The 72,089-nt window shown below is 34.3% G+C and overlaps 5 protein-coding genes across 5 annotated transcripts; 3 read left to right on the top strand and 2 right to left on the bottom strand.

Annotated features, from left to right (window-relative positions):
* Positions 1–32,072: 32,072 nt before the first annotated feature.
* On the bottom strand, positions 32,073–34,380 carry LOC131594620 (1-aminocyclopropane-1-carboxylate oxidase homolog). Its single transcript, XM_058866800.1, has 2 exons — positions 33,267–34,380; positions 32,073–33,028 (listed from the first exon to the last, which is right to left on the bottom strand). The coding sequence occupies exons 1-2, from the start codon at positions 33,809–33,811 to the stop codon at positions 32,734–32,736; spliced, it is 840 nt and encodes a 279-aa protein (XP_058722783.1). The 5' UTR covers positions 33,812–34,380; the 3' UTR covers positions 32,073–32,733.
* A 156-nt stretch (positions 34,381–34,536) lies between these two features.
* On the bottom strand, positions 34,537–36,653 carry LOC131594619 (nitrile-specifier protein 5-like). The gene is made up of 2 exons (XM_058866799.1): positions 36,431–36,653; positions 34,537–35,671 (listed from the first exon to the last, which is right to left on the bottom strand). The coding sequence occupies exons 1-2, from the start codon at positions 36,458–36,460 to the stop codon at positions 34,724–34,726; spliced, it is 978 nt and encodes a 325-aa protein (XP_058722782.1). The 5' UTR covers positions 36,461–36,653; the 3' UTR covers positions 34,537–34,723.
* A 3,477-nt stretch (positions 36,654–40,130) lies between these two features.
* Positions 40,131–41,652, top strand: LOC131596844 (uncharacterized). Its single transcript, XM_058869581.1, has 3 exons — positions 40,131–40,571; positions 40,751–40,876; positions 41,140–41,652. Exons 1-3 carry the CDS (start codon positions 40,131–40,133, stop codon positions 41,650–41,652), a joined length of 1,080 nt encoding a protein of 359 aa, XP_058725564.1.
* Positions 41,653–41,750: 98 nt separating this feature from the next.
* LOC131596843 (uncharacterized) lies at positions 41,751–42,461 on the top strand. The gene has a single exon (XM_058869580.1). It carries the CDS (start codon positions 41,751–41,753, stop codon positions 42,459–42,461), a length of 711 nt encoding a protein of 236 aa, XP_058725563.1.
* Positions 42,462–55,661: 13,200 nt separating this feature from the next.
* On the top strand, positions 55,662–56,935 carry LOC131596842 (zinc finger BED domain-containing protein RICESLEEPER 2-like). The gene is made up of 3 exons (XM_058869579.1): positions 55,662–56,397; positions 56,469–56,750; positions 56,841–56,935. The coding sequence occupies exons 1-3, from the start codon at positions 55,662–55,664 to the stop codon at positions 56,933–56,935; spliced, it is 1,113 nt and encodes a 370-aa protein (XP_058725562.1).
* The last annotated feature ends 15,154 nt before the right edge of the window (positions 56,936–72,089 follow it).

Genomic DNA, 72,089 nt, shown 5'->3' with positions numbered 1-72,089 from the left:
TCACTATGTTTTATGCAAACTGAACGAGATTGTGAGATTGTAAGCGAGAGAATCACGAGAGTGAAGAGAGAAATAGCGCGCGAGAGAGATGCGAGGTTGAGAGAAGCTTGATTTGTTGTTTGTCTGAGTGTTAATGAAAGCGAATCGTGAGAGATGATTTTGAGGTCACTATGCTTTTTACGCCATTGTTGTTGTTTGCTAAGAAGAGATAGTAGAGAGACAGAGAACACGACGAGAGGGAGAGGACTATTCTTGGGCGGCTGAGGTGTCCCCTAGGTTTTCTTAGAAAAAACCTTTCCTCTCTTCATTTGGGCCGGGTCTGTAAGGCCCCAAGTTTGTTAACACCCCACCTTGGCATCTTCATGCTTCAAAAAATATAAACAACTTTGGGCTCAATCTTTCAAGGGCCCATCGCCCCAATCTCTTTACACCCTCCATTTTCAAATAAAAAATCACCATCTCTTTTATTTATTTATTATATTAGTTTTTGTTAAATTGCTATCATTTTCTCATGCCATTATGCTTAGAACATATGTCAAAATCCCAAAAAAAAAAAAACCAAACAATTTTCATTTAATAAAACTCCTCGATCCAACGTCGAGTCCATTTCACATTCTCACAAAAACTTCAAAACAATTTAAATTCATTATTTCATTTTTTCGCCCAAGCGCGAAGTCTTTTCATTGCCCAAGTGCGAATCTCATTTCAAAAATTGTCTTTTCCGCCCAAGTGCGATTAGACCCATTTCATAAACCCTAAAACGCTTGATCCAACGTCAAGTTGTTAATCTTCTGTTTTTAACTATATCAAAGTGATCAAGTGACAAGAAGTTCACACCTCTTGAATACCTTTGATCCTTTGAATCAAATATTAAAAATCTTTCTTAATTAAATCAAAGTGATTAAGTGACAAGGGGTGCACACCTCTTGAATACCTTTGATCCTTTGAAACCAAACGATTAAAAATCTTTCTTAATTAAATCAAAGTGATTAAGTGACAAGGGGTGCACACCTCTTGAATACCTTTGATCCTTTGAAACCAAACGATTAAAAATATTTCTTAATTAAATCAAAGTGATTAAGTGACAAGGGGTGCACACCTCTTGAATACCTTTGATCCTTTGATTCACGATTAAAAAATCTTTCTTAATCAAATCAAAGTGATTAAGTGACAAAGGGTGCACACCTCTTGAATACCTTTGATCCTTTGAACCAAAAACATCCTTCATAGAATTAACCAACAAACTCGTAGTTTTTATTCGAACTACGATTGCTCTGACTTTCCCATTGCACGAGGGAATACGTAGGCACAAGATACAAACGTCTTGGCGAGCACAATAATAAAAAAATAAAAATCCTTTTCCTTTTCCCTTTTATCGATTAATAAACTAAAGAATGCAAACATCACGCAAACACTCATTCATAAAACTAACTAAATGGGTCCCATCGAGTACGATGGAGGTGAGGGGTGCTAATACCTTCCCCTTGCTTAACCGACTCCCGAACCCTAATTTGGTTGCGATGACCATCTTATCCATTTGTTTTTATTCATGGGTTTTATTCGACAGTTTCCCTTTCCTTTCTGGAACAAATAAAGATCGGTGACGACTCTGTTCTTTTTCGAGTGTGTAGACACCTCGAGTATTTTTTTAGCGCTGCAGAATTGGCGACTCTGCTGGGGAAAGTGAATTAAGTCCTAAGAGAGTCAACCCTAGTTTAGTTTGTTTTATATTTGAGTGTTTGTTTTTGTTTGTTCCTTCTTGTGTTCTTTATGCTTATGTTCTTTATGTTTACTCTTGTGCTATTTATGTTTCTTTACTCTTGCTTTATCGCTTTTATTTTATTTCTGTATAAACTCAATTGTGGGTATGGGAATGATATTTGAGTGAAGCTCTCAACCCGAGCTTTTGAAAAACAAGAGAAAAACATAAGTTAGGAGGTGGTTGTGTAGTGCTAGTCCCCAAGGTGAACACCTTGAATGGCTAATACGAAAACCCCACTTGGAGGAGACTTATTCATGAGATTTGTCATAAGATGGTTCACCCGTCGCATGGCGAAAATCTGATTTCGTCGTTAATTCCAAGGACCTTTAGAACCCGTTCCATCTGAAGAAGTTATGTATCGATCCCCAAGGTGCACTCCTTGTATGATGGGTACAATAACTTCGCCTAGAGGTTGCATACTCATGAAATTCGTTATAAGATGGTACAATAACCTTGTGAGGGGATTTTTGGGTAAAGAACTAAGAACTATCCTAACTTAAGGAGCCTTCCGATAGGTTCTTCTATTACCTTGCTTTGCATCCAACATTGCATGACATATCATTTGCATCATGCATACATCCATGTTGTCCTTGTACCTCATTCCAACTGTCTCTTTCATCCAGTCACCATCAATCGTCAAGCTGATTCCCAGGCATCCTTATCAGACGCGAAGTCTTACTCGACATAAAGATGGAAGACCTTGAACAAGAGAATCATGAATTCCGTGATGAAGTAACTACTCTTCGAGTTGGGGTGGAAAGATTGACTGCTTTGGTGGAAAGCTTAGTGGCTGCTCGGAATCAACCGTCACCTCCTTCATCTCCTCGTGCCACTCAAACACAAACTGAAGTCCAGACTACTACGATTTGCAAAGTTTCTACTGCTACTGTTTCTATGGCTCCTATCACTGGTCTCTCTCACTATCAGATGCCTAATGGCTACCCTGGGGGCATGTCTTACAACTTTGTGCCAGAGGGATACCATCTTGTTACTGGAGCTGCTCAAACTACTCCTATAATGACCGTGATTCCACCCCCGGTACATACCGTGCCACAAGCTGAGGAACCCATTTACCAAGTTGAGCCCAATGAAAGAGGTGAAGTTTATGATGATTTCCAAGATCAATTCCAAGAGATGCGAAAGGAGATTAAGGCCCTCAAAGGGAAGAGTTCATTTGGAAAGAATGCTTATGATATGTGTCTTGTGCCAAATGTGAAAATACCTGCCAAGTTTAAAGTGCCTGATTTTGAAAAGTATAAAGGGAGTTCGTGTCCTCAGAGCCATTTGACCATGTACTGCAGAAAGATGGCCACTCATACTGATGATGATAAGTTATTGATCCACTATTTTCAAGATAGTCTAACTGGTGCTGCTTTGAAATGGTATATGGGATTGGATAGTACTCATATCAGTTCTTTTGATGACCTTGTAGAAGCGTTCATTCGACAATACAAGTATAATGTCGACATGGCTCCTGATAGAGACCAACTCCGATCCATGGCACAAAAGAAGAAAGAGTCTTTCAAAGAGTATGCACAAAGATGGCGTGAGGTTGCCGCCCAAATCTCTCCTCCTATGGAAGAAAAAGAGATGACCAAAATGTTTTTAAAGACCCTAAGCTCATTTTACTATGAAAAAATGGTTGCAAGTGCTCCAACCGACTTCACTGAAATGGTGAATATGGGAATGCGACTAGAGGAAGGCGTACGAGAAGGACGATTGATTATGGAATCTGGATCGTCGATTGGAACCAAGAAATATGGAAACAACTTTCAGAAGAAGTGGGAAGATGAAACTATTGCTTTTGCAATTGATGGTGGAGAGTCTCATAACTCACGTTCCTACCGACCCTTAGCTTATCAGCAAGCACCATTCATATCATACGATCAGTATCCATATGTTACGGCCGTACAATTCAAGCAACCATACCGACAGCCTTGGGCATCTCCTCCTCATAATTCTTCACAAAATGCTCCTCAGAATGCAGCTCAGAATTAGAATCGTAAACGGAATCAGAATAAACCTCAAAGGAACCATCAGAAGGAGGATCGTCGCATTGACCCAATTCCAATGACCTACGCTCAGCTATGGCCATATCTAATCGAGAGTAAAGCAATAGCTCCCAGACCAACCCGACCTGCAAAGTTTCCATTTCCCAAGGAATACAATCCAAATGTCAAGTGTGATTTTCACGATGGGATATCAGGTCACTCCATTGAAGATTGCAATGTCCTGAAGGAAAAAGTTCAAGATCTGGTTGACAAAAAGATACTCTCTTTCAAGGATATTGGTCCTATGCCATGATCAGTGCTGAGACACCAAGAACATTCCTAAAACCAATGGGTCAAAGCAGATCATTGAGCCACTTTTTATCACTTGCATTTACTTTTCTTCGCTTGTTTGCTAAGTGTTTATTTGCTTTTGAACATTGTTAACTTTAATGGTAATATTAATGAAATGAGCATGCAAGTTTTGAATTGGTCCATTCGTATTCACTCTTTCTTCCTTTTATTTTATTTTGTTTCCTAAAAAAAAAAGAAAAAAATTATGTTTATGTTTCTCCTATTTCCTTTTCTCTACCATACTTTTGTTTAAGCAAGTATTGGAGGATGACGATAAACAAAATACCCAATTTGCATCAGTGTGCTTTCAAATAAAACTTTGTTGATGATGTACAGGCATTCTTTCAAATCCCCAAACACTGGAGATATAAGGATGATAATCCCTCGTTAACCCCTTTGAGCCTTAGAAGTAGGTGTTTTCTTTCTGCACGCAATTGAAACCCTTAATCAAAACCTGGGGCAGGGTAGTTGTTCAGTTAAAATGACTAATGCATATGATTTCCAAGAGAATCATTTCATGGGAACCATTCCCGACCAAAGGTTCAACCGTATCCTCTCTTCGTACACTATGTCGAAGAAGTAATGAATATTCAAAACTCATAACGGTTGTCTTTCCTGAACCATCAGTGGGGCAGTCATACTCCTCTCTAATCATTGAACAATTGTCACACAAGTTGTTCAAAAAAAAATCATTCAAAAGAAAAGCCCGCTAAGTCAAAACCTAAAAAGGAGACTTAGGCAAAAAAAATTTAGGGATACAAAAGTCAAAATAAAAGAGATCAGAAGATCATTATCAAAAGAAGAAAAGCAAAAACAAACTTGTGTGACTTCCAAAGAAGAATAGGTGACTGTCACCTTAGAATCCATTGGTTCTCAAGCATCATTCGTAACTCCTCTTGGAATTTGAATACATGTGTCAGTTAACTGAACTTGGGACTGAAGTACATCACGAAGAATGGGTGGGTTTAAATCAAATTTTGAGCCTATATCCTTTGTTTCTCAAACCGTGAACCTGGCCACGTTACAACCTCCGAAAGTCCTAATTGAAGCAAAATTTCTTTTGAAAGCATACTAAAGCAAGGTTGCGATAACCTGACTTCTAAATATTTGCTAATCATTTGTTTTGATACCACGTTATCACATCATCTTTCAGATATTGAATTTCAAACTTCCATTGCATCCTCATCAGGATTTATTCATTGAATACCACAATTTCATTTCAATAAATGATTTGTTTTCAAAACTTGCATGCACGTCGCATTAAAATTACCACTTTGAATTGAATAGTTTCATCTGCAAGCCAACACTTTCCATCAAGGAAGTTTCGATAATGAAAATCAATTGAAGAGCCTAAAGTGGAATCATCAGGGTCGCATCACTTCACAAGTCCTTCACTCAGGGGCACTCCATTCCAAAGTTCCAAGCACTAGGGCAATTCATTTCAAAGGTCTCAAACATTGGGGCATGTCATCTCAGGATCATCAGTTTGAATCCAAATTTTGTTGAAGCAAGTTTCTCCATATACTCAGCATTCTGGGGCAAATCAAGGCCAAGATCTCTCCTACAAGCAGTCAAAACAGACTATGTCATATCAAGCGGCCCTTAAGCTCATACTTGGTGTTGGGAATCATGCTTGCACAAAAGTCCTACCAAAGGACCTCTTCTATTTCACAAAGTGTACCAGAGAACCTTTCTCATGCCCCCCATTGGGACACCCATTGAAACATTCAGCCATAACATGCATTCATTAATCATATAATCATGCATATAATTCATGGGGCACCTTCCATATCACCTACGATCATAAAGCTCAATCTTGCTCGGTATTTTCCACTAAAAACAAAACTCGACCCACCATAGGTACCCAAAGAAAAATTTTGATACCCATTGGCACACGTCTAGTAAATTCATAACTTGCATTGATCAACCATCATGCATCATTACGCGTGCATCAATTTGCACAAAAGAAAAAATGTCTCATGCATAAGCAAAAAGCATGCATGGATTCATAATCCCCAACGATGTCACTACAATCATTATTTTCTTGATAATCCATTGATTGAACATGCTCGTTAACCCTTTTCCAACCCACTGGTTGAAATTGATCATTTACCTTCTAGTCTTCTGAATCAACCTACTGGTTGAGAACTGTTCTGTTCATTTTTGTCAGCCCACTGGTTGAATTTAATCATGGATCGTATTTTTCAATTATTGTCAATCCACTGATTGAAGATCACTTGTTTTGTCAACCCACTGGTTGAAGTTTATCTTTTTTGTGTCAATCCACTGATTGAATATCACTCATCTTGTCAACCCACTGGTTGAAGTTTGTCTTTTTTGTGTCAATCCACTGATTGAATATTATCTTGTTTTGTCAACCCACTGGTTGAAGTTTGTCTTTTTTGTGTCAATCCACTGATTGAATATTATCTTGTTTTGTCAACCCACAGGTTGAAGTTCATCTTTTACGTGTCGATCCACTGATTGAATATCACTTGTTTTGTCAACCCACAGGTTGAAATTAATCATTTTTCCTGTCAATCCACTGATTGAACATCATTTGCCTTGCCAACCCACTGGTAGAAATTTATCGTTCATCTTGTTAACCCGCTGGTTACAGTCAATCATTTACTTTCCGTTTAGATCAAATCAACCCACTGGTTGAAAACAGTTTTTCTTTGTCAATCCGCTGGTTGATGGAGTCAACTCACTAGTTGACGACAAATTTATTCCACATTCATTAATCCACCGGTTAATGTCAGTTACGTAGTTGTCTTAGAATCGACTCACAAGTTGATAACATTTTGTTTTACCTCCATCAATCCTTTCATTTTTCTACCATCAGTAAAAGTTGGTAGTTCACCTTCAGTAAACGTCGGTGATTCTTTTGTTTTCCTACCTTCAGTAAAAGTTGGTAGCCCACCTTCAGTAAACGTCGGTGATTCTTTTGTTTCTCTATCATCAGTAAAAGTTGGTAGTTCACCTTCAGTAAACGTCGGTGATTCTTTTGTTTTCCTACCTTCAGTAAAAGTTGGTAGTCCACCTTCAGTAAACGTCGGTGATTCTCTTGTTTCTCTATCATCAGTAAAAGTTGGTAGTTCACCTTCAGTAAACGTCGGTGATTCTTTGGTTTCTCTACCTTCAGTAAAAGTTGGTAGTTCACCTTCCGTAAAAGTTGGTGTATCTTTCATTTTCTCTACCTTTAGTAAAAGCCGGTAGTTCACATTCAGTAAAGGTCTGTGTATCTTTTGTTTCTCCACCTTCAGTAAAAGTCGGTGCATCCTTTGTTTCTATACCAGTGGGGTATTTTATGGAATTAACTCACTAGTTGATATTTTATCGATTCACCGGTTGATGTCAACTTGCTCTTTTGTTTAGGCTCAATCCACTGGTTGAGAATCAACCCTTCGTTCAAATCCCCACGAAGATCACTCTCCATTTTCATATCCCCAACAAAAATTCATGCATCCATGCATTCATGACATATTCATCGCGTCAAGGGTCAAAATTCAGGTCACTTAGTATTTAATTACCTTTCGCCTTTGATATCCCGAAGATCAAAGTCGTTCGAGCTATCTGGCTAAAGATAATTAAATAGGGGCATCTGTCGCACCCTAAATTTTGACCCAAGCTCTTTCATCTGATTCATTTGCATTAGCATATCAATTCAACTGCATCCAAAATAAATTTCGACTCCGCACATTTGCATTTTTAAATCAATGTTTAAATTCATAATTGATTTCTCATTATTTTATTTAATAATCATTTTCTTTTTCTTTTGTTCTTATTAAACATTGCATCTTTATTTACCTATTAATGATTTAAGCTTGCATTCTCTTTTCTGAATTTTTCTTTTATTGGTTTAATGATTAAATTGACATTTAATTATTATTATCCATTTAATTTAAAATTAAGAAGGAGATATGTGATTCGTATAATAGGTATAAAAAAAAGAGAAAAAAAAAACTTTTGTTACATAATCTTATCTTTTATTGCTATACAAATCAAGTCTGTTGCACAAAAAAAACAAGGTAAGAATGTTTCTTTCATGGTCATCATCGATTTTCATGGGCTTTGTTTCATCCATCATCTACACATCATGTGCACCGCAGAGATAGTGCACAAAAACTCCAAGGTTTATGTTGCTCCAATATGAGAGCCTGCATACCACTGCCCCATCACCATCAACCTGCAGTAACAAGCCAAAACCTGCACATAGGATGCCCAATGTTACACCAAAATGGTTAAACCAAAACCTGTATACGAAAATAACAAAATCAGTTCCCAAATATGTTCAAACCTATCTCAATTTTCCCCCCAAAACTACCTCATCCCACCTATAAAAACAGAAGATCAACAGCAAGAAGAAAGGAAAAAAAAAAGCCACGAAAATTCCTCTAAACCTCTGCTAAACTCAAAACCTCTCCCCTATCAACACTCTCATAACAAATCCCTCTCAAACCTATCCATAATTTTTGCCCAGAAAGACACACAATTAACACTAATCTCCCTTCATTCACCACAAACCGCAAAACCGAATACACTCAAACTTCGACACCTCCATAACCTAACCTCACAACCTAACATCACGGCAGCACAGCATAACCGAACAACATATACACAAAACTCGGACACAACATCAAGCAGAAGAAGAACCGCAAGGAGCACAGAGTCAGAACAATTTCAGAAGCGAATCCAGAAGAAAAACGAGCATACTCAGAAGAAGAAGAAACACAGAGAATAGAAACGAAGCAGAGCAAAGAAGAACAGGTACCTGGTTTGTTGTTTTCGTTTGATTTACGCTTTAAGACACATGTTGTAATTTGTAATCGAATGGAATCAATCGATTGGGGCTGCAGGGATCAATTTGGGGCTTAGGTTTCTTGCTTGAGTATGATTGATTTTGTCTTCACTATGTTTTATGCAAACTGAACGAGATTGTGAGATTGTAAGCGAGAGAATCACGAGAGTGAAGAGAGAAATAGCGCGCGAGAGAGATGCGAGGTTGAGAGAAGCTTGATTTGTTGTTTGTCTGAGTGTTAATGAAAGCGAATCGTGAGAGATGATTTTGAGGTCACTATGCTTTTTACGCCATTGTTGTTGTTTGCTAAGAAGAGATAGTAGAGAGACAGAGAACACGACGAGAGGGAGAGGACTATTCTTGGGCGGCTGAGGTGTCCCCTAGGTTTTCTTAGAAAAAACCTTTCCTCTCTTCATTTGGGCCGGGTCTGTAAGGCCCCAAGTTTGTTAACACCCCACCTTGGCATCTTCATGCTTCAAAAAATATAAACAACTTTGGGCTCAATCTTTCAAGGGCCCATCGCCCCAATCTCTTTACACCCTCCATTTTCAAATAAAAAATCACCATCTCTTTTATTTATTTATTATATTAGTTTTTGTTAAATTGCTATCATTTTCTCATGCCATTATGCTTAGAACAAATTGTCAAAATCCCAAAAAAAAAACCAAACAATTTTCATTTAATAAAACTCCTCGATCCAACGTCGAGTCCATTTCACATTCTCACAAAAACTTCAAAACAATTTAAATTCATTATTTCATTTTTTCGCCCAAGCGCGAAGTCTTTTCATTGCCCAAGTGCAAATCTCGCCCAAGTGCGAATCTCATTTCAAAAATTGTCTTTTCCGCCCAAGTGCGATTAGACCCATTTCATAAACCCTAAAACGCTTGATCCAACGTCAAGTTGTTAATCTTCTTTTTTTAACTATATCAAAGTGATCAAGTGATAAGAAGTGCACACCTCTTGAATACCTTTGATCCTTTGAATCAAATATTAAAAATCTTTCTTAATTAAATCAAAGTGATTAAGTGACAAGGGGTGCACACCTCTTGAATACCTTTGATCCTTTGAAACTAAACGATTAAAAATCTTTCTTAATTAAATCAAAGTGATTAAGTGACAAGGGGTGCACACCTCTTGAATACCTTTGATCCTTTGAAACCAAACGACTAAAAATCTTTCTTAATTAAATCAAAGTGATTAAGTGACAAGGGGTGCACACCTCTTGAATACCTTTGATCCTTTGAATCACGATTAAAAAATCTTTCTTAATCAAATCAAAGTGATTAAGTGACAAAGGGTGCACACCTCTTGAATACCTTTGATCCTTTGAACCAAAAACATCCTTCATAGAATTAACCAACAAACTCGTAGTTTTTATTCGAACTACGATTGCTCTGACTTTCCCATTGCACGAGGGAATACGTAGGCACAAGATACAAACGTCTTGGCGAGCACAATAATAAAAAAATAAAAATCCTTTTCCTTTTCCCTTTTATCGATTAATAAACTAAAGAATGCAAACATCACGCAAACACTCATTCATAAAACTAACTAAATGGGTCCCATCGAGTACGATGGAGGTGAGGGGTGCTAATACCTTCCCCTTGCTTAACCGACTCCCGAACCCTAATTTGGTTGCGATGACCATCTTATCCATTTGTTTTTATTCACCACATCTTGAATCATCATCAATTTGAACATTATCACCAAGTGTTTGTCTTTTTGCTTATTCCATTATTACTGCATTGCAAACCAAAGTTTGTCAATTTAGAAGTTAATTGATTTTCAGCTGTGAAACGTATTGATTCGATAACATATCACTTCATCGTTAATCTCAATTATCTTGTGGTTTTGTCACATATACGACCCTTGCAATAACGGTCCGGAATAGACGCAAGTCGATTCAGAACCGCTTTCGCTTTAGTTCGAAATAATTCCGAAAAACTCTGTGAGATCTATTCACCCCCCCCTCTAGATCCTTAGGCCAGCGTCCAACAAGTGGCATCAAGATCTTGGTTAATTCTGTGCTACGTGAAACACTTATTGGAAAGATGGCTTCCGGACCTAAAGGGGCTCACAATAGAGCTCCAGTTTTCAACGGTGAAAACTATGGCTATTGGAAGGATTGTATGTGTGTCCATATCAATGCCATTGATAGGAACATATGGACAGCTATTGTTAATGGTCCCTTTCAGATCACCATAACAAATGCAGCTGGTGCAGTTGTCCCAAAACCAGAAAATACTTGGGATGCTGAAGATGAAAAGAGATATGCATACGATTGGAAAGCGAGAAACATTCTAATCTCAACTCTAGGAGTTGATGAATACTATCGCGTTTCCCATTGTAGATCCGCTAAAGCTATGTGGGACACATTGCAAGTTGCCCATGAGGGAACGGATGATGTCAAACTAGCTAGGATCAATACGTTAACTCAAGAGTTCGAACTGTTCAACATGGAAGATGGTGAATCCATCGAAAACATGCAGAAGAGATTCGTTCACCTGAAAAATCGGTTAAATTCTCTTGATAGACCTGTTTCCAATACAGTTGCTACTAACAAAATCTTAAGATGTTTGAACAGGGAATGGCAACCCAAGGTTACAGCAATAAAGGAAGCAAATGATCTAAACACCTTAGACATTACCACTCTCTTTGGTAAACTAGAGGAACATGAACAACACCTTAAATGCCTTGACATGCATGAGAAAAGGGCAAAGAAAGAAAAGAACATGGAGAAAGAGGTAGAGAAGAAGTCAATAGCTCTAAAGGCTTCAAGCTCCAAGACCTCAAGACAAGAGCTAGAGGATAGTGATACAAGTGATGACGAAGACTCCGATGATGAGGAAATGGGACTGTTTGTACGAAGATACAACAAATATCTAAAGAAATATGGAGCAAAACATTCTGACAAAGGCCTGATCAACTATAGAAAGCAATCAAACAAGATTAAACAAGATGACAACAACAAAGGAAAAATCAAAGGCCCTTGCTTTAATTGTGGGAAAGCCGGTCACTACAAACCGGATTGTCCATACCTTAAGAAGGAAAAAGAGAAGAACCAAAGCAAAGGTCATAACAAATCTAAAAGAGCCTACATAGCATGGGAAAGTGATTCATCTAGTGAAAGCTCATCAAGCGATGAAGAAGAATCAGCAAACTTATGTTTTATGGCTCATCAACACAAGAAAAAGAAAGTTGTAAGTCATCTTAAACCTGAACTCGTAGATAAGGTATCTCATTCTCAACTAAAACTTGCTTTTGAAGAATTACATAGAGATGCAATTGAAGCTTTCAAACTTTTGGCCTCAAATAAGAAAATCTTTTCATATCTTGAATCAAAAGTTGAGAAAACCGAAAAGGATATGGAAGCTTTAAAACAATCTATGCTAGACATTCAAAAGGATAAAGTTGAAATAGATCCTACATCATGGTTTGGTTGTGAGACATGTCACATTTGGCAAAAAGAAGTAAGAGATCTAAAAGCCAAGTTAGACAAGGCTCTACAACCAAAAGTGACTTTTGCGGTTGATCCAAATAAGTTCAAAAGATCGTATACTCCTTTATATAGTAAATACACTTTTGTACCAAAAGTATCAACTAGCAAAACAGCATATTATCATCATATTACCTGTCACTATTGTTGCAAAAAGGGTCATACCATTGAAAAATGCAAATTTAGGAGGATTTTAGTTCCTAAAGGAGTATTTCAATGGTTGCCTAAGTGCAACAAATTATGTACTCACTACCAAGGACCCAATGAAAATTGGGGACCTCCCTCTCTAAATTAATTTTGCAGGAAAAGTGTCTTGACATTGCCGAAAGGTTGTGGTTCCTTGATAGCGGATGTTCAAGACACATGACGGGAGACATATCTCTTTTCGTTGAGTTTCAAGCAAAGAAAAAGGGGTATGTCACCTATGGAGATAACAATCGGGGAGCCATTCTTGGTAAACGAAGTGTAGGTAACCCTTCTACCACGACTATAACTGATGTACTGCTAGTAGAAGGCCTTAAGCATAATCTTTTAAGTATAAGTCAATTGTGCGACAAAGATTTTAAAGTAATATTTACAAATTATGGCTGCACAATAGAACATACTAAGAAAAGAGACATTATGTTTAATGGCTTAAGAGTAAACAATATCTACATGCTAAACTTGGATGAGGTATCTAAGTCTAGTACCAAGTGTCTAATTGCTCTAGGCGAAGACTCATGGCTTTGGCATAGACGTCTCGCCCACATAAATTTTGACTTACTTAATAAAGTTGTCACAAAAGATTTAGTAATCGGCTTACCTAAAATGAAGTTTTCAAAAGATCATCTATGTGATGCTTGTCAAAAGGGAAAGCAAACAAAAATCTCTTTTAAATCAAAGAACGTGGTTTCAACATCACGCCCTCTTGAACTACTTCACATGGATCTCTTTGGCCCTTCAAGGACTAAAAGCATAGGTGGAAACACCTATGGTTTTGTCATTATCGATGATTACTCTAGATTTTGTTGGACAATCTTTCTACCTAGTAAGGTTCAAACTTTTCCAGCTTTCACACAATTTGCAAGATTATGTCAAAATAAAATGAACACCAAAATAGTTGCAATTCGAAGTGATCACGGTGGAGAGTTTGAAAACTATCTTTTTGAAAAATACTGTGATAAACATGGAATTGAGCATAACTTTTCAGCTCCTAGAACACCACAACAAAACAGAGTGGTTGAACGTAAAAATCGGGTTCTAGAGGAGTTGGCAAGAACAATGCTGAATGAGGGTAGTCTACCTAAGTATTTCTGGGCTGACGCGATTAGCACCGCATGTTATGTTTTGAATAGGATAATAATACGTCCTATACTGAACAAAACTCCCTATGAATTACTAAAAGGTAGAAAACCAAATGTATCTCATCTCCATGTATTCGGTTGCAAGTGTTTTGTCTTGAACAATGGTAAGGATAATCTTGGTAAATTCGATGCTAAAGCTGATGAGGGCATATTCCTTGGTTACTCATAATCTAGCAAAGCATATCGGGTATATAATAAGAGATTACTTATAGTAGAAGAGTCAGTACACGTGTCTTTTGATGAATCTTATACAAAATATGTCGAGAAAGGTCTTTCGTTTAATGGTGCAGGTCCATCCACTGAAGACATTGTCAAAGATAAGGAAGACGAGAATGAAAGTATTGTAAAGAAAGATGCTGAGAAAGAGAAAGATGAGTCTCATGATGAAAATGAAAAGGAAAGCATCTCAAACAATGAAGAACTTCCTAAGGCTTGGACAAATGTGAAAGACCATCCAATTGACAACATAATAGGAGACATCTCAAAGGGCGTTACAACACGCTCAAAGATAAGTAACTTCTGTCATCATTTTGCTTTTGTTTCACAAGTTGAGCCGAAAAACGCTAAGGACGCATTACTTGATGAGCATTGGCTAATGGCCATGCAAGAAGAATTAAACCAATTTAAACGGAATGATATTTGGGACTTAGTCCCTCATCCGGGAGATCATCAAGTAATCGGCACTAGATGGGTTTTTCGTAACAAACTTGATGAAAACAGCGTTATTACTAGAAACAAAGCTAGATTAGTTGCCCAAGGTTACAATCAAGAGGAAGGTATTGATTATGAAGAGACATACGCTCCTGTAGCACGTCTCGAAGCTATTCGCCTCTTACTTGCCTATGCTTGTTCAAAAGACTTCAAACTATTCCAAATGGATGTTAAAAGTGCCTTTCTAAATGGCTATATAAATGAAGAGGTCTATGTTGCTCAGCCACCCGGCTTTGAGAATTACATGTATCCAACTCATGTTTATAAGCTGAAACGTGCTCTATATGGTCTTAAACAAGCCCCTCGGGCTTGGTACGAACGATTGAGTAAATTTCTTCTTAGCCAAGGGTACTCTAGGGGTAAAGTTGACACTACTCTCTTTATTAAAAGAAAAGATAAAGATGTTCTCTTAGTTCAAGTATATGTAGATGATATTATATTTGGGTCGACTAATGCAAAACTTGTCAAAGATTTTTCTAAGCTTATGCAGAGTGAATTTGAGATGAGTCTCATGGGTGAGCTAAATTTCTTCCTTGGCCTACAAATCAAGCAACTCAGTCATGGAACGTTTGTGAGTCAAACTAAATACTGTACAGAGCTGCTCAAAAGATTTGGAATGAGTGAAGTGAAGGAGATTGACACACCTATGGCAACAAATACTAACCTAGACAAAGATGAGAAAGGTAAAGAGGTTGATGTAAAATTGTACCGAGGTATGATAGGTTCACTATTGTATCTTACTGCCTCAAGACCAGACATTATGTTTAGTGTGTGTATGTGTGCAAGATATCAATCTTGTCCAAAAGAATCTCACTTAAAAGCTGTCAAAAGAATTCTGCGCTATTTACGTGGAACTACTACATATGGCCTATGGTATCCAAAGGGAAATGACTGCTACTTGGTAGGATTCTCCGACTCAGATTTTGCTGGCTGCAAATCCGATAGAAAAAGCACCAGTGGAACATGTCATCTATTCTCAAATTCATTGATAAGTTGGCATAGCAAGAAACAAGTATCGGTTGCATTATCTACTGCTGAGGCAGAATATGTAGCTGCAGGGAGCTGTTGTGCGCAGATATTATGGCTCAAGCAACAACTTCTTGATTTTGGTATTAAGCTTGATCGTATACCTATCATGTGCGACAACACAAGTGCCATAAACTTGAGCAAGAATCCTGTCCTACACTCACGAACCAAACATATTGAAATAAGGCATCACTTCCTAAGAGATCATGTAGAGAAAGGAGACGTTATATTTGAACATGTAGAGAGCAAGAAGCAACTAGCTGACATATTCACCAAACCTCTAGCAACGGAGAAATACTTCAACATTCGTAGGGAATTAGGGATACTCGATATCTCTAATTTGGGCTAATTACGTTTGTTTCTCTTAAAGTTATTCCTTTACTTTATATCTATATATTGGTTATTCTCAAGCTAACATTTCTCTTAGTGTAAAGGTAGTTCATCATCAAGCCAGGCATCATTCCACATTGACTAAGGGCTTCCATAAACGGTGACACCTACATATTGAGAAGACGGTAACATGATTTTTGTTCACTTCCAAAAAATATCATTGATACTATAATATGCTATCAATTAACATGCTTACAGTGACTTCATACATATATATCTCTTGCTCATGTATGTGTTTCATCTTTAATCATAGCATATCATATTCTAAACATACAAGCAAGTAACTAGACATTAGCACATCTCATAAAGAGCATTTTCACAAATTTTGGGAATTTAGGTCGACCTACTCTGCCTCTGAGTCGACCTACACAAGTCATTTTTCAGCGTACAAACTAAAATGCCCAGTTACGTCGACCTACCCTTCTTTTAGGTCGACCTAATCTGCGTCATTTTAAAGGCTTGTCTGTTAGGTCGACCCAGCACCAAATTAGGTCGACCTACTGCTACAAAATTTCAATTTCTCTATTATTATGATCATTTGCTACATGCTCTACGTACACAGTTTTTTTTAGCATATTATGTCTGTTGCAATGTACTTTAATACCTGCTTGGTTTTTTTTAAACTATATACCTTTTATAAACTACTATGAATGCTCGAGTTTTATCTATGTTTCTCTCGTTACTCTCCTCTTCTGTTTCGTCGTATCTCTTTTGATGTTGTCAAAGGGGGAGATAGATGCTGAGTGTACGGGGGAGCTCAGCTGAGTGTACGGGGGAGCTTTTACCACTTATTGCGGAGCTCAGCTGAGTGTACGGGGGAGCTTTTACCACTTATTGCTAAAGCCCGATTTGCCATCATCAAAAAGGGGGAGTATGTGAATACAAGATCACACTCACAAAGATGTTTTTGATTCATGGCAAACTCAACAAGCATACAAGCAACAAGGCACAAGCAGAAGAACTCAAAGAAAAGCAAGCATTGGTCACTTATGACAGAGCAGGTCGACCTACTATGCATATAGGTCGACTCAACACAAGCAAAACAAGAAGAATGCAGAAAAGCAGCAGCTAGGTCGACCTACTGTCAACCTAGGTCGACCTAAAATGGAGAAAATTTCATACACTTCTGCTAGGTCGACCCACACATCAACTAGGTCGACCTAAACTGAAGAAATGTCCCAAAACGCATTTGAAGAGAATTCTGGTCGACCTACTTCCCTAACAGGTCGACCTAACTGGGAGCAAATATCATTTAAAGCTAATGCACCTCTGCTAGGTCGACCTAAGCACTACAAGAGGTCGACCTAATTGATCAAAAATGCCAAAATTTATGGTTTTCTCTGCTCCAACTGATAAGCTCTCATATATATTGTCCAAGGTTCATTATTGCAAAAACAACACCAACGACTGAAAGATACACAAAGGCTTCTCATCTTCGTTTTTCATCATCTCCAACACAATTACACATAATCATTCTTGCGTTGAGGGTTAGTGATCGAGTTTGATAACGTCCATGGAACGGAATTGAAGATTCCTAGTGGGTGAAGATTTGTGGGGTTTTTGGTGAATAAAATCCGAGGGTTTTGTCCTCCAAGATAGGTGATTCTTGGGGGTTTTTATCAAGAGGTTTCATCAAGGATCCATCTGAGTGTGAAGATTGAAGAACAAGGGTTCAAGGCAATTCAAGACACTGCAGAAAAGGGATCAAGTGAAAATCTTGGAACACCTTGATCTGGCTCAAGATTAAGGGGGAAGAAGATTCAAAGGATCAACAAATTTGGTTTATTGTTTATCGCTTTGCTTTCTTCTTTGTATAAACTGCTTTCAACATTAATGGAAGATTTCTGATCAGTGCATTTTGATGCACATTCGTCTATGTTTTTACTTAGGCATTTCCATGGTTTGTTTTTTTTATTTTTATATTTTATGATGTTTTTATAATTTAGTTTATTTGTGCCTTTATTTGATTTTCGCACTTTATTTTCAGCATTAGCAGTCTGCACTAAAATGATCATAACTGGAGATCTGAGAATCAGATTGACGCGTTCTAATAATCGTCGGAAAGATAAGAGAAAGAGCTACAATTCTCATGTTGGAGTCGAAGTCAGATTCGGAACTCATATTTTCCATAATTGTGCTTGAAATTGCAGCAATAGTTTTTTATTTAGTTTTGGATCGTTAGTTTTGGGTCTGGGTTATGTCTGTTTGACCCAGTTGGGTTATGACCCGAATTCTTGTTTCTCTTTAGTACCTAGGTCTGGCCGTAGTGTTCAATATCACTATCACCATTCACGAAATAATTTTGAGTTTCTGTACGATTTTGCAATGGAGAACTAATCCAAAGGGGCAATCTACCGAATTCGAATTCCACAAAACTTTGAGGTTATTATTACTTTCAATTTAATTTAGTTCCTTTCCAATTTGTTCTATGATTTCGTTTGCTTAATTCGTTGTTATAGAATGTATTGGATTTAATTCGATTGATGCATGTTCCTTACTTTAATCGCGTTTAAACTTAGCTTCTTCGTTTCTTCGCGCTATTGATAATCGTTTGCTTAATTCGGTGAACCGTTTGCTTAATTCGGTGATTAGGATCATAATTCGTGTAATACTGTCGACGCTTGTTTCCTCAGTATTACAATCGAATAGGAATTGGTACCGCTTAGGGGAATTGAAATTGAAATAACCAATGATAAGTTGGAAGTAGAACCGGTAGATTAACCTGAAAATCACTTATTTCATAACAGCTTATTTCAATAATCACTTATTTTGACTTTTGTCAATTCGATTCTAAACCAACCAAAACCCCCATTAATCGTTTCAGTAATTAGTTAATAAGAATAAGAATCCTTGAGAGACGATATTCGAGTCACTTGTCGCTATCTACGGTTTTATTCAAAATAACTCGTTTTGATCCGCGCGCGACAGCGGATCAAATTGGCGCCGTTGCCGGGGATTCTTGTTGTTATTAACCGATATTAGAGTCATAGGTATAGTTTTATTTCTAGGATTTTTCTTGTTTTTTTTGTGGTGTGGTTGTTGATTTTCAGGGTTGCAATACCGGTTGCAGTACAGTGATAAGTTTTCCATCCTATCAGATAAGTTTGGAAGCTACTGTCTCGATTTGCTCCGAATTTTTTCCTGAATATCAGAAAAAAATCGGCAAACAGTACTCCTTTAGAATAGAATGCAAAAGGATTTTGGCCCCCAAAATCGCAAATTCGTTATTTTTCTATTTTTTATGAATTATTTACTGTTTTCATAGTGTCAAAAAATTCCAAAAAAATTCTCAAAATTTTTATTTGTCTTCATTAGATTAAATTTCGTGCTTTTGTATTTCTTTGAATTCATTTTAATCATATTTGTTTTTTCGTGTAAAAAAAAATGGGAGACTCATTGGATCAGTTGGCTTATCTTATTAATTTGATGGAAGCAAGAGAACATCAATCGTGCTATCAAAATCATATTCCACTTGCGATTTGCAATATTTGTTCTTCAAATTTTCATGGTAATGATGCATGTCCTATGTTGTTAAATACTAATTTTTATGGTGAGGCCCAAATGGTAGGTGATCTTCAAGGACAATACTCATACATTGAAGAGCAGCCTATTTGGCCATATCAACAATTTCAACAAAATGCATCATTGAAAGCTGACACACAATCATATTTGGAAGAAATTATCAAGCAAATGGCTGAAAATAATAAGCGAATGACTGAAAATAATTTGCAATTTCAACAACATATGCAATCTATGTTTCCAGTTAAAAAAGTCCAAGGTGAACAAATAATCTCAAGTGTCCATCAAATTCAAGAGAACATGATGTTTCATGATGATGTACAACCTGTTGCATCATTAGAGTTAACACGATGTGGTACCAGCCTTGATGAATTTCCAGGTGAGCCCACTAAAACAGTGTTTGTTTCATATGATGAACTCATAGTAAGAAACAAAAATTCAAGTGAATGCATGAAAGAGATTATGCCATAAAATTTCTTGAAATCTGATTTGGATGAATTATATACTTCTCTTGAAGTAGCTAGCTCTCTTGAAATTTTTGCTTGTGAATGTGGTGTTTGTAATGTTTGTCTTGAGATCAGTGCAGCCATTTTAGGTGAAGATAGTTTGATGCCGACAACCACTTGTGCAGAAATTCTAGCAAATTCAACAACTCTTGAATTTGACACAAAAAATATGGATTTTTGCCATAAGCAACCATTGTCCATAGCAGAATTTTTTTTGGTGGAAACTTTAATTAAGCCAAACAACATGGAGTTATCTTTCACCATTTGTGCATCTCTTCCACCTATTTTATCTGACTCACAAGCTAAATGTGGATTTTCTGTTTTTCATACTTTTGTTATTGCAGGTTTACCATATGTGCAGACTATTCCTCCTAAGCCACCAGATTTTTTACTAATATCCAAGTTCACTTACTATTTACTTTTTCCTATTTCACGTGTTCATAGTGCAGAAAGGCCTCCACCAAAACCACCAGACATGAAAGCTACATTCCAACTTAACCTCTCGGGTGTGTTCTTTCCTTTCTCTCACTCTTATTTTATATTTATGTTCTTTCATTAAGGACAATGCATGTTTTAAGTGTGGGGGAGAGAATAATTTACTTTCTTTATTTTCTTTATTTTTTTGTTTCCTTTGTTTTCGTTCTTAAAAAAAAAAGCATCTTGTTGAAAGTTTTAGACTATAGATTAATTTGAGGTTGGTTTGCGGAGACTTGGGAAAAATTCACAAGATCGGTATCGATCTAGCACCGCAAGTCTCCTGCATATGGAAATTGATTTGAATTTTTTTATTATGTTTTAGCCTTAAATTCTCATTCTCTGACAGCTCTTGAGTAGTTTATTTCAGCAGTCGGCACCATCTCTCACACACTTTACGCAGGGAAGCCGATGAATATAAGTGAGTGTTCCGGAAAAAAATAGAAAAAGAAAAAAGGAATGCACCTTCTAAGTTTGGTGACCCTCACCCGGTCACTTAACCCAACGGTTGTGGAACCTTCAAAAGTTGAAAATAAGACTCTTTGTTAGTTGGTTCAACGGTTTCTGGTGCTGAACTTGGCAGGGAGGATTACGGTCCGATCCCCCACAACTACAACTGAGTAAACAATGGGTTATGCCATGTAAGTACCAAAACCCCATGCAGAAAAGGATCAGAGTCACTAACCGGTCGTCTTGCTATAAGTGTGTGGAGATAACGGGCTTAATGTGATTGCACTTGAATGAAAAAGAGCAAAAAGGATGAGTAAGTTAGGCTGTGGTATAATAATATGATTTGAATTGATTTGTGTATTTAGGAGACTTATGTCTACACAATTGTGGATTAGTGTTCTTCGATATCCTTAGTGTACGAGATTAGTACCTATTGATGCAATCTTAACCGAAGAAAAGTTTGTAGCCTAGAATAAGTAGATGTTGTGTGTTTCTTTGTATTGATTTTATTTGATTTTTTTAAATTTTTTTGCTCGGAGTGCAAAAGTTCAAGTGTGGGGGAATTTGATCAGTGCATTTTGATGCACATTCGTCTATGTTTTTACTTAGGCATTTCCATGGTTTGTTTTGTTTATTTTTATATTTTATGATGTTTTTATAATTTAGTTTATTTGTGCCTTTATTTGATTTTCGCACTTTATTTTCAGCATTAGCAGTCTGCACTAAAATGATCATAACTGGAGATCTGAGAATCAGATTGACGCGTTCTAATAATCGTCGGAAAGATAAGAGAAAGAGCTACAATTCTCATGTTGGAGTCGAAGTCAGATTCGGAACTCATATTTTCCATAATTGTGCTTGAAATTGCAGCAATAGTTTTTTATTTAGTTTTGGATCGTTAGTTTTGGGTCTGGGTTATGTCTGTTTGACCCAGTTGGGTTATGACCCGAATTCTTGTTTCTCTTTAGTACCTAGGTCTGGCCGTAGTGTTCAATGTCACTTTAACTTTTCACGAAATAATTTTGAAAGCTTTGTACGAATAATGAGGAACTAATCCCCGAAGGCAATTTTTGCTGGTTACGGTTTCCAATACTTTGAGGTTTTTAATCTTTAATCCACTTTCTTCTCCCTTTCGATATTAATCTATATGTCTTGTTTGCTTAATTTGAGTTGTATAGAATATTATTGATTTATACCGATTGATTGATGTTCCTTTACCTTTATCGTATTTTATCGTTGCTTAATCGTTAAACTGCGTAAGTTAGAATCACGTTTGCTTAATTCGTGATTGCGCTGATCCGTTTGCTTAATTCGGAAAATAGGAATGAAATTTTATAATATCAAGTTCGCTTGTTATTTGGTGTTGTAATTGGTAAGGGAATAGAATCCGCTTAGAGGATTGAAGTTTATTGAACCAGTGATAAGTCGATAACCGAATCAGTAAAATTGTCGTTTTAGCTTATTTTATAATCACTTATTTTAATCTCTTATTTGCTCTATTGTTCATAAATCGATCTAAAACCATAAACCCCAATTTTATTTATATTAGTTAATAACAAAACAAGAATCCTTGTGATACGATACTTGAGTTAATTTGTCGCCGTACTACGTTCTTTGAAAACTACTCGTTTTGATTCGCGCGCGACAGCGGATCAATTTCCCAATTTCAATTTGGAATTGGGGGCAGACGTAGTCGTAGCGAGGACGATCGACGAACTGCCTGAACAAATATCGTGTTCTTGTCGCTTTTATCTTTTCATTTACGTTCTGTTCATATTTGGTCATAATTGCAAAATTGATTAACGATTCAAGTGTTAAAATTGTGAATTAAGATTCTGCATAAACATCACAATTCACCACATCTTGAATCATCATCAATTTGAACATTATCACCAAGTGTTTGTCTTTTTGCTTATTCCATTATTACTGCATTGCAAACCAAAGTTTGTCAATTTAGAAGTTAATTGATTTTCAGCTGTGAAACGTATTGATTCGATAACATATCACTTCATCGTTAATCTCAATTATCTTGTGGTTTTGTCACATATACGACCCTTGCAATAACGGTCCGGAATAGACGCAAGTCGATTCAGAACCGCTTTCGCTTTAGTTCGAAATAATTCCAAAAAACTCTGTGAGATCTATTCACCCCCCCCCCCCCTCTAGATCCTTAGGCCAGCGTCCAACAACACCCTTCTGAACATAGTCCCTAATGAAATGATGTTTAATCTCAATATGTTTAGCTTTGGAATGTAAGATTGGATTCTTAGATAAACTTATAGCAGAAGTATTATCGCAGAAGATAGGAATGTTACTCTCATATATCTAATAATCTTCTAACTGACTCTTCACCCAGAGCATCTGTGTGCTACAACCAGCAACAACAACATATTCTGCTTCTATTATTGAGAGGGCAATGGTAGCTTGCTTCTTGATGTACCAGGAGATCATGTGACTTCCAAGAATTTGACAACTTCCAGAAGTACTTTTCCTTTCAACTCTATCTCCAGCGTAATCAGCATCACAATAACCTACTAAGTTGTATTCTCCCATCATGCTCATCTCAAACTCATCCTGCATAGACTTAGCAAACTCCTTCCCAAGTGTAGCATTAGAGGTTCCAAAGATAATATCATCAACGTAAATTTGACAAATTAAGATATCTTTCTTAAAAGTTTTACAGAAGAGAGTAGTATCCACTTGTCCTCTAGTGAAACCATTGTTCAGAAGGAAAGAACTTAATCTTTCATACTAAGCTCTAGGAGCTTGCTTCAATCCATACAATGATTTATTTAGTTTGAAAACATGTTTTGGAGACTTAGAGTCTTCAAAACCAGGAGGTTGGTGGACATACACTTCCTCATCTATATAACCATTTAAGAAGGCACTCTTAACATCCATCTGATATAGAGTGATGTTATGTTGAGTGGCAAAAGAAATCAATAAGCGAATATATTCTATCCAAGCCTCTGGTGCAAAGGTTTCTGTATAGTCAATCCCTTCTTGCTGACTATAGCCCTGAGCAACTAGTCTGGCTTTGTTTCTTATAACTTCTCCTTTTTCGCTCAGCTTGTTTCTGAAGACCCACTTGGTACCAATGATGTTAAATCCTTTTGGTCTAGGAACCAAATCTCATACATCATTCCTTGTAAAATGATTTAGTTCTTCTTGCATGAAAATTATCCAGTCTGCATCTTCTAGAGCTTGATCAACAGAAGTTGGCTCGATCAAAGAAACAAGACCTAATTGTCCTTCTGCACTATTCTTAAGGAATGATCTGGTTCTGATAGGATATTCTTTCTTTCCAAGAATGACATCTTCTGAGTGAGCAGAAGTGAGTCTTGAAGATCTTCTGATAGTTGGCTCTTCATAAATTCTGAGATTCTCTAAAGACACAGCAACTTGATCTTCTAATCCTTTGCTTCTTGGTTCTCCAACTTCTGAGTCACAGACTTCAATATCTGCAAAATTCTCAAACTGCTTCGGCTTTTCAAGACCAAACTTATCATCAAATCTGATATTGATTGATTCTTCAACAATCAATGTTTCAGTATTGTATACTCTATAGCCTTTTGAGCGTTCAGAATATCCAAGAAGGAAACACTTCTATGCCTTAGAATCAAACTTACTCAGATGATCCTTAGTGTTCAGAATATAAAAAATACATCCAAAAGGATGAAAATATGAAATGTTGGGCTTTCTGTTCTTCCACAATTCATAAGGAGTCTTATTGAGAATAGGTCTTATAGAGATTCTACTCTGAATATAACATGCAGTATTTATTGCTTCTGCCCAGAAATGCTTAGCCATATTGGTTTCGTTGATCTTGGTTCTGGCCATTTCTTGTAGAGTCTTATTCTTTCGCTCTACAACTCCATTTTTCTATGGAGTTCTAGGGCAAGAGAAATTATGGTCAATACCATTTTCTTTGAAATAAATATCAAAGAATCTATTCTCAAATTCTCCACCATGATCACTTCTGACCTTTATGATTTTACACTCTTTCTTAGATTGAATCTGAGTGCAGAAGTCAAAGAACACTGAATGAGACTCATCCTTGTATTTTAAGAACTTTACCCATGTTCAGCGACTATAGTCATCTACGATGAATAATCCATATTTCTTCCCTCTGACAGATGCTGTTTTGACCGGGGTCAAACAGATCAATGTGCAGGAGTTCTAGCGGCCTAGAGGAATAAACAACATTCTTAGACTTGAATGCAGGTTTGGAGAACTTGCCCTTCTAACATGTTTCACACAGAGCATCTGATTTGAATTTCAAATTTGGGAGCCCTCTGACCAGATTTAGTTTGTTAATCTGAGAAATCTTTCTCAAACTAGCATGGCCTAATCTTCTGTGCCAGACCCATTTCTCTTCACTACCAGACATAAGGCAAGTCACCTTCTGCTTCTCAAGATCAGAAAATCAATCTTATAAATGTTGTTCTTTCTCTTGCCTATAAATAGGATTGAGCCATCCTTTTAATTTACAGCCTTGCAAGACTTTTGATTGAAGATTATGTCATAACCATTGTCACTTAATTGACTTATGGATAATAAGTTATGAGCTAATCCTTCTACAAGAAGTACATTAGTTATGGAAGGAGAGTTACCAATACTTATGGTTCCAGAGCCAATTATCTTGCCCTTCTGATCTCCTCCAAACTTTACTTCTCCAGCGGACTTAAGCACCAGGTCTTGGAACATAGACCTTTTTCCCGTCATGTGTCGCGAGCACCCTGAGTCCAGGTACCATGACATGTTTTTTCGTTTTCTTCTTTGTTGCCAAGGATATCTGGTTGTCTAGTGTAGCCATTTTTTCCATTTCCATTATGTTGCTCAGCAGAGCCAGATGTAGATGTGGGTGTAGGAGTAGCATCAGCCATTGTTTCCATTTCCATTTCCATTATGCTTCTTGCGATGATGACAAAAACATACATAATTGATATGAATTTGCAATCTGAATTTCCGATGACTAAAGACAATTACACAGTTATAGCATAAGCATACAAACATAGTGAATATGTCTCCCCCTAAGATTAACAATCTCCTACTGAAATAAATACTAGAAGAATTTATGAATAAAAGACTTCCCTGAGTATTTTCAATTTCAGTCGAGACTTTCACATTTGCTTAGATCTTTAGAACATTCAGAGGTTCTACTTCTTGCTTCCATATGACAGCTTCAGAGCTTTGAATTTCTTCTTGAATCATTGCATGCTAGATTGTATCATAACATTCTTGAATGTGCCAGAGCATCATCAGAGCATCTCTACATTCTGAAATGTTTCAGAACAAACTAAACGACAAAAGTCAGAGCATGTGACCTTCTTTTTGTCAGATCTTCTGATTCCAGAATATTCTCCTCTTTCAGCCTTTTTTAGAACTTCTGATGTTCTTGAACTTCCTTTGTTTACTCTTCCAGAGTTGGTTTACCCTTCTGGAGATCATGGACAGCTCGTCTTCATCTTCTTCTGATTCCGACTCTTCAGAATCTTCTTCTTCCACCTGAAAAACGTTAGTGCATTTTTTATTCAAAGATTTTAAAGAAATAGACTTACCTTTCTTTTGAGGTTCATTAGAATCTAGCTCTATTTCATGACTCCTCAAGGCGCTGATAGCTCTTCCAAAGAGACTTCATTCATATTCTTTGCTATCTTGAATGCAGTCACCATTGGGCCTCATCTTCAAGGCAAGCTTCTGATGATCTTCTTAACATGATTAGCCTTTGTATATCCCTTATCAAGAACTCTTAATCCAGCAGTTAGAGTTTGAAATCTTGAGAACATTGTTTCAATGTTTTCATCATCCTCCATCTTGAAGGCTTCATACTTCTGGATCAAGGCAAGAGCTTTTGTCTCATTGACCTGGGCATTGCCTTCCTGAGTCATCTTCAAGGATTCAAAGATGTCATGGGCAGTTTCTCTATTTGATATCTTCTCATATTCAGTATGAGAAATAGTATTCAACAGAATAGTCCGTGACTTGTGATGATTTTTGAATTGTTTCTTTTGATCATCACTCATCTCTTGTCTTGACAACTTTGCTCCACTAACATTTACCGGATGTTTGTAACCATCCACAAGTAAGTCCCATAAATCACCATCTAGACCAAGAAAATAACTTCCCAACATGTTTTTCCAGTATTCAAAGTTTTCACCATCAAATACTGGTGGTCTAGAATAACCATTTACATGGTTGTGTTGATCATTTGAAGCAGGTGAAGAAGTAGATGTAACAATATCAACCATATTGACTTTGTGTTTTTCTCCCTTAATATTTTTCTAACATGATTAAGTGCTTGCACCTAGAACCGGTGCTCTGATGCCAATTGAAGGATAGAAAAACACTTAGAAATGGGGGTTTGAATAAGTGTGACATTAAAAACTCTTAAGATAAAAACAATGAACACAATATTTTTATCCTGGTTCATTGTTAACGAAACTACTCCAGTCCACCCCCTTAGAGTGATTTACCTCAACTGAGGATCCACTAATCAAACTTGATTAGAATGGTTTTCCACTTAGAAACACTCTAAGTCTTATAGAGTATACTGATCACACCTTGATCACTCTAGGAAATCAACACTTAGAAACTTCTAAGTCTTCTAGAGTTTACTGATCTCACTGATCACTCTATGAACCTTTTACAATCAATGTAAAATAAATGTTACAAGAGTTTGAATTGCTTCTTAGAAAGCTATAATCACAACTGTGATATTTCTCTTAAGTTTTATGCTTAACACTCACTAAAATATTACAAAGAATGTGAGGTTGAAGATGAAGTTCGTATGATTTTAATTCAACAGCGTTTCAGTATGATAGCAAAAGTTCGTTATTAGCTTCTGATCAGAACTTCATATTTATAGGCGTTTGAGAAGATGACCGTTGGGTTGCATTTAATGCTTTGCGTGAATAGTACAGCTTTGCATTTAATGTTTCACACTTTTGTCAACTACCTCGAGCCTTGCTTTTCCTGCTTTTACTGACTTTGCCTTTTGTAGCTTCAACATTCCTTTTGTCAGTCTTACTAGCCTGTCATCTAGTACTTGCTTCTGATTCTGATGTTTGTGAATACAACGTTTGAATAATCAGAGTCTCAGCTTGGTGCAAAGCATCTTCTCGTCTTCTGACTTTGAAGAGCTTGAGCGTGATACCATAAGAGCTTTAGTGCTTCTGCTTCTGAACTCATGTTCTTATGATGCTTCATTAGACCATATTCTGATTCTGCTTGACCATCTTCTGATGTCTTGTGAGAGCATGTTCTTATGTTGCAATCGTGAACCTTCTGAGTCAGTGCTTCTTAGCGCTGAATTGTGCATACTCCTTACATATTTCCTGAGATGGAAAATGCATAGGATTAGAGTACCATATTGTCTTATACAAAATTCATATATAATTGTAATACGGTGAACTGACTTTATTTGAAATGTCGCGGTAAGCAAGAGTCGCCATCGACTTTTATTTTATCCAAATATCGGAAAGGCTAAAAGAACAGGAAAGACCTTTTGAAAAGATTTTGAGTTCGTGGGGTAAGTTATACAAAGGGAAGGTGTAAGGCACCCTTTGCATCCATGGTTATCCATGGGCTCTTAATTGCTTAGCTCACTTTGTTTGAAATGTTTGAATTGTTTGAAAAGATTTTCGAAGAAGAACTTCAGCTTGTAAATAAGCGTAGTCTTTTTTAATTTGATTTGAAAAAGAGGTGTAAAAAGTAATTTGAATTAGAGCAAGCAATTAGTAGCAACTACCCTAAGTTTGAAAATTCGTTCTTTTAGCTTTTCAGGCGAAAGGATTTATCCATGCCATAAGAGGGCAGGAAGCCTTTCAATTGGATGTGAAGGGTCATCGAGTTATCGTTCGCTATAAGACCATCCCATGCCATAAAGAGGGCAGGTAGTCTAAGGGAAGGATATAATAGTCAATTAAGGCATCATGCGAGGATACCTTAGCAATGGAGACACATCATCATTTTACCGAGGCAACATCGAGGAACCATATTGATGATGATAATGAACCGAGGGAAACATTTGTTTTGCTTTAGGTATCCTCGGAATCGAGGGACTTTGACTATTTAGTACAATTAGAGGCAACAGGTAACAAGGCAACAAGGCAATAGATGAGATGAGGTTACCCTAAAGGTGTGTGGGTGCAACAATCATGTGTTAACTTCGATGACATTTATCTTGTAATTAGGTGATCTACGTTCGATTCATGGTTATCACTCCCTAAATTACTAACCACGCAATTAAAATAAAGTAAAGGCAGAAATAAAATGTTTAGCAGTGTTGTGATAACTGTAGTAGTCATACAGGTCATCAGCAAGACTGTTCAGAATATGATGTTTACATAGTGTAACTCAGTGAACTGACTTTTATTTTTATAAGCAACAAATGTTGCGGTGAGCAAGAGTCGCCACCGACTTTTATTTTGTCCAATTTTAGGAAAGGTAAAAAGTACAGAAAAAGACCTTTAAAAAAAGAAAACGGGCTCGGGGGGTAACTTATGAAAAGGGAAGGTGTAAGCACCCTTTTCATCCGTAGTTATCTACGGGCTCTTAGTTTGCTTAGCTCATGTTTGTTTTCGTTTGTTTGAAAAGAGTTTTTTTTGAATAAAAGGACTTTAGCTTAAAAGCGTAGCCTTTGTTTTTGAAAGGAGTGTGAAAATAATTTTATATTTGAGCAAGCAACCTAAGAATACTACCCTAATAGTTGGTCTTTTTCTATACTTTTTTAAGTTCCTAGGATTATCCATAATATATAGAAGTAGGTAATCCTTGTTTATATTGGACGTACGGGTCGTCGAAGGGTCATCGTATGGTCGTTGAAGGCAACAAGTAGAGGTACCTTTAGCAATTTCGAAGGGACGATCGTCACTTTTTCGTAGGCAACAGTCGAGGGTCATCAAGGGACTTAGTGACGATTTTGTATTGAGGGACCTTTGCTAATGGGTACCTCTACATTTCGAGGGACGCGATCTTATAATCGAAGGCAACCAAGAGGGGCGTACCCTAGGGGTGAGTGCGTGTGAGTGTGTTAGATTCGAATATATTATCTTGAATTAAGGTTAGCTAGCGATTGATTTTAAATATCTTGTCATACAATCCTAAGCATACATCTAGCAGTTAAATATATACCGAATAAAAATGCGGAAAAGTAAACCTAAGCTATTACATGGCTTCGGGGAAGGGATTACAAATTGTCAAATGGAGAATAAAAAATTATTACAAACCCCAAAAATGAAATTAAACCGAAAATAAAATATTTACGAAATTATCAAGTAATGTCCATAAAGCCTCGATGATGGTACCTCGCAAAAAATCAAGAGAATGGTAGTACGGGTACATAAATAATAAATAATAAATAATAATGAGAAGTGATAAAATAGAACAATATTGATTAAAAGAAAGAAAAAAATAAAATAACATTAAATTCTAAAAAGAAAATATTAAAATTAAAATAAATATTTTTGGTATTTTTATATGAAAAATAAAATATAATTAATCTAACCAAACAAAATAATTTTTATTTTTTATAGTTTGTATTGTGAAATAAAAGAGAAAAGGAAGTAACATATTTTTTATAAACAAAATTCTAACAATGGTTTTTTTGTAAGGTTTGGTTTTTTTTTATGGTTTGTGGTGTTGATCAAAATTTGACTTTGAGAAAGGTTTGGTTTTTTTTTACGTGAGTGAGAATTCGGCCTGGAAAAATAAAGGTTTTGTCAGTGGCTTTGTATGTGAGATGTTGTTAGAAAAATGTGGAGAATTGGTAGATCTAGTGGGTGTGGAATTTGTTCAGTGTCGATGGTAGAAAAATAGGGTTGATTGTTAGTTGTTATAATGTACAGATTTTAGACCTAAAGTTAAAAAAGACAAAAATAAATATAATAACAACTTTGATTGAAATTGATTGAAAAAATATTGAAATTGATTGAAAACTATTTCTTGTTTCTTAAGACAACCAATATGCTAGAAATATCATCAAGCTATATTAAAACTTTTCTTTTTTGGATTTTGAGTTATAGAATGCCTAAAATTGTGACATAAATAAAAAATATTTTCTTTTAAAAACCTATTAAAAAAACGAAATAAATAATAAAATAATTAAAAATGCAATTTTTGGAACATTGAAAAAATCTTTTTGAATATCTTTTTATTTTATGATTTTTTTAGATATTTTTTGAATATAGTGTGAATAAAGTAAAAAAAAAACATTTTTTTAAAAATAATAAATAAATAAATACGAAAATAACATTTAAATATTAAAAAAACTTATTTTTTTGTGATTTTTGAATATAAATTAAAATAAAATTAAAACTAAGGTAGAAACAAAATGAAAGGGAAAATTGTCAGAAATGAGATTTAAACCCGACACCTTGCACTTGCAAATCTTATCTCCTTACTAATTGTGCTATATTATTTATTTGAAATAAAAAGCCAATTGAAAGTATACGAAGCATCGACCAGCATTTTCTATTTATTAAAATATAAGTAATTTAAGAGTAAACTACTATATTTTTAAAACAGACTTTAAATCGAATATTTATAAAATTCAAGATGTCAATGTAAATGAACCCGAGATTTTATAAAATCCAATTTTTTGAAATAGTTTTGAAATTTCGAAAAGTGTGGGCAAATTTTGGGGTACAACACATAGGTAATCATTTTCTTGCCATAGGGCAATTTCTTTTCGGAGCTGTAAGTTATCTGCTGCGGCTTTTTCTTTTGCAGCAGAGTCTCCATCAGATGTTTTGGAAACTCCATCATTTTTGGAGGTTCTGTTTGACTCAGTAGTTGACTTACCATTAGTTATTTCGATTGATCCAGAAGGAACAATAGGGATATCCTCAGTCAGAACGTGGGCAACCTTTTTCAGAGTTAAGAAAAACTTCATCTTTGATTCCCAACGTTTTAAATTAGATCCCTCAAACTTGAATGGTTTGTCATTCACAGAAGCGGACACATTAGTACCGATAATTTCCTCAGTAGCCATGGCACTTACAAAAACGTCTTTAAATTGTTGTTTTTCGAATTAGAAAATATTGGCACAGAGAAAATTATCTGGACGAGTCGCGTACTATATCGCTTTCTTTAAGACGTTTCACAGTACTGCCAGTAATAATGCAAAGCAGTTCGAAATACGATGACGTCTCCAGGATAAAACAGCTCATTCAGAAAATTCGATAATCACTTGCACTATGATGTGTCGTTCGAATTACACCTTCAGATGGTTAAAAACCAGTCGTAGTATCTGGAATAAATCCAGTCGAAAACAGAAAATAATTTTTGTAAGATGAAGTAGAGTAAGGAAGAGAGGAGAGAATTCGGTTGTGAATTCTGGAGTGCAAAACAAATGAACGAAAGAAATGTATTTATTGGTAAAAAGTATCCAACCGAGTGGACCAAAACGTGGGCGAAAATATAGCGGGAGAGTTGAACCGGCCCAGTCAATGTAGTCGTTATTTACTTGGTCAGCAAACTTGGAGGACAAGTAATCTAGTCAAAATCTAGGTTAAATATTAAATATTAATTAATTTCTTATTTAATAGTATTTAATTTTTACCGAATTAATTAATTATTCAATGATAATTAATTTCTATTAATTCGGGTTCCAAAAAATTAATTCATGTAGACCAAGCCGAGCCGGCCGGACGAACGGCGGCGGCGCGCGTGTCTTCTTGGCACATTGGTGTGTCTTCACTCCTTTATAAAATTGTAGGTGCCCTTGGGCCCAACAACAATTGTTCAAGTTGGAATATATATACACTACTAATATTTGTGTTCCCTCCAATGTGAGACTTAAAATGAACCTTTTCAAATTCATCTCCATATTAGCTCTTACTTGTGTTCATTTATTGCTCTTTTAATGTCAATAAATCTTTCCAACTCTTTCTCCAAATTGTCATCATTTCAAGTATTCCAACAGGGAGGCACATCAATCCACTGGTTTTCATGAAGAACTTGTAAACCACCAATATGATCTTGCAAAAGTATAGTAATAAAGCTGGCATCTGTGTGTTTGCTAGAGCCTATGGTTATCTCTGGCTCCGGACATGGTGGATAATAGTGACATACATGGAAAAAACTTTCAGCGGCGCCTATTTCTTTAAGACGGGAGCGATTAAGGCCAAGAGTCTCTGACAGTAACTCATACAAAGAATAACCAAGCGCCGTTATTTCTTTTGAGTATTCAATCACAATATCACTGCAAGTAAAACATGGACAATATATAGATCAGATAAATTGTTTATTATTCATGAATCTAAAAAGTAAACTTTTTCTTATAAATAGGACCAGAGAAAGTACTTCATTTCTATGAAACATTGGCCCTAACACAAATATTGGATATGATATCCTCAACGACATCTGCCACGTTTATGTTAATCTGAAGTGTCAGTGCTACTTAGATCTATAATTTACTCATAAAGTACTATTATACAAACCTGCAAATTGTTGGTAGCTCTTCAACTTTAGGAGGATGAGGTGCCATGAAAAATCCAATAGTATCCCTCCAATCAGCAGATGGGTCTTGGTAAAGAGTAAAATTGGAAAGATAAACAACTTTTTTAGTGAAATCGCGAGTGTAATACTCTTTCCTCACCTTGGCATCTTGTTGGTGGAATCTGCAAACTCCTTTGATCATCTCATCCAAAACATGTGTTGGAATTCCATGATTTGTAACTTGAAAGAATCCCCATTTCTCAGAAGCATTTTGAACTTTTCTCACAACTTCGTCTCGCAAAACAGGATCATCATGAATTCCTGCTAAATCAATTGTGGGGATACCATGCTTTGGATTTGATTCATTGACTGAAAAATCATCAATATTAGATCGATCATAGTAGAACATATGAGGAACTTTTGTTACTCCATTTTCTATAAGTCCTTGGACACCAACCTTTGACTCATCAAATTTTTTTAGTTCACTTTTTCTGTCATAAATTTGAGCATTTTTTGCTAAATCATCACTTGTGATTGTAGCCATCATAACAATTTGAGGTAATCTCTGATAATTTTGAAATGGAAAAAACTTTGATGGGTTCAAAACAAAGTCAAAGGGATTGAAGAGGAGTAGGTGAAAGGAAGAGCTATCTTTGTTTGTTTCCTAGGATCCTTTGCATAAAAGGACAACTGAATTATTGTCATAACTTGGATTTAACAAAGCAACTAGATATTTGATTCCAAAAATCTATGCCATCTAATAATCAAATCAAATTCTTATTATACTTGATTCAAAAGGTAGGGACTAAAATATAATTTTTATATTAAGGGACTAGGTTGCAAATTTTGAAAAATTGTTGGAACTGAATGAAGATACTCTCACCTGTAGAAGATCCCTAATGTTGACCACTAGAGCTCCATGAGTTGGAGTTACATCAATCCACTGATTATCATGAAGAACTTGTAAGCCACCAATATGATCTTGCAAAAGTATTGTAACAAAGCTAGCATCTGAGTGCTTGATAGTTCCTATGGTTAACTCTGGCTCAGAGCATGGTGGATAATAATGACAAAGATGAAATAAACTTTCAGCACCACCCATTTCTTTACGGTGAAAGAGATTAATGGCAACAATCTATAATAGTACTTCGTACAAAGAACTTTTCTCACAACTTCATCTCTCAAAACAGGATCATCATGGATTCCTGTTAAGGTTGAAGAGGTCTTATAATTACAAGTATAGTATAACTTAAATCACAGAGATTTAGTTCATTTAACCAACAATCATCACACACTTTTTGTTGTTTCCCTTTTATTCCAGCACACAGGTACATTCACAAACAAAAACAAACATAAGTTCACTTGCCATATTGCCCTCATATCACAACAATATGCACCTAAAATCCATCACACATAATGCAACTATACTATTACATTACACCGGTTAATTATTCACCGACTAACTTTGAGCAAGAGCGAGATAGAAAATGTCATCAAGCCTGTCATTACTAGGAGAGTTGCCACCATATACCAATAGTCCCTCTCGACCGCCTCGGGAAGCACTGGCGAATGCGCACCATCCACGTGGCCCAGGATGACCACCGGATTCCACCTTATCGTCCAGCCTCGTCCATGATAATGTCTCGGTGTCTAATGCATAAACCTCGCCAGAAAATTGACCAGCACCCATATGACCTTGGTCACTAGGGTCTATTTCCCCGCCATATACAATTATGTGTTTTCCGGACAAACAAGTTGAAAATACACTACGGGCCGTTGGTTTGAGCCCACCTGTTTCCACTTGGGCCCATGTTTTATGAGCCAGATCAAAGCAATGCACGTCATCGACTTCCATTCCTGCAAAACCATACACAACCCATATTTTTCCTTGGGAAACTGTTAGGCCCGGACCACCTCTTCCCTTGCAAGCTTCACCGGGAGATGGAAATTCCACCCACTTGCCATCCACAACATCAAATGCCCATAAATCATTGAGCCTTCCAGCAACCCCACAGCCGCCAAAAACATACACATGTCGGTCATCAGCCGTTGTGGAATGGTAGCTCCGGTGAGGAGGCCCAATATCTCCACTTGAAACCAAGGCCCAAGTGTTGGTCTTAGTATCAAAAGAATAGAGTTCATTGAGTTCTTTATGTTCAACATCTCTTCCACCAAACACATAGATGGTTTCTCCAACTGCAGCCATTGTGACGCCAACACGTGGTGGCGGGATGCTGCCTGATACATCAGCTACTGACCAAGTCAAGGTATCTAAGTCGTACACGTGTAACTTATTATCAACGGGGACACGTGGCACAAACTCACCCCCAAACGCATAGACCTTTTGCCCTACTACAGCAATAGCATGAGAACTCCTTGCTCCTTGTGTGATCCCTCTTTGATCAAGCTGAAACAACATTTAAATAAAATCTGAATAAATTTTACACGAATCTTAATACTTTTTAACATAGCATAAAATTAAGTATACCAATTTTCCAGAGTCATAAACATCATCTGTAGGGTCTAAGAGAAACTTTAAGAATATTATCTAGTACATTAAACTATTCAAGACTACAAATAGTGGTCAAAGATAATACAGATTTTTTCACCTCAAAATCAACCAATTAGGTCACCGTCGTCGTCGTCGTAAAGACAACTTCTACAGAGACCAACACAGATCATAGTTAGAACTTCTAACAATTTCAAATACCAGATTGTTTAGAATATTCCATATTTTTGGCTTTTCACCATTGGATTAATCCAACAACTAACAATACCAATAACAATTTCAAATCCTTTGTCTCATTGTTAAAGAAAAATTGAAGTCAAAAACTTGATTTTGACCTGAAATTTGATGCCATTAAAACCTCAGTAGTCTATCACTATCAAAAAAAACCCTTAAACCCCAATTTTCCACTACACTAACTTTACACAAAAATTACTTCACAAATTTAATATAACTTAGGTTAAATCACATGATTGAATAAGCTAAAACAAACACAACAAAACATCTATCAATTGGTATGACTAAAGTGAAATTCAACAGCAATAGTGAAAAAGTGAAATTCAACAGAGCAAGAATAATTAATTGTAAAAATAAATCTACAGCAACAAAGATGATGTAAAATAGGGTTGAATATGTGGAAATGAAAGGGTGAAAACAGACCTTGACCCAATTGCCATGAAGTACTGCCATTGTTGGAATCCACTCGCTGTGTGGTTGAATGTGTTGTGGTATGTATGGTGATTTGTTAACAACCCTAATATATATAGAGGTAGTTGATTGATGATTAGTTTAGTTCAGTGTTTGTTGCACTAGTTACACACTCTTACGTACGAAAGCGATGGAGGTTATTTTTAACAAAGAAGAAAAAGGGAAGGGATAAACAACAAATGGTAGTGGTGGTGACGTGGGAAATCCAATAGTACAATAGTTTTATATCGATATATCCTATGAATATTAAATGAAAATTTTATTTTGGTCTCTCGAATCAAATAAAGAGATGTTTTGAATTAGAAAATTTCTTTAGCCACCTCCCTATGGGGTCACCCCCAGCGAAAAACCAAAACTACCCCTGCTTCAGAAATGAACTTCCGAAGCGCTTTTTTTTTTGAATTTTTTTTGTCTTCGGAAATGAATCTCCGAAAATGTCAAAACCGTTAATATTTTCGGAAGTTCATTTCCGAAAATATTTCTGCATATACAAATTTCCCTCCTTCACTATTTCATCATTTTTCTCCAACACTTTTCCAAACCCTCTCCAAAACCCAATCAATCTCCATCCATTTTTCGTCCTAAAATCAAGTTTCAAACCGTTGATCACGTTAAAGGGAGCATAGAAAGCTACAATTTCAGGTAAACATCACTTATTTCATGAATGGACCGCACATCGTCCAAGTGTTTTTGAAACCGGGGTGTCCTATACCGGCTACTTGTTGTCAATGGACCGCACATCGTTCAAATAAGGCGGAGACTTGGCCGGATCCTTTTGTTTCAAGAATGGCGGAGTTTGAAGAAATAATGAGCCAAGAGCGCGAGCAAAATAGAGAGCGGTCGAAGAATGAGCCTATTTTGGACTTAGGATCCACCGATTGGTTCGGTGAATTTTAGTTTGTTCCGGATCGTTTTTTGTATGTATTGTTGTTTATCATGTAAAATCGGACCGATTCAATACATGTATAATATAATTATGTTTTATGACTTGCTTGTCTAATTTATGGTTAATGTCAATTCCATATGTTCAATTTAGACAACACACTAAGCAATCAACAAAATGCAAAATTTATGTCTGTTTCTGCATAATTCAGGAAATGAACTTCCGAAATATGCTAGTCTGCCTCCTATTTTCGGAAGTTCATTTCCGAAATGTCCCCTGAGGCAGGATAAGGTTTGTTAGGCCATCAATGCTCCAATAAGTCTATAAATACACACTCTTCTTCATCCTCTCCACACCACAAAACACAAATGACACAAACCTACCCCCACCTAGCATTCGTCTACTTTGAAACCGGCTACCCGATGCCGTTCCAATTTCGCTTCTCGCGCGACACGCCGTTTGCGGAGTTGATACCGTCGCTCAACACGCTTTTGCACTATCCCGAGAATCGAAAGGTTGTCAAGCTCGAGTACCGCTCGCCATCGCTTAACGACGAGGGAGGCATTAAGTTCACACCTTTTGAGATCAAGAACGATGAAGATTTGGCGGTTATGTGGACAACGTTCGACCGATTTTCTTCGAAAGGCCCGATCGAGTTGGACGCGAAACTTCAAAGATCGGCGGACGATGTTATCAAAATGTTGAGTCATCCCCACCTACCTGTGATCAACAATATGTAACTTTAATTATATGTAATATTATCGTTGTAATCTTCACCCGATTAAATAAAGTGAATTGTTGTTGTTTTTCATTTTCTTCTGTCCAGACATATTTTCGGAAGTTCATTTCCGAATTCCCCAAGGGGGGTGCGTTCGGAGATGAACTTCCGAAACACCACATTTTCTGAAAAAGTAACTTTATTTCGGAGATGCATCTCCGAAATCAATATTTTATATTAAAAAAAACACGTTTTCGGAGATGCATTTCCGAAAACACCTTTTTTAAGAAAAAAAGTACAGTTTCGGAAATGAACTTCCGAAACAAGGGGTATTGTGGTAAATTCACCAGGGGTGGGCAAGAAGGTTGGGAGGTGGGTGAAGAAATTTTCTTGAATTATATACCTAGTTTTAGTTTAACTGTAAAATTAATGTGTATATTTAAATGATTTTTTTCAGACATGTTTAGAACGTTTTAAAAAGTCTTTTGAAAAAATAAATTCAAAATTTAATTAATAAGTCGAGATTTTTAATATTTTTATTATTATTTTTTAAAATTTGAAAAATTTATATTTAATTCTTTGCATTTTAAAAAAAAATTAAATTAAGTAAATAAATATTTTACATTATTTTAAACATATATAAAAAATTTATTAAAAAATTTAAAAATTAAAAGATAATTAAACAGTTTTTAAAATTTTAAAAATAGCAGATATTAAAATTGCATGCATAAAAATTTTAGATAAGACCATTCATGAAGGGAAAATTTAGGAGCGAAAAATGCAGGATCGCATATTTATAGAAATCTGACATATTTAACCCATATTAATAAATGGTGTATTCAACTAAAATTTTGAGAATTTTTTAACCATTTTCAATTAAATTCTCAATAATCATGATTTCAACCTATTTTCCAAACTAATTCAATTTAAAAAAATTAATGCTAAGAGATGTCGTCAATTAATTGACGATTGCATGTGGTGTAGTCAATCTAACTGGCGATTGTATGCATTTTATAAAAAAATGTTGTCAATTGAATTGGCGACAGTGTATAAATGAAAGTGTTTATTCAATTGACGACATCTATTATGAAATACATGCAGTCTTCAATTAGATTGACTACACCCCATGCAGTCGCCAATTCAATTGGTGACACCTCTTACTTTTATAATGCTAGCACCATTTCAATTAGTAATAGCTCTATGTTCTACTTTTTTGTTTGGAACAGTGTTACTTTGGGAAATAGCTATAAATATAAAATTTATTTTGGATAATAAGTTGAAAATGTTAGTTATTAAAATAAAATTTTAAATTTTAAGAAAAAACTTAAAAAGATATGATAAAAATATTTTATAATAGACAAATAGCTTTTACATTCAGATGCATCTATTTTCGTAGATGCATCTACGGAATGGCTTAGCGCCAGAATGTTCTGTAGATGCACCTAAGGAAGTATCTGGTATATTTTGAACCAGCGTGATCACTCCTCATTGTTACACTTCTTCTTCAACACTCACCTCTCCATAACCTAAAAACCCTACATCATCAATATCATTTTTCACTCCAAAATTCCAACTTTTTGGTGCAACAAATCAAAGAGAGCAAGAGAATATTAAATTTCGGGTAAATAATCATCTTTGTTCATTGCATTGGTCACATTATGCATCAATTTTCTGTCAAAAACGTAGTGTTGCTTCCGTAGGTATATCTACGGAACGTGTTGAAGATGAACACGCTCCGGATGTGCATCTACAAAATGTGTTTGTGCTGTTTTTTCCAACAGTCTTGTGATTTTGTGTTATTGTTTACAAATATGTATGGTGCATCCCGATAATATCTTAAGAGAATTAGTTCCTTCAGTCGATGTTTCACCGAAGGTTGAAGGGGTGTCGTAAAGGCGGTCGATGTCATCGGTGACTTTAATAACAAGCAAGAATTTGATGATCATGATAGCATGCTCACATGGATTCGTAGGAATGCAATTAACCTTGGTTTTGGTGCGGTAATAGGAAGATCGGATAATGGTACGGCAAGAAGAAATGTGTTCGTAACAATGTTGTGTGAAAGAAGCAGGAAATACCATCCTCCTCTAAGGAAGTTTAAAAGAGACAACACGGGTACTAGAAAATGCGAGTGTCCATTTAAAATTCGTGGTTACATGATGGCTTGCAAGAAGTGGAAATTTAGTGTTATTTGTGGCTTGCATAACCATGACTTGTGTGCAAAATTACAAGGTCATTCTAGTGTATGTCGGCTCAATCCGGAAGAGAAGACATGTATTAGTGACATGTCTTTGAATCTTTTCCAACCGAAAAATATACTTGCCACATTGAAATGGAAGGAATTCGACAATGTATCAAATATAAGGCAAGTGTATAACATCTGGTACTGCAATAATAAGACGATTAGGGGAGATAGAAGTGAGATGCAACAAGTGTTGAAATTGTTGGGTGATAACAAATACGTGTCGTGGTACAGAACTTGCGACGATGAGGTTACAGTCCGAGATATTTTTTGACTCATCCAGATTCGATAAATTGGCTCAACACGTTCCCAACAGTGCTCCTTCTCGATTCTACTTACAAGACCAACAAGTATAGACTTCCGTTATTTGAGATGGTAGGTGTTACATCCACCGAGAAGACATACGTCGTTGGTTTTGCTTTTTTGTAGTGCGGAAAAGAGAATAATTTTAGGTGGGCATTAGAGTTGTGTCGGTCACTTTTGAAGGAACAAGTCGAGATGCCTAAGGCGATTGTTACGGACCACGATATCGCGTTGATGAATGCGTTGGCAAAGGTATTTCCTTATTCTAATGCATTACTTTGTCGACATCATAAAACATGTAATGTGAGAAGTTAGGTTAAACCTGTGGTAGGGGCGAAACAAGTAGAGACCGAAGGTGTAAAATCAGTGAAGCCCAATGTGATGTTGATGCATGGATTCGTATTGTAAATTCTTCCACAAAAGAATTATATGTCAATTGTGTCATTCAATTTTGGAAAATGTGTGAAAAGTATCCTTATTTATTGAAATATGTTTAAAGCACCATTATTGATAAGGTGAAGGTGAAGGTTGTTTGTGCATGGACTGATAATGTCCGACATCTTGGGAATACAACCACCAACAGAGTTGAGTCGGCACATGCTAGTATGAAAAATTGGTTGGTTAATAGCAAAGGTGACTTGTGTCGAGATTGGGATTCTGTAAATCTCATGATTGAAAACCAACACAATGAGATACAAACCACATTTGGTCGGAGCATTACGGTGTTAGAACATCGATTCAAGGACAACATACTTTATTCTCAATTGATCGGCAATGTGTCTCGGGTTCGGTTGAACTATATTTTTGAAGAGGCCAAACGAGGTGAAGTTATAGGTTCCGATAGCGCAAAGTGTGGTTGTACTATTTCTAAAATATTTGGTCTCCCGTGTGCGTGTGATATTGCTAAAAAGATAAAACTAGGTGAGGCAATAAGAATGGATGAAGTTATCCCTCATTGGAAAAGACTTAGTTTTGATGATGATGGTTGCATCGAAGGCAGAAAATTGAATATCTCTATTACTTCCTAATTGGAAGCGATACAAGAGAGGTTTTCGAAAGTCGATGACAAAAGAAACTCCACATCAAAGAACAATTGCGCAAGATTGGATATTCCGAAACAACCGACATGAAACCGCCTTCTCAACTGATTAAGACAAAGGGTGCACCGAAGAAATTGAAGCCTACACCGAATGACAACTCGACTACACTGGCTCTTTCGTATTGTGAACACGTCAATAAACTTTTTCCCGACTCACTGACTCCAAAATCTCAAAAATCTCAAACAAGATCAAATAAAGGAGCTCGCATAAGCAAACCGCCTTCGACACCTATTCCGCCGAAAATTCCAATCATCGAAGAGATGCCTATTCCACCGAAAATTTCATTCATCGAACAGATGTCGGTTTTTATGCACAAATACATTAAGAGGATCATCAACGTTGCGGAGAACGGTAATTGCGGTTACCGGGCCGTATCACCGTTGCTTGGTAATGGAGAGGATAGCCATACGCTTGTCCGTCAACAACTTATCCAAGAGTTGAATATGCATAAAGACTCGAGCACACGGTTATATGGTGACGAAGTTAAATTTGAAGCGGTTAACGAATATCTTGGTCCTTGGTTGGGCGCTTACGCACCAGTGTCAAAATGGATGAAATTCCCGGAAATGGGACATCTTATTGCAAGCGCGTATGGTAGGGTGTACATTGACTTGACGCGTTATGGTTTTTCGAAAACTTTTTCCCCCTCCGCACCGCATTTACTTGAAACTGAGATGCCCATACCACCTACATCGTCGGAATGGGCGCTTCATCATTCCGAAGATGCTGAGACATGACCGAATCTTTTTGATGATAGGATGCACGAATTCGAAAGATTAAACAACATCGAGAAGGAAGCGAATAAGGAACGGTCAAAATTGGAAACACCAATAGATTTATCCAGCGATAGTTCTTTTGATGTGTTTTGTAGTTTCAAAGTGTAATGTATACACTCTTTAACATTGCAATATAATCATTTTTTGTCAACTATAAATTTTAATGGAAGGTTTAGTTTGGTGTTTATGTCTTTTTAAATTCTGGACTGCATTATAATTTTGTTCTGCTAAATAAACTAACAGGGAAACTTCCGTAGATGTATCTACGAAAGGTTCAAAATTTGAAATTATGGATATTTACCGTAGATATACCTACGAAACCAAAATATTTGGGTTCCTTCCATGGATATACCTACGGAACATTCTGTGACAGAAAATGGATGGTCCATATTCACTTAGGTTTTCTATAAATTTGGGGTTTCTAATATTGTATTTCACACAAACACAAAAATGTCTCAATATGAGTACAACGTCCGTTTATATGTCGCAAGTGTCTCATACTCCGATGGTAGAACACTCAGGCGGACGTTCAAATTCAACGAGTACACCTCGCTCGACGTTATCATTGACGAAATTCATTACCGCCTATCATACGGTGACAAACGGAAGGTTGTGAAGCTCGAGTATCGTTCATCTTCATTTGATAACGGAGGGAACGTCGTTTACAGCAACATTGAGCTCAAGAATCAAGAGGATGTTTTAGCGATGTGGCGAACGTATTACGGTTTCGAAGAGAAAATCTCGCTCGAGTTCGTAGTGACGGTGCAAAGAACGCTCGAGCAAATCTTAGAGATGTGCAAGCGTCCACCGGGCTATTGAGATGTAATATTTAATTTGTTGTTGAAATTATCAATGTAATGCCGGTTTTAATTTATGAATGTTGTTTTTATCATTGCAATGTTGATTTTCTGATTTTTTTTTGTCTGGGTCATTCCGTAGATATGCATACGGAAGCTTTTCGTATATACATTTACGGAACATTTTCATGCAAATGTAAAAAAATATTTTCGAAAATACATCTACGGAAGCAGATGAGCATTATTGAAAGCACACATGGTATATAAGAAAACCTAAGTATGCAGTAAGAGTGTTTTAAGAAAAATAGCTTTAAATTTTACAATGTCGGTTCAGGTGTTATAATATTAAACTTATAATAATTTGAAAAGAAAAAAAAAATTGTGGAGTTAATTAGTCGAACTTTAGTCCAAGTTGATTAAAAAAACACTATTTCAAGAGAATTTAACACTGTTTCATTTCTAAAATTGTATTCGAATGCAGAACGGTTGAAAAATACATATTACTATCTCAGCTTTTGGATAGCCTATTGTTTGATTCTGTTAGTTTTTATTTCAAATATGATAGTTGATTATATCTTGTTGTTTTCCTCCATAATAAAATAAAAATGGTTCATGAATCATGCTTTGATGATGTAATGCCACAAATTAAATTGAATTTTTTGAAATTAATTTAAATAAGTGCAACAGGCTCACAGTACACTAATTGCTTTTTTAATAAAGATTAATAGCTTAAAATTTTAGGATACTGGTTCAGGTGTTATGCCATTACCAATACGATTCTTAATTAGATTTCTCCGCCAATAGATTTTGATTCCCTTGAGAGGGCCTAAATCATGCCTTGTTGTAGATAAACTTATTTTATTCACTTACATTATTAAATACATATTTCTAAGGTGACAAAAATAATATTTAACTATTGAATTATTAATTATTGATTAGGTCTTCCAATCTCAAAAGTTGAGGATATCGGTTAGAAGTAGAACTATTTAAAGGGTGTGTTTAATAGAACTCAGGTATTTCAAATAGTAGGGTCTATATATATTATTAAATAATTATGTTGTATACTTAATAATATCAGTTGATTTAATGATTTTGGAGTTATGTGAAGTAATTTAATATTATTATATTAACATTTATATATTTATTAGTTAGAATTTTAATGTGACTTTATTTAATTAAGATTGAACTGACACGGTGCTAAGGTCTATGTGCAGGAATGACCACCTAGTCACATGGCTTGAAGACTGTAGATATTTTAGTATTATTTTGAAAGTTGATGTATCATGAAGCTTGAAGCATCTAAATCTAATAAAAAAGGAGAAAAGGATTGTTAGAAGAAAATAGAAGTATCTCCTTGAAGACCTACTCTCCCAAGGTTCTTGTGAAGGAAGATGAAGATAGTTTCTATGAAGATGTTGGTGTGTACATTAATTGTTCAACAAGCATATGAGAAGACTCAAAGTAATAAGTTTTTGAATGAGTCAAATTATTGTCAAATGTTAAAGAGTTCTCCAAGTTTGCTGTCACATAAGTTCACGCAACGAAGTAATTAATCATTGTTGGACGGCAATACACAAGCAAAGATAATCAACATGTTTCATTTCACTTTATTTGATATATTATTAAGGAGTGTCTGAGAATTTCTCTCCAGACGTGCAAAGGAAGGCGTATCCAATTGTATTTTGTTTTGATCGTATTGTGCTTTTGCTTAAGTTTTGTGTGCTAACCATTACTTGTGTAGCAAGTTAGAGCCTACATCATTAAATTAGTATAATCGTTCCACTCTCTTTCACCTTCTATTAGTGTACCTTTAATTAACTGTTCATATATATTTGTTTGTTTGATATATTGTGTATGTAGTATATGTTTGATATGTGTGTGATACATCTCATTCGTCATGACATTCATTAACATTAAATGTTATTTCTCTATTTTTATGATTGACATTAATTTTGGTAAAACTAACTTGAAATCAACATGCTGATCAAGATGTTCTAACATGCAGAAAAACATGTTTGAACAAGATGTCCTATCATGGTGATCCAACATCGTGTCTATTGCAGTTGTGCAATTAGCTATATTTAGTGTATAACTGGTTCAGAATATTCTGGGAAAATTTGTTATCCTATGTGGCGTTCAAGATTGAGAAATCAGAGATTCTATTTGAATTTAGAAGATTAATCTATTTCTCTAAATGTTGAGATATTTTAGGAAACATATGATTCAAGTCCTATTTTTATGCAGAAGTTTCTGCAGATTTTCAGCAACTGATTTGCTGCGTTTTGAAGCCCAAATCCAGTCAGACATTGCATATAAAAAGAAAGCTGCAAACCTAAATAATGTGTGAAACGTATTGAGTGATATTGTAATCTTTTAGGGTTTGTATTTTTGTGGATTGTGAACCTCTCTAATATCATCTTGAACACTTTATTTACTAATGGATCAAATCTTTAATAATTTATTTTAATAATTTATTTTTTATTTAATTTATTTTTTATTTAATTTATTTTTTTAGTTTGAACACTTTATTTACTAATCGATCAAGTCTTTAATAATTTTTTCAAAAGATTAGAAAATTCATTTACTAAAAATATTTAATATGAAATTTTGTTGAAAAAAAATTAGTAGAAAAAAATTATATGGATTAAAAAAATGATCTATCTAAATGAAAATAAATCATATTTAACTAAAAATATAAAATTAAAATATAGAGAAATGTAAATAAATAAACCTTGCTGAATTAATTATTTGGGAATAAAATAAATCATATATATTATAGTAAAAATCTGGGATTCAAAATAATCACAGGTAATTTTTTTATAGAATTTTTAATTTATTTAAAATAATTATAAGTGATTTTTTATATAATTTTTAATCTATTTAGACTAATTATAATTAACTTAATTTTTTTATAGAATTTTCAATCTATAGAATAATTATATATGATATAATTTTTAATAGAAATTTCAATCTATTACCATTAGTATCTAATGATCAATTTTACACTTTATACGGTAAATATTTGATTGTCGAGAATTTTTGTCCTATTTTGAGAAATATTTTAGTTATTTAAAAATTTTAAATTATGTGGCCATAATAGATTTTATTCGAATTTTAAATAATTTCTAAAATATTATAAGATATTAACTATTAAATATTAAAAAAATATATATAAAAAAGAGAGAGAAAATCAAATCTTTTTGTCATGTAACATCTTAAATGAATAAATATATATATATATATATATATATATATATATATATATATATATATATATATATATATATATATATATATATATATATATATATATATATATATATATCATTAGATTAAACAAAATCAACGGATATTATTTGATATCAAATTAAAATTTGACATTAATTTTTTAAATATTAATTATTTTGACTGAAAAATAAAAAAAAAATGTTAAATTATTTTACTTTTGTCATGTCGCTTATTTATTTTGACTGGATTCAATTTATTTTATTTGAGACATATTATTAATTCAAGGGTTAATACCTATTTTCACTCCTGTCATATGCTATTGGTTTGAAAAATTCCCCTGCCAAAAAAAAGTTGCAGGAATTCCCCCTAACAATTGAAGATTCTCTCGTTTTAAACCTGGTAAAAAATTTATTTTTAAAATCAACTTTGCCACTTGAAGGACTCTATCATTTTGAACCCTGTAAATTATTATTTTTAGTAAAACCAATCTTGCCCGTTATATTCCAGAGAGTTTAAAATGACATAATCTACAAGATTATAGGTAGGTCATGCATCCGCAAGTGCACGGATTTATCGAAGTAATATAAAAATTGTCGAACCATAGAGACCAATGTCAACATACTGTAATCTATTGTTGCTTTGTAAAGCTAAGGCTAATGAATGTTTGATAATGGGGAAACTAACCACTAAACCTAAAATAAAACTAAGATTAAGATGAATATAAGAAAAGGGAGACCGGAATGTGGATTTTGCGTACTTCGGGAACTCTGTAATTTGTTGGCTTATTAAAAATGTTAAAAACATATTTAGTAGAAAATATTAGCTTAAAAACTAAACCTCACACTCTCGTGGTCTTGAATAAAGTCACACTCTTTAATCGTAGGATATTGCTCTTGCTCGCCCATTCAAATCAAGGAACGCGGTTTGAAAACTAAACAAGTTCTAATTAATCCTAAAGCGCTCTCGCTGTGTTTAGGATTAATGCCTAGTTTTTACTATCTGGTTCGACCCCCATGCTCTCGCAGTGCCGTTCGAACCTTAATGGATCTCTCACTCTCGTGACGAAATCGTGGTAGGTAACATTTCACTCTCGTGACAAGGTTACCTAAATTAATATTAAAAACATAAACCAAAATATAAATTAATAATAATAACCAAGCAAATATAATAATTACCGAGTCCCGTCGGAGACAACGGTCCTCACATATCGGACTCAAAACAATTTAGTCAGACATAGAATTAAGCGTAAACAAATTAAACGTCTGGATTGAAATTAAGAAGGACGTGGCAATTAAATTAGAGACGATAAATAAGAATAAATAAGAAAGCATAAAATAAAACCTGTAAATAATAAAATAAAAGGTACTGGAATTAACTTCTGAAATAATCTTCGCGTAATGAAAGGAAACAGAACCTAAATCTAATGGTGTGGTAGTTCCTCGATGTGAGAAACTACCACTTTTACATGGTAGAAAAACTGCCTAAAAACTAAACAAGAAAAAGCTCTGCCGAAAAGAGAAGAAGAGTCCCCTTTCTCTGATTAATGCCGAGTATTTATAATCCTTTGAGTTCAGCTAGGTTGAGAAAATCACCCATGAAAATTAGTAGCTTTAGTCTGATACTTGGTCTTGAGAGAAAAAAGGGAGGCTGGAGAATACCACGCAAACGTTACACAATTCTCGTTTTTCTTCGTTCTGGGCCAAGTGACTAACGTCACACTCTTATATTAAAGAGGGGTGTCGAACGGCAACATGGAAGGGTGACGGACGTCACCTTTTGTAACCCTCGTCACATTACATAGTGTGACTAACGTCACAATATATTTTATATATATATATATATATATATATATATATATATATATATATATATATATATATATATATATATATATATATATATATATATATATATATCTATCTATCTATCTATCTCTCTCTCTCTATATATATATATATATATATATATATATATATATATATATATATATATATATTTATTTATTTATTTATTTATTTATTTACTTATTTATTTATATATTTATATTTATATTTATAATATATATATATATATATATATATATATATATATATATATTTATATGTATATTATATATTATTTTTTTCATTTCTTCCTTTTTTAAGCTCGATTCTTCTCCATTTTTGAGACTTTCTTCATACATGCCTTGTAAATAGTAAAAACCTGAAAACATAGAAAATACCGACATAATACGAATAAAAAGTAACTTAATCAAAATAAAACTGAGACATGGTCTATGTAAATCAAGCCAAATATGTGATACATTTTCGCGTTATCAAATACCCCCACACTTAAACAATTGTTTGTCCTTAAGCAATCAACCAACACGGTAAAAGAAAATAATTAAGTGCGATTTGAAACAAGGGCATGACATAACTCCTAGTTATACTCGGTGTTAGGCAAATATTAAATCGATAGGTACTAGATATCAAAACCAAGGATACCGTAACGACACAATGTTCAAAGACTCCCTCCTTAAACAAATTAATTCGAATCATTCCATTATAACTCAACCTATATTTCTCTTTTTTTTTCTTTCGCTCTTTTTCATTCAAGTGCAATCACATTAAGCCTGCTATCCGTACACTCACATAGTAGGGGGAATCGGTTAGCGACTATGATCCTTTAGCACGGGGTTCTGGTTTTTAAGTGGTGCAGCCCCATTTTTCCTAACTGCGATTGCAGGGGATCGGGCCGTAGTCCGCCTTACCAAGTCCAGTACCAGTGACCTTTGGGCCAACCAACATTTGGTGCTTATTATTAAATCCTTATTGTCTTAACAACCGTTAGACTAAATGATCGGGTGAGGGTCACCTAACTTAGAAGGTTATTTTTCAATTAAATCATTTATTTATTAAAAACATGATCATTCACTTATATTCATCGACTCCCTACGTAGTTTGTGCTTAAGATGGTGTTGACTGCTAATATAAACTACTTAAGAGCTACTTTGAAAACTTCAGCATAATGGGCATCCAAATTGATATTACATAATTAGGGGGTTTGGGGTGTCAGGACGGTATCGATGTTGTTGAAACATCTCCAAGTCTTTCTAACAAAGCCTATAGTGTGACAACCTCTATACTTTCAGAGTGTGTATGCCATGCGTAAAAAAATAAAATATTTGTTGGTGGTTAAAATTTTAAAATTTCGGGGAAATTCAATAGCAGCTAAAAATCACATATAAAGACTCGACAACATAACTAGAAAACAATAAAGCGATAAATGAAAGTGGTAAAGTTCCTCCCCCACACTTAAACCAAACATTGTCCTCAATGTTTTGATAAAAGGTGGAAAAAGAAAGACAAAACTTGAATGGATGCTACTGGCGAGCTATCACGACCAAATCTGCTTCGCGTCCGGAGGAAATACCTTCTCCTATCATGCTCATCAACGGTGTCACCACCAGCAGCAACATTTGTAGGAATGTGCATGGAGACTCGCTCGATTTTGAGATGATCATCTATAGATTTTTCGCCAAGATATGGTTGAGACGTGACAAGCGATCCAGACTTTTATTTTCTGCAAGTTCAAACAATAAAAGGAAAACATTAAATTGAAAACTCGTGGGTTGCCTCCCACACAACGCTTTATTTAATGTCGATAGCTCGACAGCTTAAGAGTGCAAGCACTCATGGTGGTTCTCTCGAGAATAACTCCTCGGTTGAAATTTTAGTAATCGTCGGTTTCCATGGCCACTTATCGAGCCATCTCACATATCCCTCACCTTTTTCTTTTCTTTCTTCTGTGGGGTGGTTCATTCTTCTGAACTTGTGGTGGTGGTTCTGGATCTATCCTAAGTATCAGCTTTTCAAGTTTGAGCTTAGTGATTTCAGCCATCACCTCAAATACTAACCCTCCCCTCTTAATAGTAATGACATCCCCGGTTTCATGGACCTCAAACTTTCTCTTTTTATGCAAGACTTCAGACAATGGTGCATTAGTGTGGATATTTTCCAATACCTCCACATACGTTTTGGATTGGGATTCTATCTTAGCTTCCATAAAACTTTGCGGGAAAGGAATCGGTGGGGTATAGGGAGGAGGAACAACGATAGGTGCTTCATTCTCCAAATCTTCGACAACCTCTCTTTCGGGAGGTGTCAGTGGATTTTTCTCAATCTCCCATCTTTTCTCATCAGAACTCTGCTCAACCTCAATATCACTCCCCTCAAACTCATCATCACTCTCCTTAGGACTTTCACTTTGTTGTTCACTACTGGTTGTTACAACATCTGCATGCTCCTCAAGAAAGGGTCCTAGATGTTTTTGTTCAAGAAAGGAGATTTGAGTCTCCAAAGCCTTGTTGTGAGTTTCTAGAGACTCAACCACAGTTGTCAGAAGCCTAAGGGATTCGTTAATTTGAAGACTTTGTTTTCTAAGATATTCATTTTGGACAGTTTGGGTCTCTACAAAGGGCTCCATCATTGAAATTATGGGACTCTTGCGGTTCTTCAAAGTGGGTTAGCTTCGCATTTTGTGTTTCCACAAAGCACTCCGTCATCGTAGATTCTAGCCTAGAAAGAGTTTGCGTTTCAATAAAATTCTCCATTAATATTTCAAGGTCGGATTTATGGGATTCAAACGACTCCTCAAAATATTGGTTGTGGTGATCGTAAAGGAAATTCGGTTGAGGATAAGTTAGTGCTGAATTGAAATCCTCAATGAATGTTTCGAAATTGGAATTGTGGGATTCTTCAGACTCCTCGAAATGTTGGGATTGGTGGTTGAAGAGGTAGCTTGGGTGAGAATCAGGTAGTGACGCGTTGAAATTCTCCAATAATATTTTGAGGTCGGATTTATGGGGTTCTTGTGATTCCTAAAGATACTGAGAATGGTAATCATATGGGAAATTCGGGTGCGGTTCCTCGAGATATTGGGAATGGGAGTTGTAGAAAAAATTTGGGTGATACATCTACCTAGAATTATAAGATAAATATTTTTTTATTTATTATTTTTTTTCTTTAATGCCTTAGTCTATACGGTGTAACAACGGAGTTACAAAATCGACTAAATTGGTCCCCGGCAACGGCGCCAAAAACTTGATGTGTCCGCAATTGCACGAATTTATCGAAGTAATATAAAAGATTGTCGAACCACAGAGACCAATATCAACCTACTATAATTTATTGTTGCTTTGTAAAGCTAAAGCTAATGAATGTTTGATAAAGGGGAAACTAATCACTAAAACAGAAATAAAACTAAGATTAAGATGAATATAAGAAAAGGGAGACCAGAATGTGGATTCTGCGTACTTTGGGAACTCTGTAATTCGTTGGCTTATTAAAAATGTTAAAAACATATTTAGTAGAAAATATTAGCTTAAAGACTAAACCTCACACCCTCGTGGTCTTGAATAAAGTCACGCTCTTTAATTGTAGGATATTGCTCTCGCTCGCCTACTTAAATCAAGGAACGTGGTTTGAAAACTAAACAAGTTCTAATTAATCCTAAAGCGCCCTCGCTGTGTTTATGATTAATGCCTAGTTTTTACTATCCGGTTCGACCCCCACGCTCTCGCAGTGCCGGTTCGAACCTTAATGGATCTCTCACTCTGGTGACGATATCGTGGTAGGTAACCTTTCACTCTCGTGACAAGGTTACCTAAATTAATATTAAAAACATAAACCAAACTATAAATTAATAATAATAACCAAGCCAACATAATAATTACCGAGTCCTGTCGGAGACGACGGTCCTCACATATTGGACTCAAAACAATTTAGTCGGACATAGAATTAAGCGTAAACAAATTAAACGTGTGGATTTAAATTAAGAAGGACATGACAATTAAATTAGAGACGATAAATAAGAATAAATAAGAAAGCATAAAATAAAACCTGTAAATGATGAAATAAAAGGTACTGAAATTAACTTCTCAAATTATCTTCGCGTAATGAAAGGAAACAGAACCTAAATCTAATGGTGTGGTAGTTCCTCGATGTGAGAAACTACCACTTTTACATGGTGGAAAATCTGCCAAAAAACTAAACAAGAAAAAGCTCTGCCGAAAAGAGAAGAAGAGTCCCCTTTCTCTGATTAATGTCGAGTATTTATAATGCTTTGAGTTCAGTTAGGTTGAGAAAATCACGCATGAAAATTAGTAGCTTTAGTCTGATACTTGGTCTTGAGAGAAAAAAGGGAGGCTGGAGAACAGCACGCAGACATTACACAATTCTCGTTTTTCTTCGTTCTGGGCCAAGTAGTGTGACTAACGTCACACTCTTATATTAAAGAGGGGTGCCGAACGGCAACATGGAGGTGACGGACGTCACCTTTTATGACTCTCGTCACATTACATAGTGTGACTAACGTCACAATATATATATATATATATATATATATATATATATATATATATATATAGGGGACGACTCAAGTGAGAACACTTGGTTATAATGAGAAATGAGAACAATGAGTCACGATCATTAAATTTGATTTTAATGGACTGGATTGATTTCTCTTTCTATGTTAATTTAAGGATCATAGAAAGAGAAATCAATCCAGTCCATTAAAATCAAATTTAATGGTCGTGATTTATTGTTCTCATTTCTCATAATAACCAAGTGTTCTCACTTGAGTCGTCCCCTTATATAATATATATGTATATATATATATATATATATATATATATATATATATATATATATATATATATATATATATATATATATATATATATATATATATATATATATATATATATATATATATAAGGAGGGTTATATTTACTCCAAGAGTAAGTTATTATAACTTACTCTAAATCTAGACCATTGATTCTTTTCAATCTAGTAGTTAAAAATAATAAGTAATTTCCACATTTAGTTACTTATTATTTTTAACCACTAGATTGAAAAGAATCAATGGTCTAGATTTAGAGTAAGTTATAATAACTTACTCCTAGAGTAAATATAACTCCCCTCTATATATATATATATATATATATATATATATATATATATATATATATATATATATATATATATATATATATATTATTTTCTTTATTTCTTCCTTTTTTTAGCTCGATTCTTCTCCATATTTGCGACTTTTCTTCATACATGCCTTGTAAATAGTAAAAACCTGAAAACATAGAAAATACTGACATGATACGAATAAAAAGTAACTTAATCAAAATAAAACTGAGACATAGTCTATGTAAATTAAGCCAAATATGTGATACATTTTCGCGTTATCAGTAGGGCTGGCAACGAACAAAACCAACTCAGACATAGTTCAAAACTCGATTCAGTAACTAAGTCGTTGAACTTGGTTCATGAACCAAATGAGCTGAATATGAGCAAAAAACTAAGTTCTTTAATTAAATGAGCTGAACTTGAACTACATATAGTTCGACTCGTTAGGTTCATGAGTCAACTTGGTTATATATATATATATATATATATATATATATATATATATATATATATATATATATATATATATATATATATATATATATATATATATATATATATATAGAGAGAGAGAGAGAGAGAGAGAGAGCATATCAAGTGAGAGCATTTTAAAATGAGAGATGAGAGGAATAAATATCAATCAATGGATTCATCAAGAAAGAGAAATTAATAGCCACATTAATGCATTAACCTTCTCTCTCTTGATGAATCCAATGGTTGATATTTATTCCTCTCATCTCTCATTTTAAAATGCTCTCACTTGATATGCTCCATATATATATATATATATATATATATATATATATATATATATATATATATATATATATATGTGTATATAGATATAGATATATATATATATGTGTGTATATATATATATATATATATATATATATATATATATATATATATATATATATATATATATGTATATATATGTATATTATTTTTAAATTATATATCTTAATAGTATTATTTAAAAATATTAATGTATAGATTTTAACCCTTTAACTTATCAAATTAAATATTTTAAAAAATACTTCTGACTTTTTTTTACACACAAAAAAAAAACTTCTATTCTTATTTAGTAAAACAACACGTACATGTGACTTTTAACATACCATTTTAATTTTTTTTAAAACTACCACTTAAAAAATAACGCTTTTTAAATATTGTAGCATTTACCTATAGTTTAATTTATATCATTTTATATTCTATTTTGACTTTGTTATCATTAACTATTTTTAAGTTTTTAAATATGCACATTTGCTAATGTTCCATTTTCCAAAATCAAAACCTTTAGTCTTCTTTTTAGGTTTTAGAGATTTTTTCATCATTCGTTCTCTAACTCTTCCGTCTTTATTCTCTATTCTAAGAAAAAATCTTAGTCCCTTTTCTAGATTCCATTCAAAATAATACCCATCTAATTTGTTTCTAATATCATCAAAATTTCATCTCTAGATTACCTGTCATTTAGATTCAATAGCGTTTGTTAATAGAGGTAAATATTATTTCCTCATTATCTGATTGTGTTTTGTAGCTTTATCACTTTTTTTTACCGTGTTCCAAATATGTTCTTCGTAGAATAAACTATAGCTCTATTATGAAGATTTTATTCTTTTACTTTGTTCTGTATTTGTTCTTCCAGAATTTTTATTTTTTTTGGAATGAACTAAATAGATAACTCTGTTTTGAGGATTTTCTGTTTGAAAATTTTAATAATTTTTTAATGGAACTTGTGGCTTTATTTTTTTTATTGTAGAGATGTCATATAGTACCTCACTTGAATCATTTGGAGGTTCAACCCCCAAAAGATGGAGAAGAGCGCCAAAATTTATTGAATCCTATCATTGATTTAGATGCAAATACAAATCAAGAACCACTAACAAATGAATCAACACCAGCAACAGCAAATGAAGTTGTGAATGAAGAAAATGTTGAGAGCAGTGACATTATTATTCAAGAGTCCAAGAGGAAGAAAACTTCTCTAGTTTGGGATCACTTCAAAAAAGTGGAATCAGAGAATGGAAAAAATGGCAATGTATACACTGTAAAAAGAATTATGCTATTGTTGCTAGTGGATCAACTAGTCATTTGATGAGGCATTTAAAACAGATTTGTCATGTTTACAAGAAGCTAGAAGCACAACAAAAAAATTAAATTTTCAGCCATCAAAAAGCATGATTGATGAGAAGCTTTCTGGACCACTACTTATGAACGCAGGGGCTAAATATGACCATGAAAGACAACGAGAAGCCATTGCACATTGGATTATGATGCATGAACATGCATTTAGTATTGTTGAAGAAGAAGGTTTTCTTTTTATGATGAAATGTTCTAATATTTCATATGAGAAAATTAGTAGAAAAACATTGAAGAATGATTGCATTGCTGTTTATGAAGCTGAAAGAAAAAAGTTGAAGTCTACTTTGAGGAAAGTAAATAAGATTTGCTTGACCACAGATTTATGGAAGTCGAAAAATCAGAAGATAGAATACATGGTGTTAACTGGCCATTTCATTGATGCTGACTGGGTTTTGCAAAAACGCATTCTTAGTTTTGTTCACGTTCCTCCTCCTCGGCGTGGTGTTGATATTGTTGATGCAATCTTTAAATGTCTTAAAGATTGGGGCATTGAAAATAAAATATTTAGTGTGTTAGTGGATAATGCACTCTACAATGATAGATGTTTGAAAGAGTTAAAAGTTTTGATTTTAAGGCACCAAAAGTTAGTGTTACATGGAAAGTTATTTCATGTGCGTTGTTGTGCACATATACTAAACTTGCTTGTTCAAGATGGTATTGGGAAAATAGCAAAAATAGTTGAAAATGTGCGTGAAAGTGTGAAGTTCATCAATCAGTCTGAAGCAAGGTTGCAAACATTCTCACAAATAGTTCAACAACTAAAGCTTAGTGGTAAAAAATTAATTCTTGATTGCCCTACTCGTTGGAACTCCACTTATTAAATGTTGTCAGTTGCAATGCAGTTCAAAGAAGTCTTCCTCGTTTTCAAGATCGAGAACCAAGCTATACGACTCTTCCAGATGATGATGATTGGGAAAAGGTTGAAAAAGTTTCCAAGTTGCTAGAGGTATTTAATGTTGTTACAAATATTATTTTTGGTAGTGAATATACAATTGCTAACTTATATCTTGCTGAGGTGTTTCGAATCAAGTTAGTTTTAGATCAAGCTATCAATGATGAATCTGATTTTATGAAAGAAATGGCAAAAGCGATGAAGGAAAAATTTGACAAATATTGGAGTCAATGTAATCTTGTTATGTCCCTTGCTTCTGTTTAGGACCTTAGGATCAAAATGATGGGTGTTAACATGTGTTTTCCCTTAATTTATCCAAAAGATGAAGCTAGAAAAAATATAGAAAATGTGCGTATTGCTCTTGATGACATGTATAAAGAGTATGTTGATCTACCTAGTGAGCATAGTGAAGAATGATCTAGTTGAACTATTGTTGATCAAAATGGGCTTATTTTGGAGCCACAAAAATCCTCAGGGTGGTCATTGTTAATGAATTATGTTGAAGAGCAACAAGCAATTCCTGCTGTAAAATATGAAATTGAAGAGTACTTGAATGAACCAACTTACAAACCTAAAGATAATGGTCACATGTCATTTTGTGCCTTGGAATGGTGGAAATTGAATAGTGGAAAATATAGAGTGTTGTCCCGTATGGCAACGGGTGTTCTTGCCGTTCCAATATCTACGGTGGCTTCGGAGTCAACTTTTAGTGTCGGAGGGAAGTTATTCATTCATTTCGAGCTTCTTTAAATTCAACTATTGTCGAAGCTTTAATTTGTGGTAGTGATTGGCTTTGAATATTGCATGGAATTAGGAACAAACCTAAGGTAATATGCTCTCTTTTGATTATTAAGTATAATATAAACTTTTAAAAATAGTACTGATAATTTATTAAAACTAACTTATAACTTATTCTTTTCATTGATAGGTGGAGCAAGTACCAACAGAAATTACATTACTCCCTTGAAGTTATAATCACTTTAATTTAGGTGATTATGCTTTCAATTTATTTTTTGGATGTTTTGTTTTGCAACTGTCATATTTATAGGTGTCTACTGTCTAATTTTATTTGACTGGAATTAAGGTAAATGAAAAGTCTATATAGTGTGTAACAAGGGAAACCATTGCAAATGATTCATTTTATCATGATGATGCAAATTGTAGGGGAGTAGAATAGCATGACATGATAATTTTATGTTAGTGTTGCAATATATAAATTTAATTGGTTAGAAAAATATCATCTTTTATTTTGCAAGTTGTCTCTTTTGTAGTAACTATGACATCTTTCATTTTGCAGGTTGTCTCTTTTGTAGTAACTATGGCACCATGGCAGTAAAACTTTCACAATAGCATTTAAAGTTTTTTTTGTTGAAGACATGACAGAATTTGCTAATGAAGGCTGGGTGGTGTAATCATTTTATATTCTATGGTGTGAATGTTATAATATTTTATTAAAAGTTCTCTACAAAGTTAAATTCCAATTGGATAGTTTATGAATTAGAGTTTTAAATGTATCTTTTGAAAGATTGGTATTTCATAGTTTTTTATGTTGGAGTTGTACATCTTTGGATGCAAATTTAAATCTAATTTCATAACTTTTATTTTAATTCAATATTTTTTTAAAAAAATTATTAACTTAAAATGCCAAATATAAAAAAAATTGAAAAAAATTACTTTTAAGTTCGTGAAACAAACAAACTGAACCTAATGAACTGAACCTAACGAGCCAAATTGAGTAGTTCGTGAACTTTAAACGAGTCGAGTTTGAGCGTAAAATAAAGTTTATATCGAACTCGAGTCGAGTTTCGAGCTGAACATATTTTTATCGAGTCGAGCTAAGACGAGTTCGACTCAACTCGACTCATTTCCAGCCCTAATTATATGGTTTAAAATGACTGAATCTTCAAATGGCAAGGTTGTTTCAAAAACAATTTTTTTACAAGGTTTAAAACGAGAGAATTTTTAATTGTTAGGGGAATTCTTGCAACTTTTTTTTTTTGCAGGAGGATTTTTCAAACCAACCCCATATGACAAGGGTGAAAATAGGTATTAACCCTTAATTGAGGGTGCGTTTGATTTGTAAATTATGAAGTATTGGACAGAACAGTACTAGACAGTACAACAGTACAGAACAGTACAAGACAACTTTTTGTATTGTACTGTGTTTGATGGTTACTGGACTGGACAACTATTTTCTGGATTTTGCTTGATATGTCCATGCACCAGACAAAATAATACAATTTTTAATATAATATTATTTATTGATATATAAAATATAATATTGATGAATCAAAATATTAAATAATAAGGAGGAAAAAAGATGAAGAAATAATTTTTTTACTCTACTTTGTTTAATATGTTTATGCAGCAGACAAAATAATATAATTTCTTATATAATATTTTTTATTAATATTTTTGAATCAAAATATTAAATAATGAGAAGAGAAGAAAAATAATAAATTGAGATTTTTTTCTCTGCTTTATTTGATATGTCAATGAACCGAATAAAAATAGTATAATTTTTATTATAATATTTTTTTGATATATAATATATTAATATTATATTTATGAATTAAAATATTAAATAATAAGAAAGAGAGTAAAAATTAATTTTTTGATATTTTGTTGATAATTAGTGCTTGGGACAAAAAGTTGTCCCATGGTTTAGTGGGGGACAAGAAATTATGATTCTGTCCAGTACCTTGCCATATTTTTTGTCCAGTACCATGATTAGTTTCTGCATCAAACAGAGTACAAAAAAAGTTGTTTTGTCCAGTACCTCATTTTTTAGCAAATCAAACGCAATAATTTGATAGATATAATTATACTGCTCTAAAATTAAATTTTAATTAATTATTAATATTTTAAAGCATATAATATAGTGTGAAGTAAAAGTAATTAATGATTTTATTTAGGGTTAAATGACTTTTGTCCCTCGGCCATATAGGCGTTTTTTTGTTTACCCCCCTTAAAAAATTTTTTTTTAAGACAGACCTTAAAAAAAAAAATCCATCATTAAAGCCCCTGTTCCATTTTTTGGCCAAGATTCTTAGAATCTTGCCTACGTGGCATGCTGACTGTGTATTTGCTGCACACATGACATTTTTTAATTTTTATTTTTTTTTTAATTTCCACGTAGAATTTCGTTTTTTTATTTTTTTATTTATTTTTTAAAAAAAAAAAAATTTTTGAATTTTTTATGATTTTATCCCATTTACTCTAAAATGCACCAAGCAACAAGTGCTATCACTAGACCACATTGTTTTTTTATGGAAACTTTTACTTCTCAATTGTATATGTTATATTAAGCAATTGTTATTTTATTTGATATATTAATAATAAATATATGTTAAAATGTTAATAAAATAATATTATTTTATTGTTTATTATATTTTATTGTATAAATATAGTAAAATGGATAGTAGAATCTAAATAATTTTAGATTGCTTTTATTTTCAGTATGTTATATTAGTCAATGATTTTATTGTTTTGACATATTAATAACAAATATATATTAAAATGATAATAAATTAATATTGTTTTATTTTTTAAATATAATAAAATGAATAGTAGAATCTAAATAATTTCAGTTTATTACTATATATCAAAAATTAATTTAAGTTTATTCAAATATTTTATTTCAGTTTATTTAAATATATACTATATATTACAAATTAATTTTAGTTTATTATTATATATTAAAAATTAATTTCAATTTATATATATATATATATATATATATATATATATATATATATATATCAGTTTATTATTATTTATAAAAATTAATTTCAATTTATTTTTAAATATATACTATAGTTTATTTATTCAAGTATAAACTATGGATTATATTTAAATTAATTTCAATTTATTTCTATATTTTATTTTAAAAAAACATTTTAATTTTATTTCAGTTTATTATTATTTAAAATCCATGTATTATTTATTATATTTTTAATCATTTTAACATATAACTATTAATGAAATTATACTCTTTAATTATTTTGAAATAAACTAAAATGACTTTTTAACATAATAAATATAAAAGAATATTAATTGAATAATAAGATATTATTATTTATTATTAAATATAATGATACATTACTGAATATAAAATAGTTTAAACATAATGAAAATATCATATATGACAAACAGTTATTTAACATATACAATTGAGAAGCAAAAGTTTTCATGAAGAATAAGGTAACCTAGTGGTAGTGCCTATTGTATGTTGCATGGAGGTCATGGTTCAACACCTGTTGCCCACAAAATTATATAATTTTCCATCTTTTAAATAAAAATACATAATTCCATGTCAGCATATTAAAATAAAAAATAATTTTTAAAAAAAAAAAATTTAAAATACGAATTTCCACGTGAAGATTAAAAAAATGTCACGTGTACAACAATTACACAGTCAGCAGTTTTTTTTTGTACACGTAGGCGAATCTTGGCCAAAAATATGGCATAGGGCTTTAATGATGGAATCTTTTTTTTAAGGTCTGTCTTAAAAAATATTTTTTTAAAGGGGGGTAAACCAAAACATGCCTATATGGCAGGGGGTAAAAGTCATTTAACCCTTTTATTTAAAACTAATCTAACTTTTTTATTTAATTAAAATTATATTTTTAACTTTGCAGTTTAGTACTTGAAATCAAATTATTAGATTCAAATGACTAATAACTTATAAAATTTAAATTGTTTTTTAAACAAAAGGAAAGATATCATAAATTAAAAAAAGAGAGGACAAACTACACAAGAAGGGACCAAGCCAAGATCCCTCAATGACAAATTCTAAGTTTAGGGGTACCCTTCTTGTCTAACAAGTAATCTCTAATGATATCTTGATGAACATATTTGAACCAAGAGATAGTCTTGCACTTTAAACCAATGCTAGGCAAAGAATCTGCACAAAAATTGACTTCTCTAAAGTTATGGGTGATCCTGAAATCAATGTTTATCGTGAAGTCCCAACACAAAAGTCAACGAAACTGAAGTTTCCAAGGCACCAAAGCATGATTTTTAAAATTTGTAACAACATAACTACAATCAATTTCCAACCAAAACAGAGAAAATTGTTTCTTTTTTGCCATTTCTAAAGCCATAATCGCAGCTATAAGCCCAGCCGATTTCGGAGGTCACACCCTAAAAAAGCACTAAAGCCTAGAATGTGATTAGCACAGTGGTCCCGAAAAATGCCCCCACACGCAGAAGACCTTGGAGTTCCAGCAGTAACACCATCTATATTGCATTTTATCCATCCCAAAATTGGAGGAGACCAAAGCACCTCCATAGTTTTGCTAGGATTTAAAGATATGCCAAACCTTTTGAGCAGGGAGAAGTTGGAGATTGATGAGTTAGAGGCCCGTTGAGAATTGTTTCCAACCATTTTTGCATGAGCCGAGACCATAGCCACACGGGATTTCCAAGTAGTTATTTTATCCTCGAACCTAGCCTTGTTTCTAGCATTCCAGGTTTAGTAGAAAATACAGACAATGCTAGCATGTATTACAACTCTAGCTTGAGGAGACCAACTGTAAGTTAAGATTTTCATGCAATCCTCAAGGTCTGAGACCAAGTGATTCAAATGGAGAATGTTAACCAGCCACATCCAAATGTTTTAGCAAACTTGCATTCAAAGAAAAGATGTGTAGAGGTTTCACAGCAAGAATGACAGAGGTTGCATAAGGAAGGAAAATAAAAACCTCTCAATAACAGATTTTCATCAGTTGGAAATTTGTGGTGTATGTACCTCCAAACAAGCATAGAGTGAGAAGGAGGATAATCAATATCCCAGGGAAAAGATTTCCAAATTATCGAGGGACAAGGTTTTATGATTGTATTATAAGCTTCATTTATAGCCAATATGCCATTTATAGTATTCTTCCAAGCAAAGAAATTGTGAACCTCTACTTCAGGAATAGAGACACCAGAAATTGTGCCTAACAGATTAGGCAAAGCCACTTGGATGTTGTTGTTGATATTCCAAGAATTTGTCCACCAATCACTTACTTCTGAAGTTAGAGAATAGTGAAATCTTTTTCGAATTTGAAACTTGTTGGCTAAAGATTCACCTGTCTAGTTATCTAACCAAAAGTTAACACTTCTACCATTTCCAATGCTCCACATACAATTATCCAACACAGTTCCACGAGCCTCTTTAATCCCATTCCAGATTGAAGGTTTAATAGCATACTTTATGAGTTTTCCAATTCGTTTCACTCTATCATTGAGCAAGATGGACCAGCTCTGATTAGTTTTCAAGAACTTCCAACACAGATGAAGATTGATGGCAGAATTGTAAGCCTTGAGAGAAATGATTCCCAAACCACCTTCATTTAAATTTTTGCAACAGGATTTCCATGCAACTGTGACAATCTTCTTCTTATCAATGCTCCCACTCCAAATAAAGTTCCTCATCTAAAGCTCAATCTTCTTGATTATGCTGCCAGGCCAATTATAAATGGAAATGCAATGCACCATCATGCTAAGAATGACTGATTTCACAAGTTGAGTCCTGCCTGCCATTGACAGGGTTTTTGATTTCCAGGCTTCCACTTTGAGCCTTATATTATCTGCAATGCAAAGAATGTGACAAGCTTTAGGTTTACCTACAAAAATTGGGACTCCAAGGTAGATGAAAGGTGGAATAGCTATAGTAAATCCAATTATGTTAGCCAAACTATTATACCTAGCTAAGGACATTCCACTGGCATAAATCAAGGATTTGGAATAGTTGCAAAACTGACCCGAGTAGTTTCCATAATCCTTAAGCAGATCAGAGATAGCCTTAAAAGATTTAGCATCTCCTCTGTAGAAAATCATTATGTCATCTTGAAAAAGAGTGTGAGAAGGAACCATACAGAATTTCTTAGCTTTTATGAAATTAATTTGGTTAATTTTCACTAAATTAGTAATTTCTCTGCTGAGAACATCCTCAGCAATGCAAAAGAGAAGAGGAGACATGGGATCTCCTTGTCTCACTCCATTAGAGCACTTGAAAATCCAATTTGTTTACCATTGAAACCTATAGACATAGTGACCGAGTTAAGAATAGTATGAATCCAGTTGCAAAACATAACATTGAAACCAAAACATTTAAGAGTTTGAAGGAGAAAGTCCCAGCTAAGGGTGTCAAATGCTTTAGTTATGTCTATTTTCAGAGCTACATTACCACTAAAGCCTTTGTTATTGAGAGTTTTAATTGCTTCAGAGGTTAGGCGTATGCCATCCTTAATATTTCTACCAGAGACAAAGCCTTTTTGCTCAGTGGAAATCAGTTTTGGAAGGTGTTGAAGCGGTAAAGCGGCAAACAACGAAAATTTTGGAAGTATTTATCCGGGAAACTTATCGTCTCCACAGGGATTAGTGATACGTGACTACTGTTCGACGGATTCTTAGTTCTTGAGCTTGGGTTAAATGGGTTTTAAGTAAAAATGGAAAATACAACATATGAACATAAAATAAATACATTCTTTATAGAGAATAAATTATCTGGTTTGAATCTAAACTACTCCTCACAAACTTAGATTTATTACTCCGCCGCACTCAATCTACAACACTCATCAGAATCACCATATATCTCTCACATCAATGTCCATTTCTGCAACACCGACGAGAGTTCAACAATATTGCTCTTTTGACGATGTCTCAACCAATCAAACAATACAGAGGCATTAAACTCTGATATTATGTGGATGTTAACCCCAATCGTATCTCTAGAATCTAAAGCTAACAGATATCCCCCTAATCAAGACTTGTGATGTATATTTCTACAACAACACAAATCCAAAGTATTTAAGCAAAAAGATCAAAAAAACACCGATTAGGATTTGTAAAGCAAACTTTATACAACTAATAGAAAGAGTGTAACACCCTTCTAAACCCCCGTATAAAATAATCAGAGTAAACATGAACAAGGATGTCACAATTCAGATAAATTAAACCGCACATTTAAATGTCATGTTTCACGAGGAACAATTCACCACATTTATTAAATCATGTTTATCACAGCGGAATTAAATTCAACACGGAATAGTTTAATCTTCACCAAAACATAAACCAAAGAAACATAATCTGAAATCAACCGAAAATAGAGTATAATCAACGAATCAAAACTAGCATTCCCTAGTGTTACAAATCAGAGCATGACACCGACGCTACGCTAAACAGGCTAGCCTATAAGCTATCCTCACCAAGCCATGACCGATACTCTTTAATCTGAAAAATGTGCAACAGTAAGGGTGAGTCTCATTCGTAATTAACAAATATTATGCGTTCATAAATAATAAAATGTCATAAGCATATCATTCACCAAATTACAATATGTTCAGATTACCAGACATACAATAAACCACGCCAACAACAAGCACGTCACCAAAATATAACACTGCAAGTCATCCATTCATGTTATAACAATAATGCATATGAGATATACTGACCCTATGCATGTGGTACCAAACTTCATGGGATAATCCATCCGAATGATCTAAACATCACCAAGATACAGCCCTACCGACACAAATTCCACACAATGGGAATTATGTCCACCATTGATCCAGACATCACCGGGATCCATCACCAAAATGATCATGAATGAATGCACATATATCATACTTACCATCACCAATAACGTTGAACCAAGTCATCCGAACACCACATCACCGAATAAAGTATGTACATGTTATCAGCATCATTCGATTCAATCACGCAATCAGCACAACAATTCACAATTAAGGCACATAATCAATCCATCATCACCTCAATACATTGTCACACCTAACATCATTTGCACACAATGTATAATTTCACCCAGTTAATTAAATCAAATTTTAAAATAAAATTGGCCACTACCCATATCATCATTTTATTATATAGAATATTTAATTATCTTCGCAACGCCCAAAACGACACTTAAAACGGATAACCGGTTACCTCAATTGGAGTAACCGGTTACTGCCTAACGGAGTAACTGGTTACTGCTTGACGGAGTAACCCAGAATTCTATTCGTAACAGCGGTAACCGGTTACCTCAATCCAAGTAACCGGTTACTGCCCCCCAGACATAACCAAAACACAATTTCAAACAATGGCAACCGGTTACCTCACCTCAAGTAACTGGTTACTTCACAACAAACAACAATTCTTTGTTTACGTAACCTCAGGTAATCGGTTACCACCCCAGGTAACCGGTTACCTCGTACCTGCAGCCCCAAAAATTCAGTTTTGACAGCATCTAACCATCTCTAATTCAACCCAACTCGTACCAAAATGATTCCAACACAAAACAACATTAAATTACATATTATAACATAACACTAACATGTTTGAGAAACCAATTAACATCATATACAACCATCATCATTTCAATTCATCAAATCTCCCTAAAACCCCAAAAATCCCCAAAACCTTACATATCTCAATTGAATCAAACAACATACTAATCAATCCTACTACTCATGAATACATAAGAGAGATTAATCGGAAGAGTCCCCCTTACCTTAGCCAAAGTCTTGAATCTTCCTCTTTCTATGCTCTTCTTCCTCTCTTTCACGTTCTTCTTTTTCTCCATTTTTGCTATTTTTTTTCTCTTTTATTTTCAAATTCCTTATTTTATGAAAATAGAGTATAACTTTAGTAAAAAAGGCCTAATAATCTTACCCCCTCTTTACTAACCACAACTCTGGCCCAATAGCTCTATACTCCACATTTCTCCCATTAATCCAATAAAAATACTGAAATTCCGAATAATTAATTTAAATTCACATTAAATTAATAAATAGAAAAACATGGGGTGTTACAAAGAGTAACAAACATCCATGTGTTTAGAGTAATTTACATACAAACTCAACAAAAGAGAAATACAAAGAAAAGAAAAGAAGAAAACCAAACATCTCACGGTTTATCATCGCCGATTGATGAGAAATCAACTCCCGAACCATCCATTTGTAAGTCCCAAATGTTGTTTCCAAACTAAATCTACCAAAAAATGAAGGTTGATGAATTAGGGTTCAAAAATACCAAAAACATAACCTAAAAAATCTATTTTTCCCCTATTTATACACTTTTGAAACACGCAGAACGCACGTCGCGCGCTGGGAGGGTGCATCGCGCGGACTGTGTTGTCAAAAAAAATCAGCTTTAGTAAAATTGCTATAACTTGAGAATCGTAACTCCGATTTGCGCCATGTTCGAAGCGTTGGAAAGCTTATTCAAGTTCCTATATAACAATGAATAAATAACAACCAAATTGATGATTTATTATTATTTGGTTTTGTGCCTTATTCGTTCATGAGTTGCTCAAAACCGCGCATTTGAAGTGGTGTCTTCGACATTTTATTGCTCATGCTCCAAATACGCATCAATAGCTACAAAAGACACAAAAACTATCAAACGGTATAAAAGCATATGAAAATACAACTATTCACAAAGTATACGAATTTACATACAAAATGGAGAATTATTCAAACAGTATTAACAAAAAGTAACGATAAGTGCAACAAATTATATACATAAAAATAACGATATTTTTACACTTATCAAACTCTCCGCAACTTAAACATGTTTGTCCTCAAACAAGGCCAAACACTCAGAGAATCAAAAGTAAAAATCTAAAGAATCAAGAATCAACAAAGTTTAGAAAAACAAAACATTTGCACAGTTCAAACAAAAATGCACAAACAAAGTAAAAACTTACCACAATCCTACAACGACACATGAAAATGAAACGAATCCTAAGTACGGAAATCATACAAAACATTCTAAACAAAACATGCTCAATCACAAATCACGCCTAGCAAAAACTCATCAGTAAATGAAAAACACCGAAAGGTGAGTGTCATACCCCAAAATTTGCCCATCATATTTTATACTCAAGCTCACTTGAAAATCTAAGGCTCACTCTCCTAATCAAAGACCTCCTGAACTAGGGTTTTGTATTCCTTTAAGAAAATTGATGAATCAAGGCCTCCAATGGATTTCATATGAATTATGATGTCTCAATTCAAGCTTCAATTCCCAAGATTACTCTGTCAATTGCTTAGATAATCAATAGTCGACTGGTTTGACCTAAAAGTAAACTGTGGTCAAAGTACAGTCAAAATTCCTGATTTTTGGTCAACATACTCCTTTTTAAGTATCATTCATCATTTGATCAAAGATTGGTCATGATTCATCAAAGAAAGTTCAGAAATCAACAAAACCCAAAGTTTCTAAATTAGGGTTTTTGACCTAAAAGTCAACTAAACTTTGACCAGCCATAACATTCACATGGAACATCAGAAATTCTCCATCCAAAGCTCATTTTGAAGGAAATTGAATTCTCTACAACTTTGTCTCTCACATGCCAAGGCTAAAAATGCTTCACTTGAAAGATATGGATCAAAACATTACAAGTCCTTTTTGAAAGTCAACCAAAAGCAGTTTTTTGTCAAAGTCCATATCATCAAGATAAAATCTCCAAATGGAAAAAAAAGTTCCAAAGTGGATTGTAGAGGACATCTTGAGGTTTTCAAAAAGTCCTAGAACTCCTCCATATCTTAAAAATTGAGGGAGATATGCCTTGTCAAAGTTGGACCATTTTAAGGGAAAAATGTGAAATAAAAGGCTCCAAAATGAATCTTTTTGCAAAGAAACCCATTCTTTCTTGGCCAAATCTTCATCCACAAGTTATCCAAGACTCCCAAATGTTATGGCCACGAATTCTTGATTTTTATATGATTTTTTATAAATTATTAGTCAATTAAAAATGATGATTAATTCATATAAATTATGGAAAATCAAATATTTGATTTGAAAGCATATGGGAATCAAATTGAATCATCATTTAACTCATATTGCCAATCAAATTTCGTGCACATTTGATTTGAATTGATTGAATTAAATTTTGGACAAAATTAGAAAGATCATGAACCAAATTCCAATCAAATTTTCATAATTTCCAATCAAAGATTCAAATGGATTTTCTTCAATTTTGTTAACCTAATTCATTCTATGATAAATAGTGAGCAATTGCAGACCCCTAGGACACGTTTTTGCAGCCTTAAGAGTCCTAACCGAGTTCACAAAAAATCAAGAAAATCCCAAGGTCGAATTCTTAGTTGCGGGCCAATTCAAGGAGAATTAAGCATTCAAACACCTTCCTTGATCTTCCTTGAAGCTGTCTCGATCATTCCCAGACCTTAAAGCCTCAAGAACACCCCACTGTAAGTCACGTTTTTTAGCCTTTTAACTTTGAATCGGATTCTATCATACACGCATAATTAATGTATTTTGGTTGCATATTCATGATTGTGTTGAGGCTCTGATCGATTCTGGAAACTTAATTTCATTAATATGCCACTAAGTGAATTTCACCATTGTTAGAGTTTCGAGTTTCTTTTTAGGGTTTTTTACAACAGGTAAAATTGGACCCAAGTGACGGCATGGTTAGGTTCGTGAGGTCTGGACGAACACATCCATGGCCTCGCGAAATATTTTTGGTTAGTTTTGCTTGTATTCGTAACCATAGGTCTATAGCGACGGACACTGTCCGTAGGTAAAGCTTCTTGCAGACCTAAAACGACGGATGGAGGTTGAAGAAGACCAACGTGTCCCTCCCTCATTGGTGGAAAAGCGCGCGCGTGGGTTTTTTTAAATCCGATGGATAAGATGCGTTAAGACGTACGCACTATCATGCTCCCTCATCATCTCAGCCATCCAATCATCATCCTTTACAGATCCAACGAATTTGAGGCTGCAGGCGCACCATGGTCTTGCTAAGCCTTGCCACACCTGATCCACACGCAGGTTTTCCAATTTTGTTTAATTTTAATTGCATAATATTTTTTATTTGTTTTATTTATCTTATTTTTAATTTAATTTCCTTTTAATTACTCTTTTCATATAAAAACAAAAAAAACTTTTTTTTTCATAAAATCAAAACATTGGCTTTTTTTAATCATTAATTCAAATAATTATTTTTTTAATTAATTAAATTTTGTCTATTTAATTAATTTACTTAATCAAAAAATAGGTTTAATTAATTTAAATTAGGATTAATTAATTTAGGATGATTTAAAAAAATCAGGGTTTACCCTGAATGTTTTCAAAAACCTTTTGCCTTTTTCAAAACCTCTTTTATTTTTATTTATTTTTATTTTTCTCAAATACCTTTTATTTGCCTTGTGCCTTATTATTCTATAATTCTTGATTTATAATGTATCAGCCCCAAAGCCATGTACAAAAAGTTTTCTACCTTTTTTTATGCGCTTTTATTTTCTGTTACCCTTCAAGGGTTTTATTGTAATAGTAATTAGGTTTATTTTTTCTGCCTTTAATTTTCCCGCATCAACAAGTGTTTATTGTAATAGCGTAAGATTATTAAACTGTTTTATTTTTCTGCTATGGTTAGTAATCCTAGGGAGTGCAAGCCTGTTAATTAACATAGCTCACTAATTACAAGATAATATAACTGAATTGAATCACCTGATTGTGCCACACACACACCTTTAGGGTAACCTCTCTTGTTGCCTTGTTGCCTGTTGCCTTTAATTATGATTCTGAAATAGTCAAGTCCCTCGATTCCGAGGATACCTAAGCAAAACAAATGTTGCCCTCAGTTTATTATCATCATCAATTTTGTCCCTCGAAGTTGCCTCGGTAAATGATGATTGTCCCATTGCTAAGGTATCCTCGCCTATTGCCTAAATGACTATTCTATCCTTCCCTAGATTATCTGCCCTCTTTATAGCAGGGACAGTCTTATGGAGAACGATAACTCCGATGACCCTTTTTTAAATCCAATGAAAGGACTACCTTCCCTCTTTATGGTATGGATAGCCCTTTCCCATTAAAGTCTAAAAGAACAATTTTAAAACTTAGGGTAGTTGCTACTAATTGCTTGCTCTAAATTCAAAATCTTTTTCACACTCTCTTTTCAAATACTTTCTAACAAGGCTACGCTTATTTACAAGCTAAAGTCCTTAAAACAAAGTTTTTACTATTCTCTTTCTACACTTCAAGCTTTTTTTGAAAACAAAGCAAGCTAAGCAATTAAGAGCCCATGGATAACCATGGATACAAAGGGTACTTACACCTTCCCTTTGTATAACTTACCCCCCGAACTCAAAGTCTTTTAAAATGGTTTTTTCTGTTCTTTTAGCCTTTCTATAAATTGGATAAAATAAAAGTCGGTGGCGACTCTTGCTATCTGCAACATTTAAAAGTCAGTTCTCTCACCGTATTACAGTGAGGACTTTGACACACACCCAACAATCTTGCAAACAATAGACAAAATTATGCGTTCATCCAAAAATAGTATTGAAAATGCAACGACACGAATCACAAGGACTTTCAAGGTTGTAGTGCGGCTCGGTTAACAAACAAGTAATAAGTCCTAAAGCTAATCGAAACAAAAGCTTGCATAAGGTTAAGGGAGCGATCATTCCATAAAGTTCTACGCAATTAAATCTCGATTAAAAATTTCTTCCTTAACCATACGTTTCACACCAAACACAATACTTATTAGCACACCTTATTCCATAATCTTTTTGTTATTTTCTTTTTTAAACTTTTTCTCTTTTTTCTTTCTTTTTCACACACACACACACACACACACACACACACATATATATATATATATATATATATATATATATATATATATATATATATATATATATATATATATATATATATATATATATATATATATATATATATATATATATATATATATATATATATATATATAGGTAAGAAAACATCCTCTTCCCAACTTGAATACAACCATCATCCTAATATGAATACTCTCTACTTTCTAAGGCAAGGCAAATATTCAAACTATAAATCATAATTGAGGGTTCAAGAAAATAAAAAATCAATATCCATACACAATTGAGAATCAAACGCTCATAGACAAGCATTAAGAAAAAACATTATGGACATTGACAAAAAGACTCAAAGGGGTTACTAATGGTCACACACTCACAAGGTGAATTAATATTTGCCTATGATAGTTGTGCTCAAAATCAAACAAGTGTCTTGATCACTTTCGTACATTCACAAAATCAATACAAACGACAGATTAAACATAATAATATCCAGTTAAAACAATAAATGTTTGTCACTCGCATATATACATAATGGAAAGCTTTCTCACATTTATTGGTAAAAAGAGGGAACTAATGTGATTCAAGTCATGAGCAAGTTATGCAAAAAGAATGAATGATATGAAAATTGTACAAATGAAAAGTCTTCTAAACATGCTATGCTATAGAAAGCGATAAACGAGTACCTTGCTACGTACAACTTTGAACAATATCATTACCAAACAATTGACATGTTGAATTTATCAAAATTAGAGAATTACCAAATGTGACTCCAAGTAATCGGGAAAAAATTTGAGTCTAAACACAAACAAAAGAATTAAAAATAAAACAATAAAATACTATACTATAAAGACTTGGTGTAAGTGGGAAAAAGGCTTCCAAGTAAACCCTTAAAAAGAATTCATTGGCCAAAAGTTACAGGGCGCGTGACGGGCGGCTTAGCACGCGAAGCGCGCTATACCAGTTGCAGAAAAACCAGGACA

Source organism: Vicia villosa, linkage group LG4 (genome assembly GCF_029867415.1).
Source record: "Vicia villosa cultivar HV-30 ecotype Madison, WI linkage group LG4, Vvil1.0, whole genome shotgun sequence".
NCBI classification, from domain to species: Eukaryota; Viridiplantae; Streptophyta; class Magnoliopsida; order Fabales; family Fabaceae; genus Vicia; species Vicia villosa.
This window is presented reverse-complemented; position numbering and strand designations above follow the sequence as displayed.

What these genes read in the sequence shown, in the direction of transcription:
- LOC131594620 (XM_058866800.1), bottom strand. Translation starts at nt 33,811, where the DNA reads ATGATGGCTACAATCACAAGTGATGATTTAGCAAAAAATGCTCAAATT. An exon ending in GAGCTACCAACAATTTGCAG is followed by an intron (nt 33,029 to 33,266) that starts GTTTGTATAATA and finishes TTTTACTTGCAG; the next exon opens with TGATATTGTGATTGAATACT.
- LOC131594619 (XM_058866799.1), bottom strand. Translation starts at nt 36,460, where the DNA reads ATGGCAGTACTTCATGGCAATTGGGTCAAG. An exon ending in TTCATGGCAATTGGGTCAAG is followed by an intron (nt 35,672 to 36,430) that starts GTCTGTTTTCAC and finishes ATGTTGTTTCAG; the next exon opens with CTTGATCAAAGAGGGATCAC.
- LOC131596844 (XM_058869581.1), top strand. Translation starts at nt 40,131, where the DNA reads ATGTTGTGTGAAAGAAGCAGGAAATACCATCCTCCTCTAAGGAAGTTT. An exon ending in ACAGAACTTGCGACGATGAG is followed by an intron (nt 40,572 to 40,750) that starts GTTACAGTCCGA and finishes GCTTTTTTGTAG; the next exon opens with TGCGGAAAAGAGAATAATTT. An exon ending in TGATGAATGCGTTGGCAAAG is followed by an intron (nt 40,877 to 41,139) that starts GTATTTCCTTAT and finishes ATTATTGATAAG; the next exon opens with GTGAAGGTGAAGGTTGTTTG.
- LOC131596843 (XM_058869580.1), top strand. Translation starts at nt 41,751, where the DNA reads ATGAAACCGCCTTCTCAACTGATTAAGACAAAGGGTGCACCGAAGAAA.
- LOC131596842 (XM_058869579.1), top strand. Translation starts at nt 55,662, where the DNA reads ATGATTGATGAGAAGCTTTCTGGACCACTACTTATGAACGCAGGGGCT. An exon ending in TCAACAACTAAAGCTTAGTG is followed by an intron (nt 56,398 to 56,468) that starts GTAAAAAATTAA and finishes GTTGCAATGCAG; the next exon opens with TTCAAAGAAGTCTTCCTCGT. An exon ending in TGACAAATATTGGAGTCAAT is followed by an intron (nt 56,751 to 56,840) that starts GTAATCTTGTTA and finishes TTTATCCAAAAG; the next exon opens with ATGAAGCTAGAAAAAATATA.